General features: G+C 36.4%; 2 protein-coding genes across 4 annotated transcripts in view; both read right to left on the bottom strand.

Annotated features, from left to right (window-relative positions):
• The window catches only part of FHL5 (four and a half LIM domains 5), a 44,529-nt gene extending 37,496 nt beyond the window's left edge, over positions 1–7,033 (bottom strand). For 2 of the 3 annotated variants that reach the window (XM_019808364.2, XM_011235297.2), the window contains exon 1: positions 6,291–6,502. The gene's annotated coding sequence lies outside the window, so the exon portion shown is untranslated. Of the gene's footprint in view, positions 1–6,290; positions 6,503–6,923 lie in introns of those variants that run through there. The other variant, XM_019808363.1, reaches the window with a different exon arrangement.
• Positions 7,034–14,956: 7,923 nt separating this feature from the next.
• Positions 14,957–46,284, bottom strand: UFL1 (UFM1 specific ligase 1). Its single transcript, XM_002927645.4, has 19 exons — positions 46,117–46,284; positions 44,748–44,893; positions 43,384–43,412; positions 42,626–42,723; positions 41,987–42,101; positions 40,163–40,293; positions 33,740–33,798; positions 30,987–31,133; positions 29,440–29,615; positions 28,064–28,243; positions 26,193–26,313; positions 23,787–23,903; positions 20,471–20,588; positions 19,152–19,318; positions 18,941–19,071; positions 17,274–17,354; positions 16,905–16,990; positions 16,194–16,374; positions 14,957–15,619 (listed from the first exon to the last, which is right to left on the bottom strand). The coding sequence occupies exons 1-19, from the start codon at positions 46,191–46,193 to the stop codon at positions 15,401–15,403; spliced, it is 2,379 nt and encodes a 792-aa protein (XP_002927691.2). The 5' UTR covers positions 46,194–46,284; the 3' UTR covers positions 14,957–15,400.
• Between the last annotated feature and the right edge of the window lie 25,805 nt (positions 46,285–72,089).

The following is a 72,089-nucleotide window of genomic DNA, read 5'->3' as shown; positions in this document are numbered from 1 at the left end:
ACCTAAACATAGCTTTTACATTTTTAAAATGGAAAAAAAAAAAAAACCCAAAGAAGAATACAATGTTTTGATATGTGAAATGATAGGAAATTTAAATTTCTATGTATAATTAAAGTTTTATTGGAACATGGCCACACTCTTCCATTTACATACAGTCTGTGGCTGCTTTATTTTTTTTTAAGATTTTATTTTTATTTTAAGTAATCTCTATATTTACTGTCTGGCCCTTTACAAAGAATGTTTACTGATCCTTGATGTAAAGTTTCAAAGTATATTTTGTGTTTTTTTAGTTCTATTTTTTTGACTGTTAAATTATGCTTAAGTTTGGGATTTGAAAAGGACTTCTACACGCTGCTTAAAGGAATATGAGATTATTTACTAAATGACTTTTAAAATAATAGTAGAAATCATTAATATGGTGTTTGGAAAAGTGTTTAATGACATGGCCAAATGGTTCTGATATTGCTTTATGTAAAAAAAAAAAGAGTATGAAGTGAATGATCAGTGTGATCTCAACCACATAGATACTATTAAAGAGTAGAAAACAAGTTTCGAAGAAAATACACTCAAATTTTAGGCCTCTTGATTGAAGTTATGGATTTTTAAAAACATTTTTACTGTTCGGTACTTTATAAAAATTGAACGATGTATCACTGTGATAATAAGGAAAAATAAAATATTGAACAAAATTAAGAGTACAGTTGTTTAATTAAAAAGCTCTCAAAGATTAGAATCTTCTGTGATAGTATAACCATAAAAATGTTCAAGAGAACAAATTAATAGAGTGAATGTAATTATAAGACCAGAAATCATTTTTAAAAATTAAATCTTACTTCATTTAGGTAGCATGACAGCTTGGCGTCAGATGCTTTTTTTATTCCTGCATGCAAATTACATCCATGGATCTGCTACGAAGAGTTGATCTTTATGTTAAGACACAATTTTCCACAAAATCGAAGCATTGTTAGTTCTATACTCAGAAGCATTTGGTCAAAACTTCTGATAGACCATTCCTTGTTCATAGGAGACTCAGGAAACGGTCATCAACATAGTGCAGAGATTCACGCTCTAAAGAAAACTGAACAATTTGACCAGTTTTTCTGTAAGTGCTATACTGGCTTGGTCTACTTGCTGATGAATGAGTGAATATATGAATGAATGAATTACCTTTATGTATGACTTTTTAGCTCTGTAAAAAAAAAGTTTGTTATCTCGATCAGGACAACTGTTAATACTCTTTTAAAACATACTAGGAGTTACATGACCATGTTAATTGAATTGTCTTATGAACAGCTGTAAGGAAAAGAAATTATTAAAGAGAACAGAATCGAGCTGGGGGACAGGAACCCCAGAAGCCTATTCCCCACCATCTTCAGTGCCACAATTGTGATTGAATTGCAAACAAACCCAGAAAGTGTATTCTTAAATAATGAGAGGGGAGACTCTCATACATCAAAGCGATCTACTGAAAAATACAACTCGGGCTCCATTTGGTGAATACAGCTCTGGCAAAATAAACAGACAAAGGAAGACCTCAAATCTTTGCTCGTAGCAACAGAATTGGAACAGGAGAATTTGAGAAGAAATAAAAATTAAAAATGACTACTGTTACTATTACTCTAATACAAAATTCTACAAAATAGGTGTTTTTATTCCATCTCTAAGGCAGGGAGGCAAACTCATCTGCCTGAGTTCACAGGGGACTCAACATGGACCAGATTTCAAAGCCTTGACTCTTTTCTCTGTATCACACTATCGCCATTTCATTGACTTATTAGCCTTATTTATTTATTTTATGAATTTAAAACTTTTTTCTCCTTTCCAGTGTGTTAACAGTCCAACCCAGAAGCAGCATTTGGAGGGTTACATCCAATATTTCCCTTTTCTCAAACCAGATCTTAAAGCTTTCTGTTCCCTGTCTCCATTTCTCATTTTACAGGTCTTTGGAAATGTGTCTATAAAATGCACTCATTTTTTTACTGATCCCTGCATCCTGCGAAAGAGTGTGTGAGATATTAGAAAATCAGCAATAGTCGTCACAGTCCTTTACTCTAATGAGACAGATAATCTTATAGGAGACACAGTTTAACAAATGAGATTAAAATGTGAGACCAGAGGGCACATTGGTAATGTGGGAATACTCAAAGGTGGTATGAAATGTGGACTTGGGTGGAGGATGGCCTGTAAGTACTTCCTGGAAGATGCATCATCTGAGCTGAGGTCTAAAAGATGAGGGTGACTGAGGGTGACTGAGGGTGACTGAGTTGAGTGAGGTCTGTGTGCAGAGGGCTCTGCCAAAAAGTGCCTATGGGAACTTGACAGAAGAGAGGCATTTCCTCTATTCTTAATTTGCTGAAGGCCATTTGGTGTGAGCGAGCAGGTGTGTATGTGTGTGTGTGTGTGTATGCACATCAGTGCCATAGTAAAAATTGGTTTGGAGAAGGATGGAGAGGCTAAGTTATTATTATTGACTAATGATAATAAGTGGCACTTAACACTCTATGGCAGGCACCATAGCCAGTAATTTTAGTATAATATGATTATTCCTCAACAAACCTAAGAAAAAGGTATACCATCATGATCTCCGTTTTATAGACAAGGAAAAGGAGACACACAGAGGCTAAGTGACTTCTTCAAGTTCCCAGACCAAGTGAGTGACACACCTGGGACTTGAGCTCCAGCCAGTCTAGCACGAGAAGCATGGTCCTTGGATGAGTATTATCAGCTTCACCTGGAAATCTTATTAGACATGTAAAAACTCAGGCATCAACCCAGACCTACAGAACCAGAATCTGCATTTTAACAAAGACCACGTCCTACCCAAGCACCTTAACGTTCGAAGGGAACTGTGGTAATCCCCTAGACTCTATTGTTTCTCTTTAACCTTGAGAAGGAATCTGGACATTATCTTAAGTCCAGTGGAAATTCAGGGAAAAGTGTGAAGAAAGAGGTTGGCAAAATTAAATGAGGTTTTAGACCAATTGTTTTCGGCCAATTGTTGTGGCTTCAATACAGAGAATGCAATAGAAGAGGACAGTTCTGGAGGCAGGGAGACCAGTGAAAGGGCTACTTTCACCGAGTAAAAGAAGATGGCAGCCTGAAACCAGGTGGTGGCGGTGTCAGAGGAGAGGCGTAGGTGAAAGCACAAGGCAGCCTTGCCAGACTTGGAGATTCTTTGGGTCTCCAAAGATAGATGAATTGAGGGAGGGGAGGAGTTAGTTCCCCCAAATTTCTGGCTTGACCAAATGGTTTCATCATGGTGTCATTTACTGTACAAGAGTGTACTTGAGGGAAGTAGGGTGGAGACTAGGAGAGGGAAATGATGAATTTACTTTTAGATTAAATCATGGGATTTGAACTTTGGGGCAGCCAAGTAGAACTGTTTAGCCAGGACCGAAGAGAGCACTGGAAACCATATAAATGGCAGGGAAGCCATATAAATTACTTGGGCATGTTGGAAGTGATCTAGGGAAAGTCCTCGTTGTCCCTGATGTCCCTCCCTTCATCCCCATTTTACTCACCAGGGCCCAAGCCTGCTCTACGCCTTTCTGTTTTCAGCAGACAGTTGAACATATAAGTCTATAGCTCAGAAAAGATATCTCAGATCTAGATTTTTGGATTCATTAGCCTACAGAACAGATGATAACTGAAGCAATGACATTGCCCAGAAGGAGGAAAGGAGTCCAGGATACAGGGGAGAAGAAGGGGAACCTGCAAAACAGACCAAGAAGACTGGTCTTAGTGGGAGAGAACCATTAAGTTTGGTATGGGAGCCTGGGTAAAGAGTGTCTCAAGGTGGAGAAAGTGGAGAAGAGGGTTAAATTGATTTGAGACACTGAACAGATAATGGAATGTCTGCTGAATTTAACAATACGCTAATAACCTCCATGAGAGCTGGAGAAAACTGGTGAGGACTGAGGACGAAAGCCAGACTGCAATAGATTAAGAAATGGGGCTCAGGAAGTAGAGATTAATAGAGTGTAGACAAACTTTCGGGAGATTGATCTATGAAGCTGAGGGAGAGGGGAACTATAGGAGCTCAGTAACGAAGGAGAGGCATTTCAAGGTGGGAAATTTGAGCATATTTAAGTGCTGATGGAAGAAGCCAACAAAGAAGGGAAGGTTAAAAACCGTGAGCCCTGAAGGGCAGGGCATGAGGTAATGGGCACTGGTTTAGATCTTCTCTTTCAGGTTCCAATCTACTGATAGGTAGGTACTGAGATTTGGGAGGATGGTCAGAAAAACAGGAAGACCTCTCTGCAGTCCTCTATTCCACATTCTGGGGTCTTCAGTGGTTCATCCTATCACCCTTCCATCCTAAGCCGTGTCTTCACAAAAGGAACTGTTCTGCTACTTGAATACTCTGCTTTTATTTCCATGACATGCAGTCCAGGACAAGTATGCCATGAATTAACAAAGCACCTGCTTTAAAAATTAACCCTTAAACTAAAATCCTTGCCTTCGCCTTCCCTGTCTTCAGGTGAGGACAGTTTAGAGAGACAGTTTAGGCGTTCTCCCACCCTAAGCCTTTTAAGGATTTGGGGAACCCACAGGCACCAAGGTGTGCCTGAAGCTGAGGTTTCTGGCTGCACAGAAAACAGCAGTTCATAATCAGGACCCCCGAGAATACTCAAGGACAGATTTCAGTAGTCTATCAACCCCAGATATGTCATTGAAAAATCTATTTGCAACAGGCTTTTTTTTTTTTCTTTTCAGAAGAGGGTCCATTGATTCTGTCAGATTCTTAAGAGCATCTGTAGTCTGTGGAGACAGATAAATGACCAAGCTCATCATTTCCAGGGGATAGAAAGGTAACCAAGAAAAATGATGGCAATCAGAGTGGAAAAAGACAATTACAAGAACATGGAAGTACATGTTTGTTTAACTGACATCTGACTCAGACCTCCCCACGTGAACCCAAGGATTTGGTTTTCAATTCTAAAGAAATCATGTTTCCTAGATTGAAAACATAAAAAACAAATCAAAGCTTTTCCAGCATGTTCTAGGTGAACATTTATTTTCAATATGACAGTAGAAAGTTACCAGGCTTGCCTAAGGAGCCGAAATTAATCCACCTTTATTCAAAATGTTGTTGACAAGTATAATAAAAAAAAGAAGTCAACTTGTCGGTGAGGTGATGTGACATTAAAACGCAAATGTGCTGCTCTTGGTTAGGCAGAACGGCTCAGAATTGGCAGCTAATGATAACATGTGGAAATAAGTGGAGCAGGTGTGGAAAACAGACGTCAGAGTTTACCTTCCCCATCAAACGAGTTGGATCATGGCTTCAGGCATATATCATAACACATATGTTAAGAAATGCCTTGTATGATACATGGTTGCAGTGTTTGTGTTAAATATTAATCTATAGCCTTTGCTAATGAAAATGCTAGAATTTGTACATGATGATATTATGGATGTGAAATGACAGCTAAATGACTTGAGGATTTTCTTACATTTTATTTATAAGGATTACACATTTTATTAATGATTCATTTTAGTTTCCACATTTTTGAAACCCGAACTGACAGCTGAGGAATTGCATTTGGTTTTCAAATGGCTGACAGACACCAACGGGGGTCTGACTAAACTGGTGAGAAAGCGTCAACACATGTGGGAGGCTTGCTTTTGCTGCAGGAACGCAGTTTGCTTCAGGAAGCAATGCTTGCGATTCCTGTAATAGATTATATATATGTGTGGGCCAGACACACAGACATTTCAGTTCAATCTTCGAAAACCTCACATTAGGAATGGTCTTGAAGTCTGCGTCTGTAAAGTAGGCAGATTTTTCTCGAAAATTGCAGGAATCTCACTAACTCACTTAAAACCTGTAAATGACTTCTAATTATGCTCTGGATATATAAACCCAGCCATAAAATAACCACAGTAATAAAGTTAGTCATTCAAATAAATTAAGCCAAATAAATCCCCAGAATCCTGCCACCCCCTGTTTATGGCAATGAAGCTATACCCTCATGTATAAAGACAATTTTCGCAACGGAGGCGACAACTGTGAAGAGTTATCTGACCACTTTGTAGCCTCCACATGCATATTATTGAAATGAGAAATCTGAAAAGCTCAGCTTATAAAATCTGACAACTGTTGGCTCAACTGGCTTTTGAAGAGTTTCTAAGAAACTTCAAGATACACTTACTTGCCAAGTAAAAATTTTCTCATAAGCAGTCACCAGAAAGTTTTTAAGAATCTCTCATACTTAAAAAAAATTAAAGCCAAAATACCACATAAAAAAACACAAAGGAAACATTACGGAAAAGAAAACAGAACTTACTTTTTCTTAAAGCTGCTTTTTCCTGTGATTTAGAGTATGAAAGGAGAATATATGATGATTATTTTTTTCCTCCAACACATTCAAATGTCAACTCCAAAAGGAACAGAATGGACCACCAGAGCTAGCTGAGGGTCCCTCCCAATTGCAGCTTTTTCAGCCTTGTAGAAGGAAATAGGAGGGTGAGTGGTTTCCTCCAAGTCTTGTGATGTGCACATAGCTGACTCCTACTGGGCTGAAAAAGCACTCCCTGTCAATTTTTACTTCAAATTGTGAGTAACAAATTCTCTGCAGGATATCCTTAAAGGGAAATCCTACCAAAATTAGTATTTGGAATATCTGGATAAGCTCCAAAAAGTTTAAAATACAAAGTGTATATACAGACAACTCACATACATACTCAAGAAATTTCCACTGCTTAGACTAAATTAAGGGCATTTTTAATTTTTAAAAATTTCCAAATGGACGATGTATTTTCTTTTTCCTTGATTAATCTGTTTTTTGTTTTTTTTAAATTTTGTTTTGTTTTCTTGTTTCCTGATGACTCTCTGAACCTATCTTTTAGGTTAGAAATGGTTGCGCCACAGAGCTTTTCTGTTGAACTATCTGGAAAGAGATGAGGCCCCATGTTCTTACCTGCAAAATTTTGGGTGGCTTGAGAGGTAAACCCTGGGTTCTTGGGAATTTTGAGAACTTTGAGCCTTGGATTGGACTAGAATAACTCCAAGTAGTTACCTGCTTCCTGAACCTTACTGTGGCCTCACCGTTCCCTGGTTTTGCCTGTTGTGCTATGAGCTGGCGACAATTGTTACGTCACGGCTGGCTGCGTGACTTCATTTAAACAGAGACTTGTCTGGTCTTCTGAAATCTGTGATTAAAAAAATGAAAAGTGGATTGGGATGCCTGGGTGGCTCGGTTGGTTAAGCATCTGCCTTCGGCTCAGGTCATGATCCCAATATTTTGGGATCGAGTCCCACATCGGGCTCCTTGCTCAGCGGGAGCCTGATTCTCCCCCTACCTCTGCCTGCTACCTACCCTGCGTGTGAGTGTGCACTCTCTCTCTCCCTCTCTCTCTCAAATAAATGAATCTTTAAAAAAAAATGAAAAGTGGATAGGGATTTCGAGAGTTGGATCTAAAGGAATGTTTGAATATTGAACTAATCCAGAACAGGAATTTTTTGTGGGTCAATGTGATCCATAAAGCAAATGAATCTTTACTTGAGGCTGTTTCTTCATTTCATAAGGTGGGGTGAGAGACGAAATGTTCTGCCTTAACCCCATCTATTCCCAGGTAAAAACTGTTCTTGTTCTAAGTGCTAAAGGAATTATATACTAATATTTTCTGAGACTGAACTCAGGTATATGCTTTAAAAAAACTTGAGTTAGGGAAATGCAAAGCCAGTCAACTGTGTGCATTGCTATTCCCCTGAATTTGATGAGTAAACACGGTGTGCAGAGACAACAAATCGATTCAGTGAAAGGACACAAGGACATTCAACTAGTAATAGATTTTAACCCTCGTGATATTACTGTTAGTCAGGCATTGTTTTTATCCTTTTCTCGGTGAGGAAGTGGAGTCTTGGAGATATAAAACTGTGTATGTTCCCATCTAATTATGGGGCTGTCCCCCTCTTTGTTTATTCCTATGCATCCTGAGAGGGTAATCTACGTTCACCGATAACTTCTGACCCTCCGCTTCCTCCTCAGAGAGTTGCCACAGGTCTTCCCCCTGAACCACGCTGCCCAAAAAGCTTCATTAAGCTCATCAAAGGTCTTAATTAGCGCTTTAAAGGGAGCTGTCTTTAACCTTACCTGAGATTTCTCATCTCTGGCCATGTCTATTTCTTTTTGAAATCTGCCCTTGGTTTCACTAAGTTACAAGCTCCTGATTCCTCGTTCTTACCTGAAGTAACGCAGGTTCTTACCATTCTCAGCCTCCTCTCCCCTTATTCATCTCACCCTCCTAGAGCTTCCTCCTCCGTTCAGCAGGCTTCTCTGCATACTCTCCAAGGCGCTCCTTATGGAAACCATTAGCAATTACAGGACTCCCAAACCTGTATTCTCCATTGTCATCACTCTCTAAGGTTCCAGACCTGTCTCCTGTTGTCTCTTGGCCGCCTCTGTCTACAGATCCCCAGGCACCTCACACTGAAAGGTCCCTAATAAACCACCTCATCATCTCCCCACTCCAGACCTGCTCGTCTGCTGGAGTTCCTCTCTGGGGGCAGACACAATCCTCCAAGCCGTCATCTCTGACTGTCCTCCCTCATTCTCCACCAGCCCCATCATTCGTCCCCTTCCCCAAGTTCTGCTGCTTCTACTTTGTTAAACCTTCCTCAGATATGTCATCGTCCCTGCATTCTGGTCCTCACATTTCTCACTTGGATTACTGTCTCAGTCCTAAAATGATTGGTATCTGCCTCAGTCTGGTCCCCTTCTGTCATTTCTCTACATCGCTGTAAAACAATATTTTAAAATATCAGTGTATCAAATTATAAAATACATGGTTCTTACAGAAAACCTGGAATAAAAATTGAAAAAAGAAAATTTAAAATGACTTGCAATCTAAGAGACAGTCACAACCCAAGTCTTAGCCCTAATGTTTTTAGAATATTTTGTATGCATGCATAGAACTATACAAGGAAATGTTTATGTAAATGTATTTATGCAAACGTTTATACAGAATATTTAATTAGTAAACCAAGACCACATTATATATAGTTCTGCATTCTTTTTTACTTAATATACTATGAATGATTTTCCAAATCAAACATTTTTAAAGTGGTTGTGAATAAAGGCTACAATATAATGAAATATATTAAGTGTATTATGGAATGGCGTTCTTCTCTCTGATTTGTTTTCTTCAACACCAGAACTTACCCTGAGTGTTTATAGTGTATGAATCACAAGGACTTAGATTTCAGTAAGAAAGGGGGAAGGAGAAAAATACAGAACACTCATTTTAAATTCATTTACATTTACTAGGTACTATTTAAACAACTATGTATTCTATATTTACCATGTGTCCTGCCTTCAAGGAATTATCCAATCTATAAGTCTACCTAATAGAATCAAGTTAAAGGTACATTTTAGGTGAGTAGACAAGCTCAGTAGGAAAGCAATTTGATCAAGTGCTTTTTCTTCTTCACATTGTATGGCAAGAAACATAAGAGAAAACCCTTGAGACCTTTGTCTTAGCTTGACTAGTCAAAGTGTTTTTTTTTTTTTTTTTTTTTTTTTTTTTGGTGGACTAGCATCTGAATAAGCAAGAGTATTTCAGAGCCAAGGAGACCACCTCCTTCCTGTGTAAGACAGGTTGTCCATGCTCATCTTTGACAACAGGCTGGGAAAAAGACTGCTACACATTAAGTCCACATTTTACTTTTCAGATAGGAGAGACACTGATTTCACAAATAAGATAAAGGATTTTGGTAAGTTGTCAAACGGCCTTTCAGAATGGGTGGTCTTTCTAAAACTCAAATCTAATTACCTTATTTTCCTGGTTAATTTAATCTTGAAAAGGCTCCCCTTGTTTTCAGGAAAATGGCTTAACTTTTTCGTCTAGTGTACATAATAAAGAATGTCAGGTCTCTGTTCTCTCCAGCTTCATCTTACCCTACTTCTCCAGACCATTTTTCATATTTCTCATACTTAGGGTTTCTCAAATGTCTCATTATTTCGTATTAGTTCATGTCTTAGTACTTCCAGATCTCCACTTCTTTCCCAGAAAGGCCTGCCTGCTTTCCCTTCTCCTATTTTCCCAAGGCTAGTCCTACTTTTCTTTCAGGACTCAGTTCAGAAGGTCACAGTTCAGAAGCCTGTTTAGTTCCCTCCAGCTGTGCAAGACAGTTGACTTTCATTTCCTCCCCCACAGGAGCCTCTCCTTACTTCTCTCAAAATGCCATATAAACTGTAGTTGTTGATTCTTGCCATCTCCTTGAAAACAAGGTGTATTTTTAAGATTTACAGTCGTACTTTTAGTAACGTAGCAGTCATACAGGATCCAGGAGATTGTTGAGCCAAGGATTTAAATTCACCATGTCTCCCCTTTCTGCCATCACACCACAACATAATCCCTTCCTTCCTGCTCTTGAAACACATATCAAGGTAGAGTCTTACTACTAATCACTTAAGGGAAATAGAGGTACAAATAGAGGCAAGGCTGGTAAAACAAATAATAAAACACAACACTGGGAACTTATAAAAATTTAATACATATTCAAAGTAATTATTCCTTCTTGTTTGGTGATATAAGTGAAATAAACACTGTGTTTCTGAAAGCCTGAAAGTCAAGGTTTCTTTTTTCGATGTTTTGAAATAAGTCTCTCTTGGGTTCTATTTATTTTTTTATTTAGTGTGGTCTCCAAGGTGGAACAACTTGTGTGAATCCTTAGGCCATTTTAATGGCCACTTTAATAGTGGTCCCAGATTTCTGTGAAAATGTACATCTCAGAGGAGTTTATGTAGTGTTTATTTCATCTCCCATACACTGGGGTAAAGGCTTCATTGCTATTAGTCAAGGAAATCAAATCTTCCATTGACCCCACTGTCTACCCAACTCACGTTAGTCCTTGATAGAAATAAAGTCCCATTTGGCCCTGGGGTAAGTAGCATTTCTGGGGAAGGAATGAACTGTTCCTTCTCAATCTATAGGCTGCACTATCACTGTTGCACTTTGGTGCTTGATGGTCTAAAACATATTCTCTAAAAAGTTCAGGAAGGTTCTATATTCAGGTTAAGCAACTTCTACACTTATTATTCTGATTCAGTATTAATGTCTTTTCTGAAAATTCACTGTGATTTTGATAAGATATGCCACTGTTCACTGAATCCTTCTGATGGCCAGAGGTGGGTTTCCCTTGACTCTTCAGAAACACATGGTCTGGAGACGGAAACATGAACACGTTATTCAAATATCTCTATTGTATCTGCAACAGTAGGAAGTAGCCGATACGAGAGTACAGCTGCACATTTGCTGACATCCAGCGAACTGAAAATGATTTACTAAGGTGAAATCGTTCACAAATGGCAAACACTCAAGGAATGAGGTAGAACTATGGAACTTTTTTTGTGTAAGAAAAATATAACAAAATCTTTGAAAAATGTTCAGAATAAGAATTTTAAAATGTAAATCTGTTACATATAACACATGCACAATGCATTCTAGTAATTAAAATAATGGAAGGTTCAAAGTACCACAAAATGTAAAAGAAACAGGCAACTTTATTTTTAATAACATTCTTAAAAAAATCTGCCCACCAGATCATAACCATTTAAGAATTTTTATTTTATTGAAATTAGAATTTTACATACAAAATCAGCTAGATAACTTTATTTTCAAAAACAATAAAAACTGTTCTCATTTACTGTGGAAAAATATGAACTATTTTGATAAATGAAAAAAATTAATGTGAACAAAACAGAATGGTTTTCTTTTTATTTGCTTTTGTCTCTCCTATTTTTATTCCTACAAATTAAGAAAGTCAGAATGATTTTATTTGCTTCATTGTCTATGATCTAGTTTGACACAAATGTGGATTACTTTGGTATCTGCTGAAACATAAATGAGAAGGTTCTTTAAGACTGAATAAAACATTAGGCTGGGTGTGCAATATTTTGAAAATTGAATAAACAAAACTAACTGGAGTTTGTGGTCACAGACGATTTGTCATTTTTCTTCCTTTGCCCATATGAAATTACATTAATAGAAAATTACCAAAGGAAAAACATTTTTAAATTTATGTTACATTCCTATCAACTTTAATAATAATGCTCAGTTAGCATTTATATCAAATTCTTTCACTCAGTATTAATACCGTTATCTGTTAGAGGTAGACTGATATTTGTATTCAAACATTTTGAAACAGTTTTAAATGCCATATAAGGAATTATATAAAATAGTACTTTTTTGATACTTGAGATTTAATTATCATATTCAAAATAAATTTCTTTTTGACATATAATAAACTGTTGCTTAAAACTCATTTGCTTGAAACTATTACTCCCAAGGAACTATTTGTTACTTTGAACTAACAGTCTTTAGAAAACAAGAATACCTATTTTCTTTCTTTTTTTTTTTTTTTTAAAGATTTTATTTATTTATTTGACAGAGACAGCCAACGAGAGAGGGAACACAAGCGTGGGGAGTGGGAGAGGAAGAAGTAGGCTCCCAGCGGAGGAGCCTGATGTGGGGCTCGATCCCAGAACACCAGGATCACGTCCTGAGCCGAAGGCAGANACAGATGCTAAACTGCTGTGCCACCCAGGCGCCCCAAGAATACCTATTTTCTTGTAAGGATTTTCATTTGGAAAAAAAAATAAAGTTCCAATGACTTCGATGCACTTATGGATCCTCCTGTAATAAAGAATTAGGTGCCAGAGTGACCAGTGATATAAAAAAAAAATAATAACATTTAGAAATGCAAACTAGGTTAAAGAAAAATACTTGTATTACATTTTTAGTTATTCTAATGTTAAAATGTGACTTATACCTCTTTAGAAGTAACTTTTACTTTTTCTCACTCGTTAGCATCTTGCGTTAGAACAGACCACAGCAGTGTATGGGCCCCTCTGGTATTCTGCACATATAAAGGCATCCCCCGAAACCCCCAACCACATAAAAGTTCATTCTTGTGGGGGATATGGGAGGCCCTCTATCTGCCAGAAATAAGAGCAAGGGCTTAGTAATAAAATTTTTTTTTTTTNCGATGTTTTGAAATAAGTCTCTCTTGGGTTCTATTTATTTTTTTATTTAGTGTGGTCTCCAAGGTGGAACAACTTGTGTGAATCCTTAGGCCATTTTAATGGCCACTTTAATAGTGGTCCCAGATTTCTGTGAAAATGTACATCTCAGAGGAGTTTATGTAGTGTTTATTTCATCTCCCATACACTGGGGTAAAGGCTTCATTGCTATTAGTCAAGGAAATCAAATCTTCCATTGACCCCACTGTCTACCCAACTCACGTTAGTCCTTGATAGAAATAAAGTCCCATTTGGCCCTGGGGTAAGTAGCATTTCTGGGGAAGGAATGAACTGTTCCTTCTCAATCTATAGGCTGCACTATCACTGTTGCACTTTGGTGCTTGATGGTCTAAAACATATTCTCTAAAAAGTTCAGGAAGGTTCTATATTCAGGTTAAGCAACTTCTACACTTATTATTCTGATTCAGTATTAATGTCTTTTCTGAAAATTCACTGTGATTTTGATAAGATATGCCACTGTTCACTGAATCCTTCTGATGGCCAGAGGTGGGTTTCCCTTGACTCTTCAGAAACACATGGTCTGGAGACGGAAACATGAACACGTTATTCAAATATCTCTATTGTATCTGCAACAGTAGGAAGTAGCCGATACGAGAGTACAGCTGCACATTTGCTGACATCCAGCGAACTGAAAATGATTTACTAAGGTGAAATCGTTCACAAATGGCAAACACTCAAGGAATGAGGTAGAACTATGGAACTTTTTTTGTGTAAGAAAAATATAACAAAATCTTTGAAAAATGTTCAGAATAAGAATTTTAAAATGTAAATCTGTTACATATAACACATGCACAATGCATTCTAGTAATTAAAATAATGGAAGGTTCAAAGTACCACAAAATGTAAAAGAAACAGGCAACTTTATTTTTAATAACATTCTTAAATCTGCCCACCAGATCATAACCATTTAAGAATTTTTATTTTATTGAAATTAGAATTTTACATACAAAATCAGCTAGATAACTTTATTTTCAAAAACAATAAAAACTGTTCTCATTTACTGTGGAAAAATATGAACTATTTTGATAAATGAAAAAAATTAATGTGAACAAAACAGAATGGTTTTCTTTTTATTTGCTTTTGTCTCTCCTATTTTTATTCCTACAAATTAAGAAAGTCAGAATGATTTTATTTGCTTCATTGTCTATGATCTAGTTTGACACAAATGTGGATTACTTTGGTATCTGCTGAAACATAAATGAGAAGGTTCTTTAAGACTGAATAAAACATTAGGCTGGGTGTGCAATATTTTGAAAATTGAATAAACAAAACTAACTGGAGTTTGTGGTCACAGACGATTTGTCATTTTTCTTCCTTTGCCCATATGAAATTACATTAATAGAAAATTACCAAAGGAAAAACATTTTTAAATTTATGTTACATTCCTATCAACTTTAATAATAATGCTCAGTTAGCATTTATATCAAATTCTTTCACTCAGTATTAATACGTTATCTGTTAGAGGTAGACTGATATTTGTATTCAAACATTTTGAAACAGTTTTAAATGCCATATAAGGAATTATATAAAATAGTACTTTTTTGATACTTGAGATTTAATTATCATATTCAAAATAAATTTCTTTTTGACATATAATAAACTGTTGCTTAAAACTCATTTGCTTGAAACTATTACTCCCAAGGAACTATTTGTTACTTTGAACTAACAGTCTTTAGAAAACAAGAATACCTATTTTCTTTCTTTTTTTTTTTTTTTTATAAAAATTTTTTTTTTTTTTTTTACAAGAAAGAGATTCAAAATCCTTTCTTAGGCCAAAACACCTTACTTGGTATTGAACATTTTGTGGTTTTCTGGTGATTTTTATTTGTTCCTCTGAATATCTTGGTTATTCACAGTTCTGCTATCACCTTTGAAATCCTGAGTTTTTCAGCCAGTATGGCCGTTTTTATTTTCGACACCAAAGGGTTTTCTTTCCCTTTTTAAAAAAACCATGACCATATTTTAAGTTTCTGCCTAATATGTATATAAATGCAATAATGTCACCTGAAATCTAACAACACAATGAATGAGTCCTTTTCTAGAGAAGAAAGATTTCATAAAATTTATTCTTCATTCAGCATCTGAAAATAACCTGAAATGGTAATTTTTAGAATTATAATGTGAAAACAAGTCTTCCATGGTTGAACCCAATTTACAAAAGTTTCACATTTTTCTAAGATTTACACTGAATGCAACACTACTGTTTAAACTGAATTGTGTGTGTGTGTGGGGGGGGGTGTGTTATTGGAGAGAACCGAGGCTTGTGAAGTGAGTATTTTTTGGTAACCACCCACCCAAAGTTTAAACTTTGGGAAAAATGTTTACTATATGACAAAAGTAAGTTAAGATCATTACTCTTCTGTCACAGATGATTTCCTGGACTTGAGAACAAGGTCTTTAATGGCTGAAGAAAGTTCTTGAAGCTCTTTACGAGTAGTATTGGTGGTATCTTCTTGTTCTCTGTCTAATTCATCACTCAAGGGATCATCTCCCTGTCCAATCTTCTTATTTTGACTAACTAAATGCTTTACAACTAAACCCTGATACTTTACCAGAAGCGTATGCTGATCCTGTGAAAAGAGAAGAAAAATTAACAAACGTGATTTAATTTTCTGTGGAATAAGCCGGATCTGTTCCACCAATACACAGTGAAGGTCTTCATCTTTACAAATCACTGGCCATATAAGTAGAAAGCTGAATCCAGCAAGGTCCTTGCTGGCAAGGAGTTTACAGGTTAGGGGTAATAAAACATGAATACACATCATTTTAATGTAAACTGACTAAGCTACCAGAGATTAAGTCAAAGTGATATGGACGTTCAAAGAAGCCAGATTCCTTTTAGCTGACAATTTCTCAGAAGGATTTGGACTTTTGGAACTGGTCATCGAAGGACAGGTTAAATTTGCATAAGCTGAAATGGAATACTTCTTTTTACCATAGATCTTACATAGAATCCCAAAAGATTCCTGAGCTACGCTGAGTTTTTAAAAATCAATCTTCTGATTCACTGTTCACATTCTTGGAACAGGAAGTCATATTTAAGATGTGTTGTACCTTATTGTTCATGATGATTCAAACCTATCCATTCAAAATATGCAGAATCTAAAAGCTTTAAAAGTTTCAAGTGCATGGAAAATGTAATACCTCTGGAATTTTAGTATTAAGAAAAGCAATGATCTGTGGGACACATCTTCCGGGTGCATGGAGCATGCTGTGGGTTGAGAACTGAAACAGAAGGACTGCTGTGAGGTGCAGGATAAGAGCAGGGTCTTCTGTGACTTTCAGCTGTTCAGCCAGTGCTTGTCGGTGCTGGAATAGTATCTGCCTAAACAAAAATAAAATCACAAAACCAATTCTCATATTTTAACAAGCTCTCACCAATTTTAGTTCTTCCCTTCTGTATTCATTTTTAGCTTCTCTAGTTTAATTATCTAGCTCCATAAACATCTTAAGGGACATTTTAAAAATGAAATATAGACATACTAAACCCTAAATGGTGTGGATAAACTAATATGCAAGAAAATGACAGAGAAAACTACATAGCAGGGATCCTCAAACTACTTTTTATTTTGAGTTGTTGGGGATCAAACAGAAGTGCACTGATGTAAGATTTCCTGTAAAGAAGGTCTCAAAGCTAAAGTTCCCAGGCTTGATCAACTATGGGATTATGGAACCTTGCTACCTTATCAATACTGGTCAGACAGGGCCACTTATGTATTGAATATGCTCGAAGGTATGCAGCCATTTGGATACAAACATTCTCTGTGCAAGATTCAGATGGTCAAATTCCAACTTCAGATATGAAATATCACACATCTAGGAATTTAATAATAATATAGATTAATTGAATGTTACCTTTCCCTTTTTTTGTCTCCCCTTTTCACCATAATATCACAAGCTTCTGCTGCAGAATCCAGACAAGAAAGAAAGTCTTCTATGCTCTGAAACGGTATTTAATGCCGTGATTTACTTTTATTAACAGGTTGCCTAAAGAAATACAGTCACTTAATAGTTTTATAATTTTACACCCCAAACACAATTTTTAAAAAGGTCATTTTGTTGTTAAATTTCAAATTGTGATTTAGGATAAAGAGGATAAAATGTTCCCAGCCTGTTTTCCCCCTTTACCTCCCAAAGAGATTGTTTACATTTATTCTGATAAAAATCTACTCAAAGATCACAAATTCTAGCCCCGTTACCTAAACAGAATCAAACGTTACTTACCTTTTCATTCAGAGAGCTATGGAGTTTTGTGAGAGCTACTTTGGTTTCTTCTGATAATTTACTTAAAATTTTTTTTCTTACCTATAAGGGGAAAAAATTCTTTTGGGATTGTGACTTTGACATGTGGTAGATATAAGATCAAACAAAAGAAAACAAAGTATATTTATAACTGTAATGGAATACTGAATGGAATTTATCTTTGTTTCTGAATTTTAGCTTTCAAACTAGGGACAAAAATATGCTAAAAACATTCTAAAATCAGAGAGCTAGCCAATAAGCCAGTCATCCAATCAGGCTAGATATAGCCCTGCTTCTCCCCTCTGGCCCAGCAGCGGAAGAGGAAGACTTGGGGGGGAGGGGCGGTGCGGAGAAAACCATTCATCCAGTGGGGAAAAGAGAATTTGGGGTAAGAGGCTACTCCCTCCTTTCCACTAGGGTAGGAAGAATGTTTTTCCCTAATGCCAGATGAGGGGGCTCCCACTCATAAGTTCCAGAATGCCTATAAACTAGGGAACTTGCTCTGTGGATGGCGGCTTGTTATACTACACGGTGTGTAAAATCTCTGCAGCCCCCCTTTCCACACAGATGTGCCCTGTGAAATGTGGCGGCATTCCTGACCAGAGTCTGATGGCCCTACTGAGTGTGAAATTTCTGGTGGAGGCCTAGTGGAATGGTTTGGCTGGCAGGTCCTGAAAGTTACAGTGAGTCTCGGAAGACGGGGAAACATACTGACTCGCTGTCGCGTGCTACACCAGTTCTTCTGTAGCCCCTGAAGGGCACAGGACTGGACCCCATGTGTTTCCTGCAGCAGAGGTTGGCACAGAGGCAGGATACATGGAACTGTCCAGGTAGCTGGAGATTCACTGCTCAAGCTGAGGAAGGGAAGGGGGACAGTACTTTGCCAGGATAGGAGGGAGAATTAAACGTATCTCTGTTTGGAGGCTTAGGGGGAGGTCCTTGCTATGAGAGGGAGTCACATGCTAAAAGACAGCCCCCAAAACAACCTACACCACCAAGGGGGCAAGAGACACATGAGGAGGCCACAGCACTGGACCTAGATCATAACCAGTGATATGCAGTCACTCCTATGAAACACTTCTGCCTCCTTCATTTCTCCTAAATCTCCAACTTGAAGTGGATCTATAGGCGTAGAGAAGAAGAGGAGGAGTGTTAGGACAGATCATACCTTTCCTTCTCTAAGCAACTGGGAGCCATAGCTCTATCTTACATTTCGAGAGAGGAAGAAATGAACTTTGATTTTAGTTTGAGATTAACATTTTAACAAATAAACTGCAATTCATCTAAATGTTGAAATGAGAATGGTGTCACTACATGAAAATGACTGTGAAGTTATGGAATCTTGCCAGAACACTGTCAAGGGACTGGCAACTCAGCAGGAAAAGGGGATGTGACATAACAATAATTAGGAAAAGTAAGTATTATTCCAAATTAATTAAGTAATGAAGCATTCCAAAGTAATTAAGCATTATTATTTTCAACAGACTGGTTATATTACCAATTTAAACTAAAAATCTGATGGATTTTTTTCCCCTAAGAACCCTTTCCTATATTTTACTTTCCTTTGACTACTTCTAATGTGAGAAAATAAAATATGCTTTTATTTCAAAACATAATACAACAAGAATGCAAGAAAATCACGACCATACTTCACTTGTGATGGCTGCAGGATCGTCTACTGCCATCATTAAGTCCGAAGCTAAGAAGTTGAAAATGAGGTTAGTGATATCAGTGCATACTGTCTTCAGCAAGTGCTTTGTAAGAGCGGCCTGTGTATCATCTGGAAAATAAAGGCGCTTTATTAAAATGAATGTCCAGGAACAATGATGAAAATCAATGAAAAAACACTATTAAACATACCTGTAAAGCACTTCACCCCCTTTTCAAATAGCCGAATATTATTGTATAGGTTTGAAACCTCTTCTTGCAAGTCCTTGATTGTGCGCTTTCTACCAGTTCCAGAGGCGGAGGAAGTTGAAGACATGAACACTGAACGTACCACCTCGAGGTAAGTTTTATTAAGAGGTCTGTGCACAAGATGAATATATTCAGTTTATTAAAACGTACTGGGTTTATACGTGTGAGAACTTTTGCTTCTATGGAAATAAGCCTTAAGAAAATACCTCTACAGTTTTTAAACAAATAAGATTAATTTGGAGAATAGTTCACAAGAATTTGCACTCTAATCCTAGGACTTATAACTTAAATGCATTATTTTTCCCAGTTTTAAAGTACTCAAAATTATTGCACTAACGACAGTAAGAATAGCAGTAACAAAAGCTTTAATTCAAATACAGTCCGAAGTTGTTTTTAAAAATTAATTTGGAGAATGGGACATAAATCTGTTCTCCAGTCTTAGGAATAATAAATTCTCAATTTCTAAAGTTCTATAGAACATAATACATCAAAAACTTTTTTAAAAAACTTTTTATGCTCAACAACTTCAGAACAGATTATTTTAAGTCATGGCAAATGGTTAGTAGTAACTTATCTTTTTACATATGAAAAATAAGATTATGTACTGTATTGACGCACAAAACATATTCAGTGAAATGAAAAAAATCTCACTACAAAAGCTATATTTCTAAATTCAAAGTTAAATGGCTGGGCTCCTGGATTGCATTTTTAGAAGCTTACAGATTGGAACTAACTTGAGGGAAAATCATGTTAGTTAGTAATGGTCAAGTTATACACAACTTCTTTTACTTCTGTATAAAAATAAATTTAGCTTGGCTCAATTACAAGCTAGTGCTGTCCAAATTTGTTCTCTGAACACAGTTTGTACTTATTTCTCCCTAAAAGTGCACTGTTTACGCTCTGTCAAATCTAGATAGAAAATGGTCTTTTCTTTCTTTTAGATGTTACTTTTCATGCTATGTCAGAGAGCAGCCAGTGACTGGTGTTGGTGTTTTTCTCCCAACTAGGACTGAAACATCAGTGACCAACGATGCTTCCACACCCTCGCCTGATTTCCCACACCGCCTCGCCCAAAGCACTCACACGTTTGCTGAACTGAACAGCCTCTAGAGGTAAACAAAATCCGGAATTTGGTGGCTAGATTAAATCCTAAGCTTTGAAAAGAAAGACCTAGAATCTATGTTTTCCATGATGCTGGAGAACATTTTAATAACTCACTGAATTTCTATCATAAAACAGAAGAAATATGTCTTTATACTTACTTTATTAAGTACTCAGCAAGTTCAGAAATAAATTCCTCAGGGGCATCTTGTATGTGCTTTCTTAAAACATCTTCAATCTCATCTTGGAACATAAAAGTGATCTCTGGCTTCTTCTTTCCTAGAGTAGAAATGCACAATAGGAGAAACAACAAAACATAAAGTAACCTAAAAGCAAACAAGGTTCATTACCATATTTACTAAGACAGTAATTCACTCACCGCCTACCGTAAAGANCATAAAAGTGATCTCTGGCTTCTTCTTTCCTAGAGTAGAAATGCACAATAGGAGAAACAACAAAACATAAAGCAACCTAAAAGCAAACAAGGTTCATTACCATATTTACTAAGACGGTAATTCACTCACCGCCTACCGTAAAGACTCTGACATTGCCAGGATCAGACAGCAATAACCAATGAAAACAATGTTAAAAACAGGATATATAGTGGCATTTCTTTTTGAGTAATAATTTTCTGACTTTATTTAATGACTGTTCTAATGTCAATCAGAAAATAGTAAAGATGATTTTCCCCCTGATCTAACTTGGATGATGCAAATAGTGGCAAATCAAAACCATTGACTGGATGGAAAAAAATCTTTTAAGAAAAAGATAACTTCTCTTTGTTGAACAAGGTATACTGAGCGGAATTTCCCTCTTTACAAAAATGAATAGTTACTAAAAATCAAATCATCCTTATAATTTACAGAAGATCTTCAGGAAGAGTCTTTATAATCATGTGAACTACAACTCCAGGAAAATTAAGCTAAAAATTGTCTTTGGGGAAAGGCAAAGATGAAAAAAGCCTCATAATTTTACACTCATCATTTATTTTTCTTCTTACAAAAATAATTCTATGCCAGGAAAAATCTGTATGCAGCTACTGTAATGGAAAAACTTGTTAAGTGTGGAAATGTCATGCCCTCTCACTGACTTGGGTAAGCACCGGTTGCAGACAAAGAAAGCTAACAATATTTCCATTATTCATATTGTAAAAATATAAAAGTGATTATTTCCAGCTAAATTTGGTTATTGTAAAACCTTAGACATAAAAATAAAAAAATAGTAAAAGAAATAAAATAAAAACTAGTTCAAAAATCAGTCTTCACTATGTGTCATGATCTAAGTGAGTTGACATCACGGCTTTAGAACAGATGGACATGTTAGAACAGATCCACTACCCTTTCCTTTTGAGATCCGCTATCCATTCCTGAACTTTCACATTACATAGTTTCTGCTTTCTCTGTTTGCTTCCTGCATGCATTTTACAAGTTATTAAATTATATTTCCATCTAGTCATCTTTCACACTGAGTTGATGCTATATTTTTGCTGAGAACCTAATTATATCCCCCATTTCAGAGATTATAACACAATCCCCTTTCGAAGGCACTGAAATTATGTCTTTTTAGGTAGAATGGTTTTACTACCTTTATAGCTCCTCTCCATAATCTGTGCATAAAAGGAGTATCACATGCCTCATTTAACAATTAAAGGTACAGATATTAGAGAAGTATTTTTTGAAATGCCCCTTTCCTCCCACCCCTGGTACATCTGGGGAATAGAGAAATTCATTTATCAGTGAAAAATTAAAACCCACATAGGATAATCTTAATACAATTTAAAATAATAACAGGGCTAGTAGTTTCTATGAAGATAGTTTTAATTAATATTGATTTATGCATGTTGAGAACAGTAGCTATTTTTACCTATGGTAGAATACTTTAAAGTTAGATCTTAAGCAATGATGCTATCACTAGTAGTAGCACATTAACAGCTGAAGCCGTGTCATCTGATACCCACACCTCCCAGCTCTGGCCCATACATAACGAGCTCTGGGGAAGAGGTAGAATGAAAATTTCAAATTATTATCATTTCAAGTTTTCTTCTCTTTCTACCGGGGAAAAGGAAAAGGGAGGTATCACAGTTTCATTAAGTAAATTTATTTAAAACACAAATGTAAAAGAATCATAATTTTACTTAGAAAAACTAACATGTCTCTTGTTGACTTAACAGTACCAAATGCTAACAAGTCTCCAAAAAGAAAGAAGCATATACTTAATTCTCCCCCTTAGATAGAAGCAACCAACCAATCAGATGTTACCATAAAACTTAAACATGCATAAAATCAATGTTTCCTACTTGAATATGCAGAAATCCACTTTTTATAAAATTTCATCATTTGTTTTGTATGGCAGTGGGAAACCATAAAAATGACCATGCAAGCTGAAACTGCAAGGTGTTCTTAATAAACAATGGGAAAACTTATGATTGTCCCGTGATTAAAAAAAAAAAGTCTGTGAAAACATTAAGAGCTCTTACTGTTGGTTATAAATGTAAAGGGAAATGAAAAAGAAAACTAATACTTATAATTTAGCATACTGTAATTTAGCTCCTCAGACACACTGGGCAACAAAGTATTTTATTTCTTTGTAAAAAAAACTTATCAAAAATAGTCTGAACAGTGCTTGCCTTCTTCTCATGCTGTAACTTACAATATGGAGCAAGCATCTTTTCTATGCCTTGGCAAGTTGTCATACTCCTTTTTTAACTCTGGACCAGCTCACAGCATTTTAGCCTTTGCCCTTTCAATGTTGTGAAACATCTCTAAGAATTCCTTTAATATGAAGTTTTCTACCAACTACACACCCTCTAAGACATTTTCATCCTTTCTGTCACAAGCACTTTCTCCGTTTACATAAGTGTGCTTTACCAGGTTCCTGTGGCTGCATACCTAGTCTCCTGAACAGTGGCAATGCCAACATTCCCACAGTCAGCTAGTTCTTCTCGAATACCCTTTACTCTTGATTCGTATTTTATTTTCAGTGTTATCACTTTTCATTTCTCTGCTGCATTTTCATCTTTGTTGGCCAATTCCCTTTTGATTATCCATTTTGCAAAATGTCATATGGAGTCATCACTGGGAGACAAGGAGGCAACATAACTACATGGGTTGTTGTCTGTGCATAAAGTGAAGAAGAGACACACAGTGATCAATCCCTGACAGACTTTGAAATAAGTGATGTGACTGTCACAGCTCACGATGCACGTGTATTATTTATGTGCTGATCCATGGACTGAGGAGCCAGCAGCAATGTCTGTACTTGATGCAATCACTCACTGTTAATACACCCTGGTAACCAGAATAGGAACCGTGTTGTTGGGGGCCTGGTGTCATCAACTAAGCTATGGTAACTGAAATTCGCGTCCACTCAAACTGTGCAAGGCAAGGACTCCTTGCATAAGCATATACACCTAACGGCTTAAGAAAGTGTTTACGAAATCACACACATACAAAGGAAGAGTAAAATAAAGCTACACACCAGTGTGAGATGACTCATCATCACTCTCCTCTTCTTTTCTTCCTTTCTTCTTGATTTTTTTAATTTTGTATTCTCTGGCATTGCCGCCACCGCCTCCTCTCACACTTCCACTGCCCTCTGGTGGAAAATGATATTAGTTAGTATTACCTAACCCTAAATAACCATTTTTAGAAAATGATGACACTATATTGTCATATTTAACTTTACAGAAGAACAATAAAAGCCAAATAATTAAACTTTCAGCTGCTATTTAAGGTGGGAGGTTTTTTTTTATTACAACAGAAGTTTTGTGATTCAGTCAATAAAAAAATACGTGAAATCTCTTGAATTTGAGCAACTCACTTAGACAGCTTACCTAATCTATAGGCAGTCTCTTCCCCAGTGTCTTCTTCCTTCTCTAAAGATACCTCTTTTCTATAGTTTTGTCTGACTTTTTCTTGGCCAAACCCATTCCTTTACTGCTTCTACCTTCCCCAAAAGAAATGTGCCCTCATTTGCTCATCTCTGTTACTACAGCCTTGTTAATATCCCGTTACCGTACTTCACAAGTTTAATTACCCTTGTTTTTGTCTTTTTTGGTTCAAAGATTATATTATTCATGTTTACAGGAGACATCCTGAGTCTCCCACCACCCAATAAGACAATGAACTTCTTGAGAACAGGGAGCATGTCTCACACTAATGTTTGTACCCATTAACAGGAGCTCGATAAATGCTGACCATGAATATTAAGTTGGAAGAGTAGAAAAATATAATTATCAATTACCTATTGGCTAAAGAAAGACTAAAAAAATACAAATTGTGAGACAAACCAAAACACTGTAAAGAAAAGTGGTATCACTGAGGTATTTCTCTGCTATTAAATATTTACATGTAAAGTATCTATTCGACAAACAGAATACTTATCTAGTGATGGGACTGAAACACTGAAAAATACTGAAAATATATTTCTTCATAAAAGATTCATTTTTCAATAAAGTAAAATGACATACAAACTACAGATCTTTTTCTAAATTCTAAGTATAATTCCTTTAAATTTCATCATGCCCTATAATTGTAAGTTCTATTAATTTATTTTCCCTTGCTTTTATGATAGAAAAATACAATTTCCAAAAGCATACATTTGGCAATAAATTTCTTATGGGGTTTGACATCATTCCATGCACTATACCTAAACTATTATGATAGTACTGATCATTGAGATGATGACCAGAAGACTCTGAATTTTTAGAAGGAAATAAAACAGACCAGCTATTCTGACATAAGTGCAACCAACTGATTAAGGTGAATTTATAAGCATATCTTCAAATAATATGCTAAAATAGGCATGGTTGTGAATACTACTATGATTTATTGGAGTATAGTTTTCCCAGAAAAATACAGAGAAATTTCAAGTATCAAAATTGAAGGTCATGTAGAAAAAGGTTTTTGAAGAGGAAAGAAACAATCTCAAAGAAGTAGAAGTAAATTCCCACAACAAATAAAAATGAAGTTTTTATAACACATCTTCACTATAGCTGTATTAATGAAACATGCTGAATATCTAATTTTTTTAACTCTGATATAGCACTAATAAAATTGTTCCTACTATAAAAAGTATGGAAAACACATGTTAATTTCCAAATGCTATACCAGTGCTACCTAGAATAATTTCCAGTGACTCTTAATTACAAAAAGAAAAAAGAAAAAGAGAAGGAAAAGGAAAGAAAGAAAGAAAGAAAGAAAGAAAGAAAGAAAGAAAGAAAGGATGGATGGATGGAAGGAGATCTTGGGAAATTCATTCATTCAATAAATATTTATACAACATCTAAAATATACCCACAAGTGCTCTAAGGACTAAGGAAACAATAAACAAGATGGACAAAGTTTCCAAACAATAAAACACAAGACAGTGATAAAAGTGATACAAAAAGACTGGAAGATATGATGGACAGTGACCATATCTACCATTCCAGGTAGTGAGGGAGGCTTCTCTGAGGAACTGACATTTCAAGCTGAGTTCTGAATGAAATCTGTTACCTGAAGTTCAAGAGACATTCAGGTAGAGGGAATAGCTAGTGCAAATGCTTTCAGGTAAACACAAACTTGCCAAATTTGAGAATTAAAAAAAAAAAAAAAGGCTACTGGGCTGGAACACAGATGATAAGGGGGCAAACAATGGGACATGGGCCAGGTCATGAAATTAACTTAGCTCTCACAAAATAAAAAAAAAGAATAAGTAATCCCTAATATTTCCATTTTCATAATCAAAATTTAATTCATTAGCAAAAGATTTGACTAATATTAGCAGTTAAAGATAAATCAACCACATAAAAGGCCCTTCAAAAAGCCTAATAAATGTAGAGTTCACTGCAACAAATAAACAAAACTCATCTTTGAATCTTCTTGGTTAATAGTGATTTATTACCTGTTGCTTTTCTCCTTCGTTCATCTTTTTTATCCTTTTTACTTGTACTAATACTTTCTAAAATGGAGACTTGTTTCAGATCTTCTTCAGTGATTAAATGAACAGGATTATTTTTCATTTCCTGAAATAAAACATGCTTTTCTTGGTAAGCAAAAATATATGGCATTACAGAAAGCATAAAATAAAAGTTATTTACATACTCAATTATGTATTACTCATCCTAATTATTCTTGTTTGATCTCATTGCTAAGAAGAACTGTAGAGCTTGGTCCAACAGTTGCCACTCTGAGACTATTTATCCTTGCCAAAGATCAGTCTCTTCCCTTGCTGTTCTTGACTTTTTGAATCTGTGATCAAATAATGAAAAATCCTATCTGGTCCCTGAAAAACTGATCACACATCAGATGCAATCCTCTTCAGCTGATATGGCTTCTTTTACCACTGCTTACTAGGTGACCTTGCTCTTCTTCCTTCTCAGGCTCCCAAGTCCAGTGGCACTTGGTTACCTGAGATTACGAGAAAGATTAACAAAATCTCCATCCTCCACCCTAACAGAACGACCATGTATGATGAGTTGCATACTTAATCATATAAACTGTTTTTTTCTCTGGACTCATTCCTGATCTCTGCTTTTTAAAAATTTATGTTAAGAATAATGAACTATATCCAAATTCAGAAACATTTTTCATCATGGGACAGGGTTCTAAATCTGTACTGACAAAAGTACATTTTCATGTTAAAAATGGCATTTCCCTTTTGGTTTCCTGAAGAAAAATGTTTAGAATATTGACAGTTCGAACAACAGAATCACCTTTTTTTCCTCAAGTTATTTTTGTAGTTGGAGGGAGGAGCACAAAGAAAAAAAAAAAAGATGACCATGTTTTTATTTTAGTGTAAATAAATAAAAAACAATGTAGCTATTTAGTGACTCGGAGCTAATATGTGCTGGATGTTTTGTAAACAAAATTCCCTATTTAAATTTATCTTTAGAAAGAAGGCATCATCATCCTTTCTTTAAAGATGTGGAAACTGTAGGTCTATTTGTCCAAAGTCAAAGAAAGCAACAAGTTGAGATTGGAACTCAGGTGTACTGATACCAATTCTATGTACTTTAACTCTTCTCTGCTGCTTAGCAGTCAAGACACAGAAAATAATCTTTTTTTTAAACTATTAAAGAGCTTAAAAGGAATAGAGATGAATACAAATTATTTATATACTTAATAAGCTCTTGTTGATTTATTAACAGTCTAAGATAAATGGGCTTGTTCTGCCTATCCGTGAATAGGCTTTATAAGTAGATGGGGCTGCTAACTAGAAACATGAATTGAAAAGTCATTACAGCAGACCTGGCAGGACTTCTGCTTCTAAACACTTTGATAGCACTTGCTCTGAGGGGCTAATCAATTTTTGATAGTAACAAACAATTTCTTTCCTCAGTAAGTTATCCCATTTGTGCATCCCAAATAGATAAAATTAAAAAGGCTCTACCTGATTTAGTAAATATACAGTGTAGTGTTTGATATACTGTATATTATGCATATAATCCACAGATACCATTTTTTGTGGATTTTAATGTTGGACAAATACCTTTAGGTGACTTAATTGTGAAGTGTATACCTTCATTTATATGATTTCAATTTTTAAAACCAGCTCCCTAAGTTCTAACACACATGTTCTGATGGGAGTGAAGAGTAGGAAAAATAAATCGAGGAGAAGAAATAAAAAGGAACGATGCATTAAAGGGAAATGATACATGAAACACAGTGTTCATTTCTGGGTATATGCTGCTCACTCTATTTTTCAAAAGATATCAGATGATTCTAATGTGAAAATCCTGTTAAGATGAGGAGGGGAAAGGAAATCCGGCATACCTTTTCAGCTTTCTGGTGCATTAGTTCACCAAAGAGTTCTGTGCAATTATTTATGAATTTTTCGCTGACCACAACAGTGTCACTAAAGACTATAGCTGAAGCTTGCTTGCTGAATGCTCTCATCACCTGTTGAAGCAACATCGCAGCATCTTCAACTGATAAAGAACTGGGTAACAGAGGCTAGAATCAGAAACAAAATGCAAACAATTATAAATACAATATCATACAGATAAGCCATTTGTTACATATATGCCCCTCTAAGTGATCTCATTAAGTCCAGTGGCCGTCAGAACCATCTCTATGCTGATAACCTCCCAAATTGTATTTCTGCTTTCATCATCAATCTGAGCTCGAGTCATATGCCCTACTGCCTCTCTAACATTTCCGCTCTTATGCCTAACAGGCATCTCAAATTCCACAACAAATTCCAGAACAAAACCTATAGCAGCCGCCTACCTCCCAACACCTAGCTCCCACCCACCCTTCTCCATTATTCCCCCATCTCAATTAATGGTACTGTTCTCCACTCAGTTGATGAGGCTCCAAACCTACATGTCACACTCAGTTCCTCTCATAAAACCACAAACAATCCACCATCAAGTCCTGACAACTTTACCTCCAAAACAGATTTCTTCTTAGCTCTTTGGACTATCTGAAATTACCCTTTTCATTAACTATCTCCCCTTAGGAAACTTGTGTGTATCATATTCCCAGCAAGTAAAATGGTTCCTGGTACACAGATGGTACTTAAAATTTGTTGAATGAATAAATGAACACCTAAATCTGGAATCTGTGGAAACTTGTGTATCCGAAACAAGTAATTTTCTGCTTTATAAAAAGAGTCTGGGCCCTGACTAGTAAATAATGGAATGGCCTCTTGTTTCTCTCTCTTCACCTACACTTACCTTTTTGGCATAATAAAGGCAGGTCAATACTGAACACTGAAGTAAAACACTATCAGGGCTTAAGAAGCTCATGTTACTACATGAACAAAGGTTAATGAATGGATAAGGGATACAAAAATGCTACACAGTACCTGATGCCAGTAAAGCTGTAAATGCTTTGGTAAGATTGTGAGAAACCTCATCAATTTCTGTATGGCAAGACTGATATGAGTGTTACATTGTTTGTTATTTGTTTTGAAGTTTATAGGATTCCGGATGTTGACTATCCATATATAAAACGTCATTCTACCTCAAAAGCTATAAAGTCTTGAAGCATAATTAAGATTGTTTTGATATAACAATGACTACTAGAATTTGGCTACAGCGCCAAATTACCTTTATGTATCCTAATACTTAAAATGACCATATATTAGTGAATATCAGTTGTTACTCGTTTAAAAGAAAAATTAACAAGAAGAAGCTAAAACATACTGCAATATCAACCCATGTTCCAGAGCTGATGGCTTCCTCTACTGATGCTTCCACCTGATCCACAAGTCCTTGACCAACACAAGCTGCTTTCAAAAACAAGAGTTGTGTAGTCTTATATCTTTTCTTTATGTAGCTCACGGCATCTGGGATTCCAAGTCTGGACAAAGCATCAAATTCTAGAAATATATCACAAACAGAAATGGAATAGAATACATTGGGACAGAATTGTCAATCATCCACATCTTTTAGAAATCTTAGAAAAATTAAGTTCTACCAACACCTATTCTTTGTGATTGCACTTTTTTTTTTTTTTTTTTTTTTTTTTTAAAGAATAAAGCATAGAGAGGTACCACAGCCTATTCCCTGGTTAGGTGGCTGGCTACTTCACAAATTTTTATTATTGAACATAGCTGTAGAAAAATTCATTCAAAACTTCCTCAAACCCAGCTATGTCACACCCTCTCCAACTGAGGGGTCAAAGGGAAACATGAGAACTACAGATCAAAAAAGTAGAAATGGGGGTTAAGGAGAATGTAATAATTTAAGTAAAGAAACAAAAACTGGAATTTATTTTGCTTACTACAGTTAACTAAAGGTATCAGACAGTTTAGGACAAAGTAATTCCCTAGTCTAGTTTAAACTAGACTTAGCATATAAACTAGGCTTAGCATATAAACAAAAGTAAAAAAAAAAAAGACTTAAATTTATAGCCATTAAAGTTATTGAAGATATCTATTGTCCTCTCTGCCCCCAAATAATCATATTTAAGAACATTAATTATAACGAAGTTCTAATCTAAGTCCATGGTTGAAGAAACTGAAAAGTATACTACAGAAAGCCAAGAAAACATAAGTGAAGCCCAGTATTCTCGCACAGATTTAAATTGTTTGAACATTAATGTCTTATAGGTTTATTACTGAGAAAGCAACTGATCTCTTACATGATTTAACTTGGGTTATGAAACTGACCAAATTAAGTGAGCTACATGTACATACATAATATATATGAATGTTATATATATGTATATATATAACTGCTAATTGTCTTAATGATTAAATTCAGTCAATCTACTTTATCCTAATGACAGAACCTCAAAAACAGAAGTTAGAATAGCTTCAGGGTTTCTGAAGAAGTGGATGACTAATAAAGATGCACACTGTAAAGCTGATAACCAATAAAGTATTTCTAAGATTATGTCACTGAGTAACTGGGCAACTTCATAAAACAAAAGATATAATAAATATAATTACTTTTCATGACTTAAAATATATTTGAAGTTGTAATAGTATCATATCGCTGGAAAATTGGTAGCAATCAATACCAGCTTTTGGCCTTTCTACATTACAACTGTTCAATAACTATGAAATTAAACTCAGTTCCAAAACCAACAAAAATCTGCAGTTTGACTACTTTCACACTCCAAGAGAAGCACTATAACCTGCTGGCAGCAGCGGAGCGTGTGTGTACTCCCAGGACTGACACAACACTTTCTAAGAACGTGTGCAGTATTAGAAGTTTCAGTTTCAAAGACAAAAAGAAATAGTTACCTAGATAGCCATTCTGCCTGAAAAAGGAATCCACCCAAGTACTCTGTGTTCTGGAGTAAATGTCAGGGACAAACACCGCCTTATCCTGCCTCCCACCAACCACAGTGCCTCGTAAACGTCCACTATTAACGAGTTCCTCAAGCACAGCTTAAAACAAAACCAAACAAATACAGATAAATCAGAGCAGGTATAAATGTCAAAAAGTAAAATACTATTTCACAGTTTAGTTATTCTTACCCTTTAAAAAAAGCAATTTAAAGTTTAAATTGTATAAATGAAGACATTATATTTTAGACAAAACTTTCCTGCCATTTATGAGAATACTCAGATCACAAATTCAGGAAATTTTGGCAACTAGCTAATGGTGCTGAACTTGTAACTCAAACTGGTTAATATTAACATTGAATTTTTTAGTTAGGGTAATTTTGGGGGGGAAAAAACCATGCCACGGGGTGCCTGGGTGGCTCAGTCATTAAGCGTCTGCCTTTGGCTCAGGGCGTGATCCCGGCGTTCTGGGTTCAAGACCCGCATCAGGCTCCTCTGCTGGGAGCCTGCTTCTTCCGCTCCCACTCCCCCTGCTTGTGTTCCCTCTCTCACTGGCTGTCTCTCTCTCTGTCAAATAAATAAAGAAAATCTTTAAAAAAAAAAAACACAAAAAACCCCATGCCATTATTTATCTTATGATATTTTTGAAAGTGGATGACTAAACACTTTGAGAATAGATAATATGCAATCACTAGTGTTTCCAAGTTCAATTTTCTCATATTTAGAAAGCTTAAGACACCTGGATCACATTAGAATCAACTGTGTGAAACAAAGCCATGAAAATTTTTATAAGTTATTATATTTCTACTATTTTGTTGAAAGTTATTACATTTCTGTTTAAATTGCAACACATGTAAGAGAAGTATAACGTAGTTAAAACGATGGGTCTGGATCTAGACACCCTTTAAGTCCAAATCGCAACTCTGTCACCTACTCACTAACAAAAACTGGGCAAGTCATTTTACTTATGCTTCCATTTTCTCAGCCATGAAATCAGGATAATAGTAACTGTCTCCAAGAATTGTTGTATTCAAGTAAAGTGCTCAGAACAGTAGCTGGCATATAGTAAGCACTCAGTAAATGTTAACTAAATGTGACCCCCCCCACCATCATCATTATCACTATCATCATCATCATCAAGAGATGCCAGTCTGAGAACTCGATAGTACTGCCATTAACATAAAATATATGCTTTTTATTTAAACTATAACATTTAACTAAACATTTTATTGTTAAAATATCAAAATCCCCTGAAAAAGACAAAGCAGATAGGAAGGAGTTATTTCTAAGCAAATCAGAAAGCACAGTCAAAAGATGACTGGCTAAGAAATAATCAGCCTTTATCAGAAATAAAAATTAGCTTACATGAGTTTCAAGACTTCGCTGCTGAGTAAATTAGGATACGTTAGAAAAGTCTAGATTTTTCAACAGACTGCAACACATAATTTTAAATTTTGCGACTGTACAATATAAATCCATGCTAAATTAAGACAAAAGTTATCAAGCTATCAATTATTACTTGAAGAACTTTACATGATAGTGAAATCCCACCAATCTCCAATCAGTAGATTCCAATCTATGTTATATTTTTAATTTTAAATTTATTGAACAAAAAATTTAAATTTAACTGCATATTCTGAAAAATATAGTGAATTAAAACTAACTTTTGGTTTTATACATGAATTTCTTTTCCATCCTTCATTTTAATTCTTCTATTTGCACAGATATCTGAGACAAAAGATTAAGTCATTGTTTTTAAAAATTATTCCAGCAAGACTTTAAAAAGCCCCTCAAAACCTGATAAGAGCTTCACAAACACACACATAATACAGGTAATGAACCAAGACTATTTTGGAGATATTACAATGTTGTCTGAATACTAAAAACATATTTTTACCGGTATTGTCCTCCTTATAAAATTTTTTTATTTTTTTATTTCTTTAAGTATTTTATTTATTTATTTATTTATTTATTTATTTATTTTTATTTATTTATTAATTAAGTAAGCAAGCTCTACGCCCATGTGGGGCTTGAAATCACGACCATGAGATCAAGAGTTGCATGCTCGGGGCGCCTGGGTGGCACAGCGGTTAAGCGTCTGCCTTTGGCTCAGGGCGTGATCCCAGCGTTCTGGGATCGAGCCCCACATCAGGCTCCTCTGCTATGAGCCTGCTTCTTCCTCTCCCACTCCCCCTGCTTGTGTTCCCTCTCTCGCTGACTGTCTCTCTCTCTGTCAAATAAATAAATAAAATCTTTAAAAAAAAAAAAGAAAAAGTTGCATGCTCTACCGACTGAGCCAGACTGGAACCTCTGTAAAAATTTTTTAGACAAACATTATTTACTTTCATGTTAGAAAATGTAGCAAGAATCTGTAAGAAACAAAGTGAAAATTACTCTTAATCCTACAATTCTAAATCTGTCTCTATAAATATATATGTATAGCAGTATTTTACACACACACACACACACACACACACACACACGAGTTTGTTTTTCATTCTACTCCTTTGGGGGTAGCCAACACTAAATGTTTGGTGGATATGACAAATACGTATATACATGAAAATTGGTATAAACTTTTCAACTAGAAATATTTTAGTTATGTAAGTTTTAAGGTTAAAAGAAGTCAAAACATGAAAAATTATAAGTTTCACATTAATGTCTAATCAGCAGCTCATTAAGTGACATATAATTTAAAGCAAACTCACAGTAAAGCAGCTGTTCCTGAAATCCATATTTTGAAATGAGAGAATTCACTGCTGTGGGCCTTTATGGAAAGAAAAAGATCTTATTCATTCTAGAGTTACACATATTTATGAATTATAAAAATAACTAGGATAACTAGTTTATGAAAAACACCAATTAATTTAAAAGAAAAAAAAGAAGGCAAAAATAATACCAGATTTTACATCCTTAATCAGAATTACACTACTGAAATTCCAGGGGAATTGATTTGTATCCATAATCCAGGAACAATTCACTTTCTCACCAATTTCTACCTCAGATTTAATGATACCTGATCTGCTTTTATTTATGTTTGTTTTTTTTCATTCTATTCTTTCTCTCTGGGAGGCTCCTTCTCCACCTAGGAATAGCCAAGTGAATGTTATCTGATTCTGTTTTTGAAAAAAAGTGAAATCATACATGTAGTGAAAGGAATCTGGAATGATATACTCCCAGATTAGATAGATGACTGGGAGGGATCCACTTAAAATGCTCCTTTTTGTTTATCACTATTTTCTGTAATGACTATGTTTCTTTAAAAAAAAAAAAAGCTCTAATGAGGTATAATTTACATACAATTCAAGCATCTTAATAAATTTATAAAGTTTAGGAACCATCACTATAGCTCTCAAGTCTAGAATGTTTCCATCACCCAAAAAATTCCTTCCCAGATGTTTGTCGTTAATTCCTGCTTCCACCCCTAGTCCTAGAGAACCACTGATCTGCTTTCTGCCTCTATAAATTTGCCCTTCTAGAAATTTCATATAAATGAAATCAATATATGGTCTCTTATGTCTGGCTTTTTTCACTTAGCATCATTTTGAGGTTCATGCATGATGAAGCATGAATCAGTATTCACTCATTTTTATTGCTGAACAGCATTTCACTGTATGGAGATACCACATTTTGTTTATTCATCCATCAGTTGATGAACATTCAGACTGTGTCCAATTTGGGGCTATTATGAATAATGCTGCTACAAACATCTGTATTCATGTCTTTGTATGGACATATCTCTTTCTTTTGGGTAGATCCCTGTGAGTGCTTCTCTTTTATCTTTTTTTTAAGTAAGGGAAATTATAAAGAAAACAACATGGACTTTCTTTTTATGACTATACATTTTTTCCCTATTTATTTTAAGCCAATTATGCCTGTTTTCTGGTTTGGGTTTAATCTGTGTTTTTATTTTTAGGCATATAACTAAGAGATTTTAAAGTTATTCCAAGTACTCAATTCTCTGTTGTTGATTATTTAAGATGTTATGAATTTTCTCTTTGACAAACTTGGGAGAGCAGAAACATTTGCCTGAATATGAATTGATATTTAAAACCCTATGTTTGGGAATTTTGGTTAAATTATTATTTTTACCAAATTCTTATGTAGATTATTTGTTTTTTATTAAATTAATTTATCCTACTATTTCAGCTAAATTATCCAGAGCCCCCAAACCAATCAGGTCCACTTAGGTGCTTGGTGAAGTTTGCTCTCTGTTTATCTTATAATTATTACAACCTTCTCATGTTTTGTTTTTTCTTTTCTTTTCCTACCTGAACACATCCCTACAAAAATGTAGAGGGCTCCTTCAAGGACTTTATCTTAAAGTTTCTGCGTGCATAACTTATTGTGGGTTTTCAGTAAATGTTTAATTGAACTGCACAAAATTTCTAGCTTTTTTTGTATAGTAAAACTTAGCTGTTGGATTTTTATTTCAATTTGGAATACAATGTAGTTTGGTATACCTGTATTATCTCATTGTTCCAACTATTTCCTGGTCTTCCTTCTGGCTACCTATAACAACAATATAAACCCTTTTAAAATCAGAGATGCAGGTGTTTTCTCTGAAGTTAGACCAGAAATGTAGGGGGCAGAAGGTTCCTTATATTTAAGAGACAAATATGATGATATGGCACCTTAAATGGAACTATCTGATAGGCACACAGCCTAGCAAGATCATTTGAGGCTCAGAATTTGTTTTGCCCTCATGCTTTGATAATACCTCTACACAGAGAAATTCAGGGCTACTGTGAGCCAGAAAAAATATTATTTGCTGAACCTGACAACTACACTCACCACAATTAGTCAAAGAAAAAAAAACTGTCAATAGGACAAATACATACATATATATATATATATGTGTGTGTGTATGTGTATATATATATGTGTGTGTATATATATGTGTGTGTGTGTGTGTGTATATATATATATATATATATATATTTTGTCCAAGTAATAAACACACACAGTACAAAAAAGGTACAAAACTGAATCCCCCTTCATTCTTATCACTCAGCTAACCAGTTCTTCCAGAAACAACTACTGCTACCAATTTCTTGTGTTAGGAGGGTGCAGGCTGTCAGAGCCTATGTGGAGAAAGGAGGGCATCCACATGGGGACGAGAGCTGCAGCAGCAATGGGAAATCAGTTACATGAAGGAGAATTACTCAAATAAGTAAATTTAGCTGACCCTTGAACAACGTGGATTTGAACTGCATGGGTCCACTTTATATGTAGATTTTTTAAAAAGATTTATTCATTCATTCGAGAGAAAGAGAGTGAGAGAGCACATGAGCACAGGGTAGAGGGGCAGAGGGAGAGGGAGAGAAAGTCCAAGCTGACTCGTGCTGAGCATGGAGCCTGACACGGGGCTCAATCTCACAACCCTGAGATCATGACCTGAGCTAAAACCAAGAGCTGGACGCTTAACCAACTGTGTCATTCAGGTGCCCCTATATGTAGATTTTTAAAAAATATTTATAGTATTATAGTATAGCACTGTAAATGTATTTTCTCTTTATGATATTCTTGGTTTTTTAAAAAAGATTTTATTTATTTATTTGAGAGACAGAGAGAGAGAGTGAGCACAAGTGGGGGGGATCGGCAGAGGGAGAGGGAGAAGCAGACCCCCTGGTAAGCAGGGAACCCAACGTAGGGCTGGATCTCAGGACCCCAGGATCACAACCCAAACAGACGCTTAACTGACTGAACCACCCAGGCACCCCATCCTTCTTATGATATTCTTAATATTTTCTTTTCTTTAGCTTACTTTATTCTAAGAATATGGTATATAATTCATATAACATACAAAAGATGCGTTACTTAACTATTTGTCACTGGTAAGGCTTCTGGTAAACAGTGGGCTGTTAGTAGTTACGTTTTGGGGGAATCAAAAGTTATTCACAGATTTTCAAGTGCGGTGTGGGGGTTGGGGACCCTAACCTCTGTGTTGTTCAAGGGTCAACTCTATATTAAGGATAATGGGAACTAGGTTTGTCAGGGTCAGAGAAGGGAGTTGCAAATATGGAAAAGGAGAAAACTAGGACAAAACTAACTGGGCACTTGGAAGGCAACTAGAAGTATCAGTGCGAATTCATGGTTTTTGATAAACATACAAATATAGATAAATAGAGGGGTGGATACACATGTCTATGTATATCCCCTAACTTGTCTGCTGAGAGGGCTTGGGAGCAGTGACAACCAAATAGCAATAAGCAATTTATTGTCCAGATCTTGGTTTCTAAGCAGTATACTCTCCTGAAAAGAACCAGATAGGGTTGTTTGGAGAAATGGCTGATTCCAGGTCTGGGACAAGAAAAGTATAAACTACGCTTACAACTTCTTGTTGTACCAGAAAGAAGAAAAGTGCTCCAAGAAGGATGGCATCATATTAAAAGGACACAGAAGCCAGCATGAAGGGTGGGCCAATAGCTAAATCAGAGCCAATTTTAAAATATCTAAATAATGGTAATTATAGATTTTAACCCAATCGATAAAACAGGGAGCCATGAGTCCATACTGATTTAAATAAATGAATAAACTAAAAGTTCGATAAAAAACAGGGTAACTTACAAGATCTCAAACTGCCCTCCCCACAAATACTTAATTATAAAGGAAAAACAAGTAGCTTTATGACAAGCCTAAACAGATACCTCCTTATTAAGAAGTTTTAATGCACACCATCATTAACCAGAAAAATCTAAGCTGTACACCCCTGATAGAATTCAAGGACAAGAACGCAGAATCACTTTGGTTACATTCCCGTCAAAGATGCATAACCTGAACATCAGCATGAAAAAACAGCAGACAAGCAAAATTGAACACTTTACAAAATAACTGGCCTATGGTATTCAAAAGTGTCAAGGTCATGGAAGTAAAAAAAAAGACCAAGTAAGTGTTCCAGATTGAAGGTGACTAAGGAGACATGACAATTAAGTGCAATATGTGATTCTGAACTGGGTCCTTTTACAGTGAAGGGCATTATTGGAAAACTGGTAAAACATGAATGAGGTCTGAGGACTAGATGGCAGGAACATATCAATGTCAACATTCTGACATTTGTATTATAGTTATGTGATTATATAGGACAATGCCTTTGTTTGTAGGACACAGACTAATGCATTTGTGGTGATGGAATACTATCTTAGGAACTTCCTCTCAAATGGACAGAAAAAAAAAAAGGTCCTCTTGCAATTTTTCTGTAATTGTGAGATAATTTTATTAAAAAAAAAGGAAAAAAGAAAATGTTTGCACTAACTTGTAAGCTTTCTCCTCCAACCTAGTCTTTTGTACCAGTGCCTTGCATGTATTAGGTGCTCAATAAATGCTTTTGATTTGCTGAATGACAAAAAGAAATCGCTGTGATTACTGTGTAAAACAATGTCCCAGAAGGTAATAAGAATAAAAGAAGGGAGACTGGTTAGAAAGCTACTAAAATAGTCCAGTTAAAAAATGGACTGAAGTGGGGGGAATGGTCATGCCACACAAGTAAAGATTACATAAATATTTAGAATAGAGAATTCAAAAGCCTTTGGATTATGAAAAAGGGGGCAGGGAAAGAAAGGATGGTGTAAATGATGACTCCCAGGACTGTGGCAAAACCAAGTGGATTAATAACATTTACTCGTAAAATGGAAACCCTAGTGTAAGAATAAATTCAGGTGGGGTAGCTCAGGGATAGTGATAAATATGTTGAATTAGAGGGACTTATAAAACATTTCAGTAGAGATGCTGTGTGGGTAATGAGTCTGAAATTTAAAAGAAAGGTAAAGTCACCCAGGAAGACAGTGCCAGACTGAGAAGAAAATATGGCCTGAAACAAAACTTTAAAGGCTAGGGAAAGGAGGAAAAGCCAGAAAAGGTGACATATAAGGTACAACCAAATGAGGTAAGAAGAAAGCAGTAAAATGTGATGTTAAAATAAAAAAAGAAGAAAAAAAAAAAAAAGGAACGAGACCATTTCAAGAAGGAAGACATAACTGGAGTTAAATGTTGCTGCCAAGTCAAATAAAACAAGGTCAGAAAGTATCTGTTAGATTTCATGATACTGACATCATTTCTTTGTAAGCTGGTAGAAGCCAGATGGGTGAGCTGAGAAGTGACAAAAGGTAGGAAAACTAAGACAGTAAATGCAGACATCAACTCTTGAGATGGTTTACTTTAAGGAAAGGGACAGACAAGGCAGTAGAGTGGAAAATGGGGTTGAGAGAGGTTTGACTGTTTTAAAATGGGAGAAATCTGGACCCAAAAATCACTGAGATAAAGTTAATGACACAGGAGAGAGGAGATAATTGAGAATGTAGGTTTTCTTTCTTTCTTTCTTTTTTTTTTTTTTTTTAAGATTTTATTTATTTATTTGAGAGAGAGAGAGACAGCCAACGAGAGAGGGAACACAGGCAGGGGGAGAGGGAGAGGAAGAAGCAGGCTCCCAGCGGAGAAGCCTGATGTGGGGCTCGATCTCAGGACTCTGGGATCACGCCCTGAGTGGAAGGCAGACGCTTAAGGACTGAGCCACCCAGGCACCCCAAGAATGTAGGTTTTCTTAACTCCATATTGTAGTGTCACTCAGGCTCCAAACATTTCAGAAATTCTTACTTTAGAAAAGTTCAAGTGATTTTGAAATGAACATTGTTATTCACTAGAATTATAGAATGTCACTTAGTAAAAAGGGTTCTAAAATCTAGTTCCATCTGAGGCTCAAAGGAGTTAGGTGACTGATTCATCTGCTGCAGCTCACACGGTTACTGTGTGATAGATAGAGCTAGGCCCTGAGGACTTCTGACTTTAAACTGCATGCTCCTACCATGATCCCAGGATGACTGTATATACTGATCTGGGTGTTCTGAGACCTGCATCTGGGGTCATGAGGGTGATTAACATGGGGAGTGGAAGGAGATGTGGGTTGGAGAGAGTGTGGCTACATTCTAGGGCTCTGGAATCCTCACTCCCATTTGATAGAAGCCACCAACCTTTCTATATGTCTAAAAAATTAGGGTCCTGAATGAGATTTCAATTAAAAAAAAAAAAGAAAGAAAAAAACCTGATACTAAAAAAAAAGGAAACCATGATCAATGATACGTAAAAATATACATATTTTAAAACAGGCTTAAAAAAAAAAAAAGAAACAGGCTTACCGGGTAATAGCACTGAACAGTCCACGGATGCGTGCTTTATGTCGAGCTACAAAAGCTTCAGTAAATATTACTCCTCTGTTATCAAGATCAATGTGTCCATTAATAATTCTACCTAGTCGCTGAGTTAGTGCCTGGGGGTAAAGATGCAAATTTTTATTAATTTGAAAGAACAAAATTATACATATCTAACTGTATAGTCTTAAAGTCATGCTGCTCACTGATGTTGTATTATCTACATGATTGAGAAATTTCGACAAGCACAAATTCATAGGATATATAAGCTAAAATGAAGATTTAGGATCTAGGAAACTTCATAATCTCAGAGCAGAACCAAGAATTGAATGAGTCATTTAGCTGATATGTTAAAAGACTTTGCTACTTGCTAAGAAGGGCTATTTTTAATGTGAAATAAAAGTGACTGATTAACCAATTTTCTAGATATAGGCAGCCTTTAAAACATACGGGCAGCCCAGACATATACATGGGTCTTGAAGAAGATCCTATCTGGAGCTTTGAACACTGAGTAAAATAAATGTTATTCCAAGATTCTGAAACCTAGGGAAACATAAGACCTAAAAAGTTATCTTCTCTGATGCAAATATTAACAAGTTTATCTGTGTCCAGAGATCTACACTGGCAAACAACAAGATTTCCTGGTAATCCCAAGAGAGTATTTCTCCACAGCTACCCTATGACTAGGGTCAGGTACATCTGACATGTTTGGACATATTTGACATCCCAAGATGAGTTAAAACTACCCAAGGCAGCCTGGCTGATACTTTTCTGATATAGAAAAATGCATTTCAAACAACGTCTTAATGAGCTTTTAGAATACTGCCTATGATATTCAGAAAAACTAGAACTGAAAAATGTTAAGAAAACACACACATTTCCAAAACGTATCAACAGCATAGTTTTATTAGAAATCATTTGGGTCGGTTCTGATACTTTTAAAAAGTGTTTTAAAAATATGTTTTTTGACCTCTGTGATTAAAATATGTTTGCTCACTTAAAATAGAACTAAGGCTCCTAAAATGCTAGGTCAAATGGTATTTTAGATGCAATAATAGGAAATCACTCTCTCAAAATGGGTGACTAAATCTGTTTGTATTATAAACTAATCTCACGCAATTATGGTTTGGTGAATTTTTGTAAGTGTTGGATTTTCTTAAAATGATATATACTTAAAAAAGAGATTTGGCTTTTCTCTTATTTATTCCAGTAAATACAAAACAAAATCATCATTTACTGAGTACCTCCATTGTGCCAGACATCTCACTAGATACACCATGTATATAACTTTATTAAAGTCTATGAAAAAGATAATTATTTCCATTACAAAGATATACAAATTGAATCACAAAAGAGTTAAAACAATTTTCCTAATACTTAATAACTAAACAGTGGCATAATGCACTTTCCATTGTACAAAATAAATGTCTATAATTCTAAAATGTCAAACTATTTTAAGAACAAATAGGGGCGCCTGGGTGGCTCAGTTGTTAAGCGTCTGCCTTTGGCCCAGGGCGTGATCCCAGGGTCCTGGGATTCAGCCCCACATCGGGCTCCCTGCTCTGCTGTCTCTCTGTCAAATAAATAAATAAAAAATCCTTAATTAAAAAAAAAAAAGAACAAAGAAATAATCATTTCTAAATGATCTAATCAGAGCCATCAAGGTATTGGAAGTATTCCCAAATATACTGCTACAACATCAACAGTCAAATATTTGCAAAAAATTAATTAATGGTAAGAAAATCTAGTTTTCTCTTCCAATTAAAATTCTTTATTTATCTGAAAAGAGATTATACTATTAAGAAAAAATACCTGTGTCAGAAAGTTTCCAGGAAGATCATAAGTTTTACACAGCTCTGATATGGTGACCTGACCACTTTCTTGCAATTTATCATTTACCTCTTCTGCTAACCGATCCAAATAGTTTCTAAGAGTTAAAAAAAAAAAAAATTAGGAGTAATGATTTTTCTCTTTTATGTTTAATTTCTGTGCAATAATATATGCCGACAAAATAATGAACAGGGTATGCTTAGGTAAACACGATGCATGACTCATATTCCGAAAATTATTTTTCTCTTATCAATGTAACTAAATATAAGGTTGACCAAATGATAAATGCTCAGATTTTTTTTTAACAATGTAAATTCCTGTAGTCGTTTTTCATTAATACTTTGGAAAAAATTGGTTTTCAGAGTTAAGATCACACAGGAAAGACTGTAAAAATTATGTTTTGCGTTGCTTTAAAATAATTGGGAAAAAAATCAAAGTTTTTATTATTTCCAAGTATTCCATACAATTAAGTACTTACTTTTTATGTACAATGATCTCAACAATGAAAATCAGCACTATGAGAGTTCTAAACAAAATGCCAAAATGATCACAATTGTTCTAAATAAAACACTACGGAAAAAAAAAGAAACACAAAAAAGTGCTCTTAAATACTGTACTTACTCATCTATCAGTTGTCCCAATACTAGCTGAACATGTTTTTCTGATTTTATAATGTCACCAATTCTACTTTCAATATGAGTCAGATCCACATTAATTACCTGGAAAATGAATAAAATTCTATTAGTGATAAGTTCATATTGTTTCTTGAGTTTGAAGTTACATATTAGAACTATCTTTTTAAAAAGTTACTTTCCCTTAGATGAATTTCAGATTAATCTGAAATATTGTGAAAAGTCTCAAATAAAAAATTAGAAGCTTATTGCTTATTAACTTTCATTTCTGAACAACTACATTTTCATTTGCTAGGAAAGTTTGCATTAAGAAGCTACATTTTCATACAATAGGCACCACTGACACAGGATTTTCCAGGTTTTTGCATATAATGTACCTTGATAATGACATGCACACTTATATTTTCTAAAAATATCTTCTACTTTTAAAAATATTTCTCTATTCCTTCCATATACTAAAAGCACATAAAAATGAAAGTTATTCTTCTCTCCAAATTACATAAAATGACAACTATGAGTTTATTTCATAAAGAATAAGCAAATAACTGAGAAAGAAGAACTTATTAACTTATTAAATCAATTCAATATATCAGAACTTATTAAATTGATTAAATGTATTAGTGAGGACTATAAAACTATTTCTTCATAAACATTATACAAAATAAGATAACAGAGTATTAGTGAATACTTAAGTCATAGTACCAAAAAGTTGAGAAAGGAAAAAATTTTTATAAATTTAAAATTTACCTGTTGCAGATCAACAATGTTTACTCGACCTTTAAAGAAAAGACATTTATTGATTTTATATTTACATGTAAGTACATACAAGCCAAAAACTGTAAATATCAACAGATTTACATTTGGGGCAGTCGAAGTCCTCCTTCTACAAAGGACATAAAGCCAGAATAATTAATGTTTTCATATACAAACCATTAGCTGAATAATTCTTTATGGCTGAAGGCACAGGCAATAATTTATTTTTGAAGTTTCATTTGTCACATAAGGCCAATACCGGACATCAACTGATTCACAAGTTGGCCAGACCTATGGATTTAACATTTACCTCCCCTTCACAATTTATCTATTGTGACCGAAGAGATACAACTAAATTCAGATGAACTTTTAAATTTTTGGAATGAGTAGATTTCTACCTATTGGCAAAAGAAAATCTGTCAAGTATTCCAAATTATACCTAATAGTTTATTAGCATTATGCAGGAAGATGAACCAATACCAAGGGTACATCTGATAACATCAAATGAAGAGTTGTTTTCATAGTTGCTTCTATTTTAATCAAATAGTGTTCAAATTTGCTCAGTAGTTTGTTCAAATTTTAAAGAGACAAAGAAAAGCAAAAACTTCATGTGCTTGTAATAGCGTTTCCTACAATATAATAGGTGTAGTACCATATTGTTTCCTAATTTGCAAATACTTAAAGGTAAGTTTTTGAAAAGAGTGTGGTAATATAGCCCTATGTTTCAACAATCTATAATCCTTTAAAATCTCTGCTCTCCTTTCATAATTACCACCTGATAATAGATCTCTAAATGCCCTCACGAGTCACGCAGTAAATTCATGAACTGTGAATAGAAACAGTTGATTAATTCACATATAGAACACACAACTCATAATAATAAAAGATGCTATTTTGGGGTGCCTGGGTGGCTCAGTTGTTAAGTGTCTGCCTTCGGCTCAGGGCGTGATCCCAGCGTTCTGGGATCAAGCCCCACATCAGGCTCCTCTGCTGGGAGCCTGCTTCTTCTTCCCACTCCCCCTGCTTGTGTTCCCTCTCTCGCTGGCTGTCTCTCTCTGTCAAATAAACAAATAAAATCTTTAAAAAAAATAAAAAATAAAAAAAATAAAAGATGCTATTTTGTAAGGTGACAATATTTGACTTCTTTTAAATTATCTGATCACCTTTACCTAATCATATGACCAATCAAGCTATTAAAAATATTAAGGCTGGTTTTTATTTTTTATTTTTTTTAAGGCTGGTTTTTATATTAACAATCGAGAAGGGTTTCCTATACCCTCCAAATAATTTATTCTTTATGTCTTAAGTTGTTTTTTCCCTTCCAAATAACCAGAGGAGAAAAATAAGGAATTACTTACCACCTCGGACATGTAGCTCATCTCTCATTTCTTTACTAATTTGAGCTGGTGTAATATATTCCTTCCCGTCAAGTGTGTGAACTACTTCTAGCTGTTTTTGAGCAATCAATTTATTCACAATCTCAATGCAGTTCCGCTCTGACAACCTGAGAGACACAAGAAGTTTTAAAATGCACTTGATACATTTGTGCTTAACAAAACTAACAATGTATGAAAATGGGCTTTTAAAAAAAGTTTGGGTGAAAAGTCACTAGGTTCTATATTACAAAATCTGTATCTCTTATTAGTATAACCATATTGATTCAATAAGTTTAAAAAAAAACTCCTGGGAGAAAGCAGATTTGCATAAACTCAAATCATATACCTAATTGGTACAAGCCATTTTTTATTACAGAATTTCAAGTTTGCTCTCTCCTCTGGGCCTGCTTCTACTCTTCAAATCTGAATAGAAAAATGAGGACAAATTATTTAGGTAGGAAAAAAAACCTGCCCTTTTATTTCAACTTCCAGTTTAAGTTCAATAAAAAACCAAACAAACCAGAATTTTTTTTTAAATTGTGTGATTGCTTCACTACTATTGGTCTGTAGACAGGAGATATGGCCTAGGAAAAACATGACTGCAACTGTTATCCAAGCACTTAAGTATCTGTCCTAGTTTGCTCTCAGTGCTACAAAATACAGTATTAAGGGATTCAGGTCTTCAAGCCCCAGAAGGCACAAAGTATCAAAGAGATAGTCATGGTATAAAAAAGGATTCTATTAACATTGTATATGTGTTCTGTAACATTAAAAAGCAGAGCTAGGGTCCCCAGGACACATCCCCCAAAGGTTTGTGGGTTTGCAAGAAATGCTAGTGTCCAGAAGTCCTCAAAAATGACAGATGGGACTGTGGGTCTGGCCTAGCACAACTCTTGGTGCACAAAAAGGCAAAATGCTTAAAGAGTCAACACAGCATTTGCTAAGTACTGTATTTTGGCGTTAGCCTCTCCTTTTCAGCTTATTCTAGGTCAGGAAAGGTATAATAGGCAATGATGCCACAAGGACTTAACGGGTAAATAAGGATCAGAGGGACACTCTTAAGACAGCTAGAATTCACCAGCCTCGGCCATCAAGAGGACGGGGCGCGCCAGCTCTCGGCTGGGGCATGGCTGGGGGCGGTGGTGGTCCGGGGCGTAATAGCTTTCGGGCTTCATCGCCGAGAACTATACTTGGAACTGCAATCCAGGCTATGGATTGGAAGCAGGAGGCAGAAATAGTAACACAGGGTAGGAAAGTGCGGGGTCCAGAGCCAGGGATTCCCAGGCTCAGATCTCGTCGTGGCTGCCCAGGGGCTATTTTGGACTCCGCAACGGAGAGGGAGGGTCGGCACCTCTGTGTGGCCTCGGCGAACTGCGCCCGCTGGAAGTCAGCCGCCAACCGCCTGATCTCCTCCCAGGCGTCCGCCATCACGGCCCTACTCGCCAAGCCGCCGAAGAACTGCCGACACGTCAGCCTAAAGGCAGCGGGAGCCGAGGCGGAACGGGCCGCGCGGAGGGACAAGAGACTCCTCCCCCGACGCAGATACCGAACGCGTGCGCCCCGGGAGGGGCGTGCCGGAAGAGCCGCAGCCCCGCCCACCTCCCATGGGCGGGGCGTCCTGCCTGTTGTGGAGCCTCAGGGTTTTGCTGGAAGCCAGGTGACGAGGTTCCCGCTATAGCGTGGGCTGCGGGAGGGGTCAAGTTAGTAAAGTGCTACTCGTGGTCTCTGTTTGTAATGTAACTAATGTTTCAGGGCACTGATAATCAGATTAACCAATGTTCTTTTTCTTCTGCCCTTCATTTGTTTTTTGGGGAGAGAGCAGGGAGATGTGCCTGTGCCTGCAATTAGTAGTATCTCTTCTTCTCTGGCTGTTAACAAGGAGCAGTCCACCGGGTATCATGCTAATTTTTACGTGGGCACAGAGCAGTTGTACCTTTTGGGAGACTAGTTGGGACACAGTACTGAAGGTAGATACTCAATTTTTTTTTTTGCACAAAGTGACTAACTGGGGTACCAAAAAGGCTGGGAATGGTTTTCATGTCATTCTAGATTAAGAATGTTATTCTTTCCTATTTCTCCTCTGGGGAAGATTGGCTCCATCAAGCAATAAAGAAATAGGAACATACGATAATACGTATATATGGTTACGGATGAAATGCAGGAGGCAAAGGTTACGTTTATTTTGCTTTTCTCTGTATTGATATCAGTAAAAGTTAGGTATTTACTCTGGAGTAAATTTCTTGTCCCCTTTTACTTTTATACCTAAGTTTCCACTTTAAAAGAAAAATATTCATTCCTTTTACCTGCATGCTCTACAGAGTTGGTGAAGGGGAATTGTTCCAGTTCTTTTCCAATCTCAGGTCTTATTTGGGGTGACTCAAATCCAATGCCACAAAGGTACTTGTCCAGTAAAGTTCCCACCTTTATTTAAAATGCAGAGAACACAGTCCCAAAACCTTTTACTAAGTACTGCCACTAAATAGCCATACTGTTTGTCAATGTGATTGCCAACCAAGAGGTGGAACAGCAGAAGTCAAGAAGGTAACTTGGAAGAGGGTAGGTGGTGTGGTTCCAAAGGGTATCAAACTTCAGAAGAACTGGAAATATTCATTCATATAACAGAGACTTATTGATTCTCTATCAGATACCATGGAGTACATTGGTAGATAAGGCAGACATGATATTGCCATAAAGAACTTATAAATGTAATAAAGCAGATTTTTGAAAAAAGTACTTAGTATAAACTATAAATGCAATAGAGAAAGTATAGTGTACCATGGGACCACTTGGCGTTCAAACTTCTTCCTTACCATATAAGCCTCTATGAGCCTGGATTCTACTTTTCCTCAGCATCAGCTACTTCACACCACATGTGAAGTAGGGGCCTAGACACACCAAGCCCTTTCAGGACTCCATATCTTTCTGGAATGCGTGTCCTATTCCTTACTGCTCCATGCTCCCATTTTTTTGTAACTTATTCTTCCATGATGTCCCAGATTAAATAAAACTCTCCAACAAAACCTTTTTAAATTCCTACAGTTATTCTGTATGCAGTATCCCTGCAATTCTTTATTCAGGGGTCTACAATAGCAAGCAAAACTATACTGCAGTTTTTACTTACTACATCTCTAAATAGTCTGAGCTCCTAAATGCTCCATAGCATTAGTATGACAACTGGTACATAGTGCCTGATATATTTCATATATAGTGTAAATGTTTTGGTGCGGCATTTTACTTTGGTATAATAATAACATTTGCATTTATTCCTTTTTTTAAAAGATTTTATTTATCTGAGAGAGAGAGAGAGAGTGAGCAAGAGAGAGCAGGAGTGAGGGGAGGGGCAGAAGAAGAGGGAGAAGCAGACTCTCTGCTGAGGAGGGAGCTCGATGTGGGGCTGGATCCCAGGACCCCAGGATCATGACCTAAGCTGAAAACAGATGCTTAACCGACTGAGTCACCCAGGCGCCCCCATTTACATTTGTTCTTAAAAGGCAATAATTCCTAAAAAAAGCATAATTTATGTTTGTATTTTCCAGAGACTAGACTAAAATGGTAGCCACTAGCAAGATGAAGCTATTTAAATTTTAATTAAAAGTAAATAAAATGATACCAACAATGAACAAGTGGAATTTGAAATTGAAAAACAATGTAGTTTACATTAGCATCCCCCAAAATGAAATACTTAGACATACATTTGGCAAAATACCTACAAGATCTATAAGAGGAAAACTACAAACTTAGATAAATGAAATCAAAGGAGAACTAAATAAATGGGAAGGCATTCCATGTTCATGGATAGGAAAACCAAGGGGAAAAAATCTCATACTGTCAAGATGTCAGTTCTCCTCAACTTCATCTGTGATTCAATGCAATCCCAATCAAAACCCAAAAAAATTATTTGGTAGATATCAGTAGACTTATCGTAAAGTTTATATAAAGAGGCAAAATAACCAGAATAGCCAATACAGTATTGAAGGAGAGCAAAGTTGGAGGACGGACACTACCTGATTTTAAGACTTACTATGAAGCTATCCTAATCAAGACAGTGTGGTATTAATGAAAAAAATAGACAAATCAATGGAACAGAATAGAGGGATGAAAAATAGACCCACACAAATATAGTCAACTAATATTTGACAAAGGAACAAAGGTGACACAATGGAGAAAAGATAATGCTTTCAATAAATGTTGCTAGAATAATTGTACATCCACACACACACACAAATGAATCTAGATGCACAACTTACAGCTTTTATAAAAATTACATTTGGATCACAGATCTAACTGTAAAATGGAGCTATAAAGCCCCTAGAAGATAACTAGAGAAAATTTAGATGACTTTGTGTCTATCAATGACTTTTTAGATACAATACCGAACGTACAACACATAAAAGCAGAATTGATAAACTGGACTTGATTAAAATTAAAAATTGCTCTTCAAAAGTCAAAGTCAAGACAACAGAAGCCAAGACACAAACTGGGAGAAAATACAAAAGATACATCTGATAAAGGACTGTTAATCAAAATATATGAAAGTTTTAAAACTCAACAGTAAGAAAGCGAGGAACCCAATTAAAAAATGGGCCAAAGACCTTAACAGACGCCTCACCAAAAAAGGTGTACAGGGGCGCCTGGGTGGCACAGCAGTTAAGCATCTGCCTTCGGCTCAGGGCGTGATCCCGGCATTGTGGGATCTAGCCCCACATCAGGCTCCTCTGCTATGAGCCTGTTTCTTCCTCTCCCACTCCCCCTGCTTGTGTTCCCTCTCTCGCTGGCTGTCTCTATCTCTGTCGAATAAATAAATAAAATCTTTTAAAAAAAAAGTGTACAAATGGCAAAACAACATATAAAAAGATGCTCTGCATCATGTCATCAAAGAAATGCAAACTGAAATGAGATCCATTACACAACTATCGGAATGACCAAATTCCAGAATACCGACAATGCCAGATACTGATGAGTATGTGAAGCAATAGGAACTCTCATTTGTTGCTGGTGGGAATGCAAAGAGGGACAGCCACTTTGAAAGACAGTTTGGTGCTTTCTTACAAAACTAAAAATACTCTTACTCTATAATCCAGCAATTGCTCTCCTTGGTATTTACCCAAAGCAGTTGAAAACTTAGGTCCACACCAAAACCTACACACAGATATTTAAGGCATCTTTATTCGTAATTGCCAAAACTTGGAAGCAGCTAAGGTTTCCTTCAGCAGGTGAATGGATAAATGAGCTGTGATACATCCAGACAATGGAGTATTATTTGGCACTAAAATGAAATGAGTTATCAAGTCCTGAAAAGACATGGAGGAACCTTAAATGCATATTACTAAGTGAAAGAAGCTAATCTGAAAAAGCTACATACTGTATGATTCCAACTATATGACATTATGGAAAAGGCAAAATTATAGAGTCAGTAAAAAGACCAGGGTTTGCCAGGGGTTGGGGAAGGTAGAGGGATGGACAGGCAGAGCACTGAAGATTTTTAAGGCAGGGAAAATAGTCTGTATGATATTATAATGATGGACATGTGTTACCATATATATATGTCCACACCAATAGGATATAGGACACTAAGAGGGAACCATAATGTAAACAATGAACTTTGAGTGATTATGATGTGTTAATGTAAGTTCATAAATTGTAAGAAATGTTCTTTTCTGGTGGGAGATTTTGATAATGGAGAGACTATACATGTGTGGGTGCAGAGATCATATGGGAAATCGCTATACCTTACTTTCAATTTTTCTATGAACCTAAAACTGCCCTTAAAAAAATAGTGTTTAAAATATTAAATAAAATTTAAAAATTGGTCATTCAGTCACAATAGCCGCCTTTCAAATGTGCGATAGCCATATGTGGCTCATGACTATCTTATGGGACAGTATAGAAAACCATTTTCACCTTCACCAAAAGTTCTATGGACAACTCTGATTTAGACCTTTAATAAAGGCACATGTTTGTTCATTCTGAGATCCTAAGACTCAAAACAACTGTCTGCATCTAGCAACAATAAACCTTAACTGCAGTATCATTTATTTTGAAGGAGGAATAAGAATTTGAATGGGGACCATTTCAAAGTTAGCTAACACTGGGATACAGAGTAGAGGAGTTTTAAGTAATCTAATGTATGGATAGGATAATGGTGAACAGTACAAGTGGCCACTGAATAAGAGATGAAAGATTCCTTTTAAGAACAAGCTTTATGTAGACTTGGAAAACAGCTTCAGTTCTCTAAAAAAACACTTTCTAACTGCTTGCGTCTACAAACGTAAGTCAAATTTTGACGTGTATGTTATGTGGGAAGGACTCACGGTCTTTTCAGCTACACTAGGTACATGGTTGTGACACCATCCTCAGATTCATCTTAAATTCAAAGGCTAATAAAGCATTCTAACATTTGTAGTGTGGATTGATGGTTTCTTTGATGATGTAAGATGTGATACTATAAAGTCCCTCCAAGATAAGCTTTTCTTTTAATAAAATTTGAAGCATTTCCCTCTGTTTACTAGAAAATAACAAAATCTGAAGTTCTTTCTCCAACTCAACTAGGAAAAGAAACCTAAACAACCGCAGGATGTGTGTTGTCAAACAAGTCATTGCAGAGAAATTACAAAGACATTGTGTTAATTACATCACTGGCATCTTATTGTAATTAGGGACTTAACAATTACCTTAATACCACCAATAAAAATGGCAGTAAAATCTTATACGTAAAAAGCATCAATGCCTTTGGAAGCCACTTTGATTTATGGGTGGAAGAAAAACAAAAAGTTCAGAAAAAAGATGAAATTGAAGAACTAGGAATAAAGGAAGCAAGAAGGTGTAGGGGATGTAATAGTTAATACCTCTACAGAGTCAAAAATAATGAAAATAAATGCAAGCCCATTAGCTAGTAGAGCAAAGAGGTTATGACTTTTAAGAGAGGATTTTTTTTCCCTTCTATGATAGCAATGGAAGTCAGATTGTAGGTTACCTCATGAGCAAATGTGAATAATTGGTGCAAGAGCAAAGAGAGACCTGATCAGATGTTGAATGAACAGAAGATAAGTCAGTGAGGGGCGCCTGGGTGGCAGAGCGGTTAAGCGCCTGCCTTCGGCTCAGGGCGTGATCCCGGCGTTATGGGTTCGAGCCCCACATCAGGCTTCTCCACTATGAGCCTGCTTCTCCCTCTCCCACTCCCCCTGCTTGTGTTCCCTCTCGCTGGCTGTCTCTTTCTCTGTCGAATAAATAAATAAAATCTTTAAAAAAAAAAAAAAAAGAAGATAAGTCAGTGAAAAGAGAGATTATGATGATGTGGAAGAGGTAGGCAGCAATCACTCAGGAATCACAGAATCACAGCATTTTAGGGCAGGAAAGGCTCTTTCGATCATTCATGCTAATACCCACACACAGTAATAACTTCTCTGCAAGGCCCTGGCAGATTATGTACTTTTTGCTTGACCACTTAAAGTGATGAAGTATTCTCTTTTTTGCCAAGTAGGTTTATCCATTTTGGGACAGATCTAACAGTTAGAAATTCCCTCCTTATTCTAAAGCAAGATCTGTTTCTTTGTAGCTTCCATATTCTTTCCTTGGCTCCACAGAATGACTCTAGTATATCTTCCCTGTGAAACCCTCCAGAGAGTCAACATGTCCCTCCTGTTTTCATTCTCCAAGTGAAACATCTCAGATCCTTTGATTATATCTCCTGACAGAATTTCCAGACCTCTAGAGATCCTGGCCACCCTCTCTTATTGAACTCTGGTTTGCCAATATCAGCTTTAGAAAGTGATGCCCAGAGGAATTTAGTATTTTGCACATAGTCTGACTAGAGCAGATAACAGTGAGATTAATTTCCCTAGATGTTATATTTCTGTTAATTGGACTCTTGGCTTAAGTAGAGCTGGTAATGCATTGTATCTGACTGGCATTTATCTAAATTGCTATCAAACTAGGTTTAGTCAACTCTGTATCTGAAAAAATTAATTTCACCTTATTAGCTTTGATTGATTCATTCATTCATTCATTCACTATTCAAACAAATAGTATTTGAAGTCTACTATCTGCCAGGCTTTGTGGTATGCCTTGGGGATACCAAGAAGAAAAAACTATTCTAACCAATTGAGATTATTTCAAAAATTAAATGTCATTCAACATTGTTCTTTCTGCCATCACTTGTCATCTATAAATTTTAAAAATATAATTAAGTTTTTATTTAAGTTAATAACAATTGGTTAAGAGAGAAACAAGGATATATACTGTGATAAGCTGATGACACTGGTATGTTACGATCCTAGATTCAAAAAATTTTAGAGCTAGAGGGGACTTTAGGGACATCTAAAAGTCTGATTCATTCATTTTATAGAGTTAACATGTACCTTTGAGTGTGATTGTCTTAAATACCATATTTCTCTTTTTGTTTAAGGGGAAAGTCATGGAATGACAGCTTTTATGGAATAAAAAATAAAAATTTTATGGAATTCCAAAATTCAGATTTTATCAGTCTTGGAGCAAATTTTTCAAGACTTACTCTTGAAGAACTCACGCTGTTTCATCATAATCACTGTTTCTTTATCAAAATCGTACCAAAAGCCATCTATTTGCTAAATTACTTTAGAATATTTTTTGCTTTCCTATATTTTCCTTTTCTTCTCATTCCAAAATGAGGCTTAAAATTCTTTTTTGATATTTGTAGGTTTCGTTGGGGGATGAGAGAACAAATTTCTGCTAATTGTGACCTTTCATCTTTATCACTAAAGCAATAACAGGTGTCCCTTCTGGTTCACATCACTTTATCATTGGTACATCATCTTTGTAGCTTGTCCTCTGGAGTCAAATGCATGTAAATACTTAATAAAATATAACATTATCTATATATTTATGCCCCCCCCTTACTCCTCAGCACTGTTGTGACTAAATTGTCAGGATTTTTAGAGCCATACTTTTGTGAAAATTGTTCTGCAAATATGTATATTTATTCCCCAAACATGAAGTATTCTTTTGTTTCCAAGGGAACAAATTCTATATTAGTCTCTTCTGGTTTTGTCCCCCACCCCCAAAATTCTTCACAATGCTGTATTTAGAGCCAGACTTATTAGCTCCAAGCATCACTTGTTTTCCTGTGTACACTTTTCCACAGCATAACTGCCAGCCAAAATGACAAAAAGGCAAACTCTCGAAGGAACAAGTTAGTGTTCTTGTCAGTGCTTGGGTGTTGTTCTCAAAGGAGCTGAAATTCTTCTCTTTTATCAACAAAATGTGATATAAAGGACTATATTGGCAGTTTGTGTCACTGCTAAAGCAGTGGTGTACAGAATGGTATGTAGAGTTAACAGTCACAGGGACACACTCTAAAGAAATATATAGTATCTGTGTTTCCTGCCAAACAAGGAAAAAGTCACACTGACTCCAATCTCCAGGAGTGACTTATGTCTTTCTTCTTTTTCTTCGTACTTTTGACCACGTTCACCCACTTTGCCCAACTCTAACACCTCACCCCTGGCAACCAACCAATCTGTTCTCTATATCTATGAGTTTGTTTTATTTTAGATTCCACATTTAAGTGAAATTACAGAGGCTTTGTCCTTCTCTATCAGGCATCTTTCTTCTTTATCTCTTGCTGCTTCTCCTGTCTTGATTTTCTCCTCCTCCTCTGCTTCCTCCACGTATGAATCATTAATTACACCCACAAGATGATATGCTATAAAGAAATTGAGGACTTGTGGGGCGCCTGGGTGGCACAGTGGTTAAGCATCTGCCTTCGGCTCAGGGCGTGATCCCGGCGTTATGGGATCGAGCCCCGCATCAGGCTCCTCCGCTATGAGCCTGCTTCTTCCTCTCCCACTCCCCCTGCTTGTGTTCCCTCTCTCGCTGGCTGTCTCTATCTCTGTCGAATAAATAAATAAAATCTTAAAAAAAAACAAACAAACAAACAAAAAAGAAATTGAGGACTTGTAACAGATGCCATGTTATAGCAGCAGCAGTGACAACATCTGGAAATTATGCAGAGCCACAGCTGGCATCCCTAATATTCACCTTTTAAAATTCCACTTTGAGGAGATTGTTTCTGGAAGTAAGTTCTGGTCAAGCTCCTAAAAGTGCCAAAATCAAGGGTAGTTGGCATCTATCCTAGTTTATGTGCAAGGTAAAAATGTCTTCAGATATATACATGCACAGTCCATGTGACTACAGATCTTTAAGGCTATTCCTATGTTCTCTTAAATTAATTTGTTTCTTTGAATCTTAAAACCTGTGTTCATATTTTAAGCCGGTTGAGTTTGTTTATGAGGGAGATATTATTGCTGATACCTGCTATTCATCATAATAACTACATTCCCGTGAAATTTTTACATGGATTAAACACTTACTGTCTTGCTTACATCTGTTTGACCATAGCAATTCCAATTGATTTCATTTGGTCAGCAAATACACAGCACATAAGCTCAGACTCTTCCTTTTAGTACCCATGGTAGACCACTAATCAATTATGACATTTGTCTTGCTAAGCCTGGAAATGCCTGAGAATCCTTCTCAAACAACGTTCCAACCAACTGCTAACAATATATCAAAGTTGGCACTTGCTATGAAATATATTCACCATTCTAGAACAAGGCCACACCTTTGAGAAATATCCTAATGTGAAAAGACCTCTGGGCAGTGACATCAGAAATATAAGGATCACCCATGGAGTATGTTGATACCTCTCTGAACGGGGAATTGCACCAGGAGAATCGGATACAGATCCCAATTTCTCAGGAGCCAGCAGGAAAGATAAGTCTGGTTCGGACTTAGAATAAATGTAGGATGGAAACAAAGGAGAAAACATACTTTGGGGCTGTATCTATAAATCTATAAATTGTCTGTGTGGCCATCGTTCAGATTCTTTGGGGCTGTATCTATAAATCTATAAATTGTCTGTGTGGTCATCGTTCAGATTCTTTGGAAACAAGGGAGAAAACATACTTTGGGGCTGTATCTATAACTCTATAAATTGTCTGTGTGGCCATCGTTAAGATTCTACTGAGCAGTTTTGTTTGGTTTTTTAATTTCACAGGGGTGCTTAATTGTGATATCATAGGTGTTTCCTGGGACTAATGATCCAAAGTAGTGAAAGGGGACACATTGTGGTTTTTTTTCCTTTTTTTTTTAAAGATTTTATTTATTTGACAGAGAGAGAGACAGCCAGCGAAAGAGGGAACACAAGGGGGGTGGGTGGGAGAGGAAGAAGCAGGCCCCAGGGGAGCAGGGAGCCCAATGCGGGGCTCAATCCCAGGACCCCGGGATCACGCCCTGAGCCGAGGGCAGATGCTTAATGACTGAGCCACCCAAGCACAAGGGGCACATTTGTTTTAGTTTTGTTTTACCACAGCATAGAGAAAGGAGCTTCTTAAAAGAGGGAGTTCATTCTTTTCCTAGTGGTTCTCACTGTTTGGTCACAGGAAACTGTTGTGGTCTTTAACATTCTGAGGGTCTCTCAAAGAGCTTTTGTATATGGGTTATATCTATTAATATTTACTGTGCTAAAATTAAAACTGAAATAAACTAAAATAGTTATTGAGAATGACTACAGTAAAATGCCTGTTAATATAAATAATGTATTTTTATTTTGTAAAATTGATCTGTAGAACAAAAAATTTAGTGAGAGGAGTGGCATTGTTTTATGTTTTTCCAAATCTTTTTAACGTTTGGCTTGTTAAAAGAAAATTCAGAAAACTTTATCTGATATGAATATTTTATTGAGCAAGAAACAAACTATTCATAAGCAGGGAGACTTCAAAACTGAAAGTGGTGAAAGAGGGGTTTTCAGTGGTTGCAGCTCAGTTTATAAAGCATGAATGAGGAAGTGCATTGTTTTCTGTTGTGGTTTGTGACTAGAAACACATTCCTTTTAGGGTGGTAGCCTCTATATGCTGATTTGTTTGGCCTATCTGCTTACGTGATTGGCTAGCAAGCTATCAAGTCATGCTGATATGAAGAAAGCATAAGGTGTTTCGTTTTTTGTTTTTAGATTTTATTTATTTATTTGAGAGAGAGAGAGAGCACAAGCAGGGGGAGCTGCAGAGGGAGAGGGACAAGTAGACTCCCCGCCGAGCTGGGAGCCTGAAGCGGAGCTCAATCCCAGGACCCTGGGATCATGACCTGAGCCAAAGGCAGATGCTTAATTGACTGAGCCACCCAGGTGCCCCAAAAGTGTAAGTTTTATTTAAGGTCAGAGTCAGCATTTCTGGGAATCAGGACAATTTTAAACTTTGCTTACATGACTATAAAGGTTTGGTGTTTGGGTACATTCAGACTGTGTCCTTCATTTTGAGGCTTAATAGGTGCTTCTTAATTCAGTTTGTTATGGTATCCCATATCATGTAGTCTCTGGAAAGCTTCCCTGTATATGCATGAAAAAATAAGTGTGAAAAAGACAAATAATGACTTAATACCATTTTGACCTCACAGACCCCCTGAAAGATTTTAGGGACACTAGAGGTTCCTGACTGACCCTTTCAGCACTGATGCTTCAACCCTTTCTGTGATGACTGCTGACCTGATGGAGAACAAATGTATAGAGTCTCTTGCTAAGGCTGCCCTTGCCATTTCATCCTTTAAAAGTATCAGGTCTGTGGAAACAACATCATCAACTGAGATAATCCATTAACTAAATGTTGATTAAAGATATTTTCATAACTTTTACAATATTTATGTCCATAATTTAGAGAAAGTATACCCCCCAATACAAGTAAACACAGAAAGTCAAGATCTAGGGAAAAATAATGTGGGTATTCAGGCCATATAGCTCTATGAAGCTGGCTCATTTGTTTATTTAATGCATATTTATTGAACACCTCTACTGGGCATAGAGGATGTGTGAATGACCTTCGTTTGTTCTTACCTTCATTTGAGCTTACTTTGGAGTGTATGACTTTTACCCCAAATATGGCTTTTAAGCCAAACAAAAACAAAACCAAAACAAACAAATATGTCAATTACAGGATGATCATTGGCCCAAGGGTGAAGAGGGACCCTCAGGGGAAGCAAAGATTTTTGGAGATGTACTATAGTTAAGTAGTTTTCCTACAGTAAATGTCACAACAGACTGTGTGAAGCTATTTATTATAGCCTCCATTGATGAATGGTTAAGGACACGAGAACAAAATGCAGCTGAAAGTATCACAGAAACTGCCTTCTGTGAAACAAACATTTATCATCCATTTGTTGTTCATCTTAGAAGATGGTGACTCTAAAATGAAATTACTTTTCTTTTTTATATCCACATTTTCATAGTACAAGCCTCTCCTGGTCCATTAGAGCTGTAGTACTGCCTCCCAGAAATTAGTCCCAAGGTTCCACCTTATAACAAGAGGGCCAAGAAATGTGGAGAAACACAGGCTATTTGATGGGAGGTAAATGTTTGATACAGCTGGTATTTTGAGGGAGTATTTCTTTCGATGGAAGGCTTTTTGTTTTTGTTTTTTCCAGAATGGGAAAAAATGGCCTGTGTTACGGAGTAAATTGTGTTTCCCCCAAATTTATATGTGGAAGTCCTAACCCCAGCACCTCAGAATGTGACTGCTTTTGGAGACAGTGTCCTTAAAGAGGTAATTAGGGTACAATGAGGGCATTAGGGTGGGCCTTAATCCAATATGACTGGAGTCCTCATAAGGAAGGAAATCAGAACACAGAAATACACGGAGGGAAAATCATGTGAGAAGACAGAGAAGATAGCCATCTACAAGCCAAGGAGAGAGGCCTCAGAAACCAAGCCTGCTCCCACCTTGATCTCAGATTTCCAGCCTCTGGAATTGTGGGAAAATACATTTCTGTTTTTTAACCTCCCCCCACCCCCCCAATCTTTGTTATAGCAGCCCTAGCAAGCTAACACAGTATGAGTACATGATGAGGGAAAGGAACTGTTGAAGGGGAAGGAATCAAAGACAAGAGAAAGGGAGGAGGCAGCAGAAGGGTGGGAATCAGGGGGAGAAAATCCCAGACATGGCAGAAAAGTATGAGATAAAATCACAGATGAATAGTGTGTGGTCATTTGAAGAATAGCGCCAAAAGATATCCATGTCAATTTCCTAGAATTGATGAACATTACTTTTTTTTTTTTAAAGATTTATTTATTTATTTGAGAGAGAGAGAGAGAGTGTGTGTGTGTGTGCCCACCTGTGTGGTGAGACACAGAGGGAGAGAATCGCAAGCAGACTCCCCACTGGGCTCAGAGATCAGACCTGAGCCAAAACCAAGAGTCAGAGTCTTAACCAACTGAGCCACCAAGGCGCCCCTATGAATATTACTTTATATGACAAAAGATGTGATAAAGTTAGGTCTCTTGAGAGGAAAAGTTTATCTTGGATTCCCTGAGTGGGCCCTAACCATAATCATGTGTGTCCTTATAAGAGAGAGGCACACAGAAAGGGAGAAGGTGACGTGATGTAGCCTCAAGCTGAAGAACGCCTGTAGCCACCGGAAGCTGGATGAGGAAAGGAGAGAATATATTTCTGGTGTTTTAAGCCACCAAGTTTGTGGTAATTTCTTACAGTAGTCACAGAAAACTAATAAAGATGGACTCAGCTTGGATATCACAAGGGAAATTTCTTCCTTTTGGACATGAAGTACCCAAGTAGGGTTGTTTATACACTGACTAACTTGAAGGTGGTGAAGTAGTTGAGGTAATTAAGACCATCCGCTTTGTCAGTACTAATGCCTCACAAACCTTTCTGATTTTCTTATTTGGTAGAGACCCCAGAGTTTAGACTGAACCCCAAATATAATAAATAGAAAGCATTGAGATTTAAAAAAAATCTTTTGCCAGCAACCTTTTACCAACAGACAGCAAAACCTCTTATTTTACTTCATGAAATATTTAGTTATAAATAAAAAGAATCGGACAGTAAACAAAGGGTCAGTAATGAAGTGCCCAACTCCTCAAGATATGCATGTTTTATAAGTAAAGTTAGAAATTTCCAGCTGCTTTTCCGGAAGTCAAAACAACGTTCATAACAAGATTGCTTCCTTGAAATTCTGTAACAGTACAATGTTCTAGATTGTGATATATGGCAGCATAGCAAAGTCTAATGGATTTTCCTCATGAAAATCTATAAAATTGCTATGATTGAACACTGCCTCAGAACTTGGTAAATACATTTTGGTCTAAAATCTTGTATGTGTTATCATACTTATTCTGGAAGGTGGGTGGGGGAAATTTGGGTGAATTAGTTTTGCAGTATGATTGGCATCCCATAAAATCCATTCACAAAATAGTTGCTTACTGGAGTTTTTCATCATTATGGCTGAGAAAGAGAGGCACATCTGTGCTCCTTGCAATATGAGGCATTCATCTTCCAAGCAAATGATACACACTAGAATCGATTGGGATATGAGAGAAAAGAGATTCAGTACATAGTTGTACTTGAGACCTTAATTCCAACACTAGAGACAGAATTGAGATTCAACTCTATAGCTACACCATGAAAAGCCACATAACCATATGAAGACTTTACACATTTCACTTCTGTCTATGATGGCTTTCTTTTGAGTAATTTCATTGAGAAAACAACATGAAAAAGAAACATGTTGGGATGCCTGGGTGGCTCAGTCAGTTAAGCATCTACCTTTGGCTCAGGTCATGATCCCGGTTTCATGGGATCCAATCTGCTTCTCCCTTCTCCATGTGCCCCTCCTCCTGTTCATGCTCTCTCTCTCAAATAAATAAATAAATAAATAAATAAATAAATAAATAAATAAATAAATAAATAAAATCTTAAAGAAAAGGAAACATGTTTAGAAGTCCTTAAAGTATTACTAATTATTTGTTTAGCCTGGTTTGAGAAATTTGATATGTTGCTATCTCAAACAAATACGAAATTCTCTAAGCATGCAGCATGAAATCATGTTCTAAACCCAAAAGGTTTTTTCTTCCTATGGCATTTGTTCAACACACAAAAGCCAGACAATGGAAAGGGATGTTGCATATGTGTGTATGTGTGTGTTTTTGTGTGTGTGTGTGTGTGTGTGTGCATGCTAGGGAGTGGTTAGATGTTATGGAAAAACCAACGACCAGGGACATCTTCTAGCACTTTTTGAACCCCAAAGATTCTTTGCCTCTAATCTCCGACATCCTTCACCTGTTTCAATTCTCTTTTCGAACACCAGCAACGCGTCTTACAAGTTACCTGTGTTTAGGAACCATGTCTTTCATTTTTGTACTCACACATTCATACAGCACAGTGCCTTGAGGTGAAATATTAAATTGTTACATTATACGTTTATTATTACAGTAGTCACTTACCTGTTTTGCCAATTCTAGTTTACATTTCTACAATGTATTTATATTAAAAACATAATTATTTTAAAAACATGGTTCATGCTACACATGCTTTTAAAAATACCTAATGGCTCTGCATTGGTCAAAGCAATGAAGTACAGACTCCTGAGTACCTCCCGAAATAACCCTATACATTCTGTCCCCAATTTACAGCCCCAGCTTTGTCTTAACCTTCCTTAGCTCCCTTAACGAAAGCTGGGATACAGCCACATGCCACACTGTTGTCCTTCTCGAAATCTGCAGAATTCCTGCAGAGCTCTGATTATTTGCATCTAATAGTTGGTCTTTCTGAAAGGCCCTTTCCTCTCTTCTTTATCCCTGGCCATGTAATTTTCTCCCTCCTGTGCTCTAATAGCCTTTATTTGCTTTCCTCTTGAATAATAGAAGGACCTTAGAAAACTTTAATTTTTTCCAGTTATATAATTTTTAAACTTTATTCCATTATTTTATTCTCCAAATTAGTCAACTGCATAACTTTTTTCCCCTCTCAGTTTCATCTTCCATCTACTCCTTCATTTTAGTTCAAATTCCTTCATTATGAGATAGATCCATTAGTAATACTCTCTGCAAATAGCCATCAATAGTAAAATTATCATAGTCTTTATTTGTCCATCAGCAAACCCCATTTGATCTTCAAAATGGCTGCAGAATCTGACCACTTTTACAATGTCCCCCACCATCATCCTAGTCCTCTTCAGATGGGTGATGGGAACAGCTTGCTTCCTGATAATCCTGCTTCTACTCTTGTCCTCTCAGTGAATATTGCTAATTACCTCCCAAAGATCCATTCTCTCTTCTTTTGTTAAAAATCATATCCTATTAAATTGGAGTGACATAGTAGTGAGCTAAAAAATGACAATTTCTTACTTCTCTTGCAAATGGAGTGGTTAAGGAAATTTTAGAGTTGTCTCTGGCTGAAGCTTTGGGGAAAGCTCTCCTTTGAAGGAGCTGATAAATCTGGGAAGAACGCTCTTTTTATGTTGCTTCTTCCTGTATTTTAATGCCTATCATGTGAAAGTGGTAGCAAGAATTTCAGCAGAATCTTAAAAGTAAATCCAGGAGAATTACTGAGACTTTGGTACTGATATCTTTGAGTAGTGGAGTCCATATTAGCAATCTCCTAATTGATACAATTTAAGACTACTGCCCACATAACAGCCAGGGAAATATTCTGAAAATGTTGGTTTGTAAGAGAAAACATAAAGAAACCTTTTTTTCATCTTTGGAGTTGGTAAAAATTCTTTATACATTACCCCCCAAAATACTAACCAAAAAGGAAAAACATGACAAATTGAAGTACATTAAAATTAAAAACTTTCATCAAAGGCTAACAATAGATATTGAAGACAAAGGGTAGTAGAAAATAGTTTTAACACACATATCTGACACAATTTATATGCAAGAAATAAAAAGGACTTCTACAAATCAGTAAGAAAAATACTACAACCCAACAGGAAAATGAGCAAAAACTTAACAGGTACTTCACGAAAGAGAGTATCTAAATTACAACTAAACATTTGAAATGTGCTAATGTGCTCAACCTCATTAATTACTAGGAGATTGCTAATGACATGAAATGAAACTAAGGTAATGATAAGAACAATATACATTCACCAGAATAGCTAAAACTAAGCTAAAACCAAGTGTTGATGTATACGCGAAACACAGCTTGTTGAAGCAGGAGTAGATACAATTTGGAAACACTGATTGGCTTATCTACTAATGCTGAACATAATGAATATCTTATACACTAATAGTTTTACTCCAAGGTAAAATCTAATAGAAATGCATATGTATTGCAGTAGGCTGAATAATGCCCCCCTAAGAATGTCCCCACCTTAATCCTCAGAACCTGTGTTACCTTACATGACAAAGGGACTGTGATTAAGTTAAGGCTCTATTGCGATGCGGTGCTTATACTTGATTATATGGATGGGCCTGATGTAATTGCAGGAGTCCTTATAAAAGGGTTGCAAGAGGAGTCAGAGAGAAGGCAAAGAGTGGAGTGATGCAGTTACAAGCCAATGAATGCCAGCAGCCTCTGAAAGCCCGAGGGGTAGGGCATAGAATTCCCCTGGAAATTCCAGAAGGAACCCAGGCCTGTTGACATCCTTATTCTTATCCCATGCACTTCATTTCAGACTTCTGAACTCAGAACTCTGAGAGCAGAAACTCTATTTTCATTAATACCATGTCGCTATGTCTAGATAATGTAAGTGCCCAATAACAGTCCTTGGGAAAAAAGATGTGTGAAATAATGAATGCAAATGTCTTTATTTCACTCTTAACTGATGGGTAAGTTATCATGGTTCTAGGTTGACAGTTACTTTCTTTTAGCACGTTAAAGAGTTTTCTGGCTTCTCTCTTACCTTTCAATACTTTCCTTTGCAACTGGATGTTCTAGTCTCTGTGTCTCTGTATTACATGGGTGGAGGTTTCTGTGATTTGTCCTGCAAAACGGACCACTCAGACCCACATACGCAGGCAGGCAGGCTAAAGAATGCTGTTAATGAGACTTGTGCTGCATAAGCGACCTCGGGAGCCTGATTAGTTGACATAAACTGGCCTCCAGGTTAAAATTGGCCCTTTGGTCTGTACTCCAAGAGCTGTAAATCTTGCCTTACATCCCTTCTAGCTCCAGGCTGGGCTGGCCCCCTGGAATGGAATCTGGGAGGGGAGGCAAGCACAAGAACAACCTAGCCCAGACCCTTGAATATGTAAAGACATAATAATATAGGAAAGCAGCTTGCTCCAAACTGCGCATAGGCAAACAAATGTTTAACTTCAGACCCGGTCATTTGCCCTATAATTATGGCCCTTAAGGGGATGGTCAGCTGGAAGTCTCACCTGAGGGGAGGACGCTCCACCCAGCCTTCTCATTCCGGACCCCAGCCTGGCTGTCTCCACTGGGCTTCCCCAGCTAATGAGGATGTCGTAAGTAACCTGTTTTTTGTGTTTTTTTTGTTTTGTTTTGTTTTGTTTTTGTAACTTTGTCTTATTCTCCCTTACAGCTTACTATTGCCCTCATCTATGTGCAGATATCCCTTTTCTTCTTTCTGTTTCTATTAGTTTTTTCTCCTTCAAAACTGAAAGTACAGCTGTGTGAATCCTTTCTTTAGAACAGTCTCTAAACTTCTTCATTGTATCCATCTCTTTGTTTCCTTATGCTGTTCTCTGGATAGTTTGCTTAAATCTCTATCAAGTTGATTAATCCCTTCTGTTTAACTCATCTATGTAAAGTGCACACATTGTAAGGAAAAATCTCAATGAATCATTACAAAATAAGCATACCAAACATACTCCGTAACCACCACCTAGGTCAGTAAGTAGAATTTTGTCGGCACCCAGAAGCCCCCTATCCCAATCACTATGACCTTCTTCCTACCTAGAGGTAACTGTTAGTCCTTTAATATTTCTGTTAGTGGAATTTACTGAGAACATCAGGAGATCCATTGACAACAGATTCTCTTGTCTTAGTCTGCGAATATCTTAATTCCGCAAAAACATTTTTATTGATTATAGAATTTTAGGTTGTCAGTTATTTTCTTTTGGCACTTTGAAAATATAATTTATAGTCTTCTGCCTTCTATTATTTTTATTAAAAAGTCAATAATGAGTCTTATTATGGATCCCATCAAACTAGTCACTTTGCCTCTCTTACAACCAATTTTATGATTTTGTTATTTTTCTTCGATTTTTATTGATTTCAAAATGATGTGCTTATGTGTAGTTTTCCTTGTATTTATCATTTTGGGGTTTTCTTTACTTTTTTCAGTTTTTAAAAAAAGATTTTATTTATTTATTTTAGAGAGAGAGAGAGAGCATGAGGGAGCAGGGGGAGGGGCGAAAGGAGAGGGAGAGAGAATCTCAAGCAGATTCTGCTCTGAGTGCGAGCCCAACACAGGGCTCAATCTCACAACCCTGAGATCATGACCTGAGCCAAAATCAAGAGTCAGCCACTTGACTGACTGAGCCATCCAAGCACCCCTCGTTTTTGAGTTTTCTAATGCTACCTGAATGTATGGCTTGATCTCTTTTGCGAGTTTTGAAAAATCCATAGTCATACTCTCTTCAACTATTTTCTGCCCCATTTTTCTCTCCTCTTCTTCTGAGACTTGAATTAAACATCTGTTCAAACTTTCACTGCATCCCCTATGAATCTTCTAGGTAATTTTGTCTATTTTTCCTTCCTTTTATTTCTCCACCTAATTCTGTACATTTTCTTCCAAACTATTTTCCAGGTGACTTATTCTTTTTTCATCTGTGACTTATTTGCTATAAGCCCATATATTGAGTTATTAATATTTAGTCATTACGTTTTCTTCATATCTAGAATTTTCATTTGATTCTTTTTTATAATTTATATTTGTCTGCCAATATTATCAATTTTATCTTTTAATCCTTAAAATATTAAAATCTGTTTCCAATAATTCTATTATTTGGATTTCCTGTTTGTTTCTGTTACCTGTTTTTCTCATGGTTGTGATCATGTTGTCTTGACTCCCCATATCTTGTTAATTTTTTAATGTGAATGGCACATTTAATGCAAAGAAATATAGCTAAATTAGGGGTATGATGATATTTCCCATCAGAGAGGTTTCATATTTTCTTCTGGTAGGTAGTTACAAATTTCAGATCATCTTAATTCAATCACAAATTAAGATGATTATAAACCCATAGTCCTAGAGTGTATGACATTGTGATCCCAAGCCCAAGTCCAAGATGTTTATCATGCCTCCAATTCTTGTTCCATAGGCTCCATGAATCTGTTCAAAATCCTGCTAGGTTTCTGATTCTCTCAGATGCCTCAGATATAAGCACGTACATGTAATTCTCTCAGATACTTCTGTTATAAGTATGTGCATTAAGAAAAAGTGTCCCCCAGATGCAGACCTCTTGTCTTCTTCCTTTCCTCCCCTAGATCTTTGTCTTTTAATTTATCCCTGCTTCTTTAACCCTCAAATGAAATCAAACAGATTTAAAAAAAATATCTTGCCAACTTTAATAGTTTTTCTTAGCATTAGGGTTGATCTGATTTACTTTGCTACAATTACTGAAGATGAAAATCAGGAGCAGTTACTAGGTTTTTCATTTATATAAGTTCTATTTTATTCTTTTAAAATTTGTCTGTCCCATTCTGTAGTCTTTTCTTGGTATGTGTTTTATTCTTTTCATATATCTTTTATTTTTATTCTAAATATCGTTATTTTATAGTGGCTATTCAGTAACTACATTGTTATAGGTTTTGGAGGATATAATCTGTCTCTAATTGTGGGTTTTTTAAAATGAGAGCTCTGTGTTTGCATACTAGATTTCTTTCTTTCTTCTTTTTAAGATTTATTTATTTATTTGAGACAGAAAGGGAGAGAGAGAGAGCACATATATGCGTGGCGGGAGGAGCACAGGGAGAGAATCTCCAAGCAGACTCCCTGCTGAGTGTGGAGCCTGACTTGGAGGCTCAGTCCCACAACCCATGAGATCATGACCTGAGACAAAACCAAGAGTTGGATGTCCAACTGACTGAGCCACCCAGGCACCCCTAGATTTATTTCTTAATGTTTGTCTGACCTTAGGCAATTTGCCTAAATTTTTAAGTCTAAATTTCTTTCATCTCTTTGAAATGGAAATTGTATTAAATATAATTCCCATAGTCGGTTGTGAAAGGCCAATTTTTGTTTCTATCTGTTCGGTTGATATAAAGGTGAGGAAATTTGGACTAATTTTTTTTTCTCTAACAAAATAAGTTATAAATGTTTTGACTTGTAGGTCTAGAAAACTTTGTATTTTGGAGCTCCCTGTAATCACAATGACTGAGCCTGACATTACCTTGATAGATAGGACTTCAATTGTACTGTTAGAGAAACCTGAGAATTTTTGCTTCTAGCACTATGGAAGGCTAGATCTCCTACTACAAAATGTGCTGGACATAATGCAAAAACTTTTTAAAATTTAAAAGGGAATTCCTCATTGTCCAAAAATAAAAAAGCAGGAATCTGATGTGGTAAACCAACACTGGATTTGTGGCTGTATGAAGGTATTTTCTGATACAAAGAGGCTGTGTTTTCATGGCTCGATAATACCGTGTACCTGTGCAAAGTGATTCCAATAGTCAGTTCCTTCAAAAGGATATTTTCTCAGTAAAAAGGTAAACTAGAAAAGAAAATCGTTCCACCAGCAAAGACACATGACAAGGTCACTTGTTCATCTTTGGTTCTGGTTCCGGGTAGGGAAAAAAAAAAAAAAAGAATTTCTTAAAAATTCCTAAATACAACACTGACCTTTTGTGGAATTGTTATTCAGATTTACATAATCCCAATCCTAGAAATTAGAATAATATCACCATGGGTATGTGACAGAAGCAAATAAAATTGCTCTTCAGAAAAGTCTTCATTTAACTCTGATCCCATCATTATATCCATAGATTTAGATTACCTGAGCTCAAAATTCAGAATTATAAAACACCTAAGAAACAAGCCATCATGAGTAAGAATCAGTATGAACAACAATAGAATTTGAAATTTGGTATAGCATCAATGGGAGTTTTTGTTTTGCTTTGTTTCATTCTTCATTAAGATGGGGTGGACTTAAGTATGTTTCTAAGACAAAATTAAAAACAAGTTTAGATGGAAGAGTCAGGGGAGATAGTTGACAGAAATCCTGGAGCACACCAGAAGAATAGAGAATGGAGGTTGAAGGAAGAGGGCCCATTCATCCCCTGAGGAAGGGAAGCTAAAGTTAAAATATGAATTAAGCAGGGACAAGACCTTGACTGATGTGTGGTTCAATTTTCTCAATGTAATAGGAAGACTGAAGGAGGTGAGAGTGAGTGGTGGAATTGAAAGCTTTAGGTCATGGGTAAAAGTTTTAGATTTTGCATGGAGGACAGGAAGATGAACAAGAGAAGGGCTGATAATCAGTGTTGAATGCCTGAGTGTGGACATGAAGATCTGAACTATATTCATTTTGTAGGGTTGTGGCATTTTCTGCCAGGTGTGGAAAGATGGAGAAATAGTAAAAGCCAGTTACAACCAAAGGCGTATTTAGAGCAAGGGCAAATGAGTTACTGCAATTCTTGGATCAAGAAACATATGAAATTCCATTTCATATTCAGATTTCAGGAAGGAAGGAATTGTGTGTAGGAATTTGAGAGCTTTTGGTGAAGTTGAAGTGATTATAAATTTTAAAGTTTTCATGCTTGAAAGAATAAACATTAGCTATCTAGAAAACTTATTTACATGAGCGGATACTGGACAAACGAACTCGTACTGATTTTCTTTCCTTTTTACCTGATTATATATAGATTGCTACAAATTCTAAATTGTTTTTTCTCTTTGCAAAGCATGGAACAAAAAAAAATCAATCTTAAAACTCTTTTAAACAATATATTCAGAAACTGGTTAGCTGCTATGCATGTTAAGTTTGAAATCTTGACAGCCAAAGAACAGTACATGTATGAATTTTAAGTGATTTCCTCTATCATCATTTTAATGCTACTGGAATCATTCACTCTGTTAGGTGCTCTAATCATATATTGATTTTCTGGTAACTAACATGGCAGCAGCAACAAAAGCCTTACCACATTTCTGTCTAGAATTGCTGCTGTATCACAGCACCTGCTGTGAGGAAAATTAAGTATAGATGAGAGATCCTTGTTGATTTTACTCCCAGCAGGTTCCACATGAAAAAAAAAATACTTTGGTCCAGGACATCCTGAAACAAGAGAAAGATAAGGAGAAATGAAGGGGATCTGAAACAATAAAAGGTAAAATAAGGTGAAAAAGTAAATGAGGTAAGACATAATTTTTAAGAATTGTGATATCCAGAGGCTGAGAAGAAAGGGCATCCCCAATATTGGTTTTGTGAGAGACCGAGGCCTGGGAAGTGCCCATCGTAAAGGAAGTCAGGAGTTGGTCTGAGTCCAGTGCTCTTGGCGTCTCACACAGCTCTTCGGCAAGGGAGTCTCCTCCGAAGGCTGCTAACCGCTGAGTACCCTCAGGGGAGTTTATGAAGAGAATTAGGGAATATAGAGCCTGTTTAACTAAGTTGCCACATTCCATTTTGCTACTAAGGATTTCATAAGTTGCCAATCTTTTCTTTTTGTTATTTTACCATTGTACTGTTTGTTTGGGAAGACAGTGAGAATTAGAATGAGATATATTTTAGGCCTGACGAACATAAGATCAGGGCCAAGAAACCTCTCACCAAACGTCTCATAGACTCATTATTTTGACTCAGCCTGGGAAGCTCAAGGAAGCTACTGTTTCCAAACCACCCAGTTGTACATGTGCTCCCTTGATAGCACGCTGCTTCAGCCCACCTACTCCCTGCTTCGGTTTCTGCCTTGGGAAAAGGAAGCACCCAATATGGAATAACTGAAAATCAACAGAAACTTGCTCCCTGAAAATACGGTTAAGGAAGTAAGCTTTTTAATTATGAATGTGACAAAGGTAACAGATTTTTACAGACAATAGTGCTATGAAATAAAAATAGAGTTCAAAGAGAAAGTAAAATAAGCACCTTGGTGTTTAAACTTCATACCATAAAGCCTTAATGCTTTATTTTACAGGGAATCCCTTTAGGTCCTCATCCAGAGGCCACCTGATTATCTGCTTTGTTTCCATTTACCAACCGTACATGTTACAGATAGGTCCACACAATCCTGAGACATCCGCTCGGCTGCAGACTCTATGATGGCAGAGACGGTATTTGTATTTATCTTATTCAGTTTCGGATTTCTAGTGTTAGTATATGCCTATCACACAGTAACAGCACAATAAATATTTGTTGAATAAATGAATAAATGAAAATTAGTTACGGTGATCAGGAAATCTAGATCTTTCCCATTACCCAGATGTGTGCTGTATCCTGAGAAACCTGAAAAGATCTCAGTTATGATGCTAACAGTCTTGCCTTTTAGAAATAATTAGAATGGAAAATATTTCACTTTTTTTTCTGAGGTCTGTTAGCTTTGCGTTGAATGACCTAAAATGTGAAATTTTTAACTGAGAATATTGGCAACTACTTAGATTGGACACAAACTATATTCAAAATAGTGACGTCTAGGTAGAATTGATACACTTTTATTAGCTTTTTAAGCCAGACTTATTTTTAATGTGCCTTGCATGTCTAAAACATATACTCTCAAACTTAACTCTAAAATATGATGCATATAACCTAAATATTGTCTCAACTAAGAAATTTTTGATCAAAGTAACAAGCTACTTATTACCTTAATTTGGTGTAAGAGAGCTGGACCCCGGAGATGAATCCCATGATAGCAATAGTCTTTGAGTGGCGTAGATGCCTTTTGCTTCTATTTCTGAAGAAAGATCATGGAGAGTAAGACATCTGTAAACAGTAGAAACTTATTCCCTTACAATGTGGTTTAAAATGAAAGAGAAACATGTCAGAATATTATTATTAGTATGTGTTATAATCAAGGTTGTGTGCCAGGGAATAATCTTTTCATCTAGAATGAGAAAGCTATCCATAAAATATATTGATTAAGAGCACAGACTCTGGAGCCAGACTAAGGTGCTTACACCCTGGCTGCACCACTTAGTGGCTATGTGATTTTAGTAATAATACTTAACCTTTCTGAACTTCAGATTCATATGTAAAATGGTGGTAATAATATTACTTATGTAATAGGGTTTTTGGAAAAATCAAATGATTTAATATGAAGTTCCTGGAAAGTGCCTGGAATATCGTTAGTGCTAGGTAAGTGTTTGGTCTCCCATCCTTTCTGATAAAGTAATATGGAGAACTTCAATCATCCTTTGGAGAAACTTTTCTGAAAGGGAAGACTGACACATAACCATGTCAACATTAATTCCATCAACACCTTGGCTGTATTCTCTGTGTATTTGTGCAATCATTTTACTACTGTTTCTGTCCTACGATGACTTTATTTTTGTGGATGTGGGAGAGATTTAGAGAATTCTTTGGAGACCAGACTCCTCGGTGTGGCTCTCTCTTGGCTTAGACTGATACACTTGATTTGTGTAGTCACCCCATTGAATAGAGCAGTAAGCCTCCAGGAGTCTAGCTGTCCATCTCCAGCTTTTTTGGTGAGGCCTGTTTTTCCATATGGGTGACAATTTTGGGTAGGATCTAAGACACCTCCCAAGCTTGTTCTCTCTAACATGTGGCCACATCTGCCCACAGAAAGCAGATATGCATCTTTTTTTTTAAAGATATTTTATTTTATTTTATTTTATTTTATTTTATTTTATTTTATATTTTATTATTTGACAGAGATAGAGACAGCCAGCGAGAGAGGGAATACAAGCAGGGGGAGTGGGAGAGGAAGAAGCAGGCTCATAGCAGAGGAGCCTGATGTGGGGCTCGATCCCAGAACGCTGGGATCACGCCCTGAGCCGAAGGCAGATGCTTAACGACTGCGCCATCCAGGCGCCCCCAGATATGCGTCTTTATGCATACTAACCCCAAAGTGATAAGGAACACTCCTCCTTTGCCACCACCAAAGCGACCTGTCAGCATGCTCTAGCCCTCCAGAGTTCCTGGGCAGGAGGCAGTCTCCAGTCCACAAGACCCTCCTGACTCTGCGGCACATATCAAGTTCTCTGAGTGTCCCTCCTGAAGACCCTCTGTACCCCACTTTGACTCATAGCATCCCAGCAGCTCCCCACAAAACCCTTCCCCTAAACCCTTTCTGCATCCCCACTGCTAACCCATTTCTACTCTGTGAATGAGCTTTACAGGTGTCTAATTTTCTACCACACCACTTTGAAATGTGTAAGTGCTACTGGGTGTTGTCCCTTAACTCATTTGAATATCCAGCGTTCGTCACACCTTGGTGCCTCAGTTAAAATTTCCTGTTTTTTCCTTTTATAGAAGAAAAGCTTGGTTCTGTGAGGGCATTAATGACAGATTTTTTAGAAAGTTTTTTATCTAAAATTTCTGTCTCCTGAAAGTTCCTTTTTGCAGGATGTGTTTTTGTTCTCTGTCCTTCATCCCGGGCCCTCTCCTCAACAGTCTGGTGGTCCCTGACTGTCTGCTCACATTTC

The sequence above is a fragment of the Ailuropoda melanoleuca genome, chromosome 10 (genome assembly GCF_002007445.2).
Source record: "Ailuropoda melanoleuca isolate Jingjing chromosome 10, ASM200744v2, whole genome shotgun sequence".
In the NCBI taxonomy this organism is placed as follows: domain Eukaryota; kingdom Metazoa; phylum Chordata; class Mammalia; order Carnivora; family Ursidae; genus Ailuropoda; species Ailuropoda melanoleuca.
The sequence above is the reverse complement of the archived record's forward strand: the minus strand, read 5'-3'. Positions and strand labels throughout refer to the sequence as shown.

Bases quoted from the DNA above. Each gene is read 5' to 3' on its own strand.
- UFL1 (XM_002927645.4), bottom strand. From the start codon at position 46,193: ATGGCGGACGCCTGGGAGGAGATCAGGCGGTTGGCGGCTGACTTCCAG. The intron at 40,294-41,986 runs GTATTTTTTCTT...CTTTACCCCCAG, and splicing joins CTGGAAACTTTCTGACACAG to GCACTAACTCAGCGACTAGG. The intron at 31,134-33,739 runs GTGAGTTTGCTT...TTTTGTTTTAAG, and splicing joins TCAGGAACAGCTGCTTTACT to CTGTGCTTGAGGAACTCGTT.